Below are 55,037 nucleotides of genomic sequence, written 5' to 3'. Positions count from 1 at the left end.
CGTAGGCATCTATGCTGGGAGTGTAACAGGGTGGTCCCCAGGAAAGGGGGAGGTTCCCTGCCCCACCCAAGGGAGGGTGGAGCTGAGCAGGAAGAGGAGAAGCTGCAGAAGAGACTGAGGAAGGAAGGAAGCAGGATGGAGCCAGGAGACCTGGAGGAGGCGCATGGAGCCTAGAGACACGTGAAGAAACTGCACTTGTCTTTTGGTCGTGGACTGGGTGACACAGATGTGGGCGAGACCCGTGGGGAGGTGACCATGGCAGCTTTTATCTGGATGTTGATTTTGCTCTTTTCCTTCCGGGCTTGTCTGGTTGTGTGTGACCCTTTTCTGTGGGTCCCCACTGGAAGATGCTTTAGACTTGTGGCAGGCTTTGGGGCCTTGTTCTGGGCCGATCCCATTTGGATGGAGTTTTACCCACGAGGGGATGGGTAACTTTGGGTGCTTCATTTAAAAACTAGACTCTTGGGCCTCCCTGGTGGCGCAGCGGTTGAGTGCTGGGTTGCGAAGCTGCCCGCAGCCTCTGCGGCGCCGGTTCGATCCCCGGCTGCTCCCCGGCCACCAGAGGAGGGTCCCACATGGCGCGCAGACCTCTCCTGCCGCCCGCTGCTCCCCTCAGCAGTGTACTTCGGTCCTTCTGCCTGCTCTGCTCCCCGCTCTGGCTCTAGTGAATTCTCTCACCCTCCTGTGCTTCTGACTGTACCCAGTGCATGTATAAACGAAACAAACGAACAAACAAACAAATAAATAAATAAAACATGCCTCTATAAAAAAAAAAAAAAAAAAAAAAAATAAAAACTAGACTCTTTGCCTTACCTGTATTGTTTCCTAGTTTTATTAAAGTTCCTTCCCATTAAAGTCTCATGTGTTTTGTGTTGATGAGGCGGATGGCAGAACCCATTTAAAATAGGCAGGTTTGCGGGGTTTGGGCTGCCCCTCTCCCTGTCCTATAACAGGAGGAACAGGTCCTGTATCAGGACCTCAGTCTGGCGGGGTGAAGGTCTGGGAGGAGTCCGGATATGGGTGGTATGTGGGGTGATAACCACAGGGAGGAATCTTTGCATCTTTGAGTCCTATTTTTAAGTTTTCTCCATTAGAGAAAGTTGGAAATAGTACCAAGAAGGAAAAGGTACCCCCTGAGCTCCCCACCTATCCCAGAGACAATGGGCACGGGGATTATTTGATAGACCCCAGTGTGGAAGGCAGCAGATCCTGTTTGGCTTTTTTCCCACAAAGCCTCAGAACATAAAACACATCCCGGTTATTGCTTGTGCTTCCGATCCTTCTGTTAAGGGCCCTGAGGCCTCCCTCCCACAAGAGGCTGGGCCCGCCGGCGGCCATTACCACACTTCCTTCCATTCTACCCAGCCTCCTACGGACCTGCCTGTGCATTATGTTCTTCCTCAAATTTCTGGCCATTTCCTTAGGGCCACATTCCCAAGAGTGTAATCAATGGGTCAAGAGGTAAGAGCATTTGTGAGGAGTCTTTGGCATCAAGTGCAAGTTTCCACGCTTTTTTTTCTTTAACCATTTTTGTTTTTTTCCTAACATTGTTCAAATAGCTGACACTCCTCTGGGGCTCAGTGGGTGCCCGCCCAGTTCCAAGGCTTTTCATGTGCAGATTCACTTAATCCTGGGATAACCCACAGTGAAGTAGTCACTATCACTTGGTCCTTTTTGCAGATGAGGACCTGGTGACACAGAAATGTTGAGTAACCTTTACCAGGGCACATAGCCTGTAGAAACAGCTGGGATTTGAGGTCAGGATAGTGACCCCCAAGTGCATGCTCTTGACCAGTTTCACGCTGCTGCCTACGGATGGCCTCCATCCTTTTTAACAACCAAGTCATGCTCACTCTGTAGTATAAAAATCTTATTAATCTAGTTGGTGGAGTAGACCAAGAAATCTCCACTTTTCATTCTTTGGAAATTGCCTAACACCACTCCGTCAGGGTGTCTAGAGATTGTAGTCAGTGCAACAAAATTTTTTTTTGCTTTTAAAGATTTATCTATTCATGCATATAGGAACTGGGGTACAGACCAGAGGTGTGGAGGATGAGAGGATTCACCAGAGACAGAGTGGGGAGCAGAACAGGCAGACTGAGTGAAAACATTGCTGAGGGGAGCAGTGGGAGAGTCAGGAGAGGTCTGCTGCACAATGTGGGTATCTCCCTGTGCGGCCAGGGATCGAACTCGTGCTGCACAGACTGCAATAGCCTCATAGTGCTGTACTCAACCCCTTGCGCCACCAGGGAGGCCCTGCAACAATAATTCTTGCTGACTGTGAAGGTCCCTGGGGTGAGAATGGAAACATCCAAAATCAGCTGACAGACGAAGCCTTTGTCAGGTTTGAGTTGCAGAAAGGAGTTGGAGATTTTGACCTAACTAGGTTTACAGGAGCACTTTTAGGGTGAGACACTCAAATAACCTTTGGTCCTTCGATCTTCCCAAACTCAGGTTAACTATGGCTGACTTGGTTCTTAAGAGCAAGGGATGGCTTTGAAGCGATGAGCTGTTTCTCCTGTATCAATTGACTCACTTTTGTTAGAATATAGCCAAACTCCTTTAGTTAACTGAAAATGTTGGAAAACAACTGTATGGCTTCTTTCAAGAAATATAATAATGTGTTATCTATGTGCATTTAATTTACCCACGCAAAATTAGGCAAAAAAATTCCAGGACAGGAACCAGTCATTTTGAGAAATCTGATATTGGTGTCCTGGGCCAGGTCCTCAGTTTGGCCCTGAATAAACACTTTAGTTTGACTTGACAGGGGTGATAGTTTGAATTGACAATGGGTGGCCCCTCCAATTGTTTTCATTATCACCACCAGAAATTTTTTTTTAAAAAAGATTTATTTATTGGGACTCCCCGGTGGTGCAGGGGTTAGACAGTGTTTTCAAGCTGTTGCCAGCCACTGCAGCACCAGTTCAATTCCCAGCTAGGGAGCAACCCAGACCTCTACTGTCTCGCCCGCTGCTCCCCTCAGCAATGCGTTTCAGTCATTCTGCCTGTTCTGTTCCCCACTCTGTCTCTGGTGAATCCTCTGACCCCCTGCATCTCTGGCCTGTACCCCAGCTTGCATATGCATAAATAAATCATTTAAAAAATTTTTTTAAATGATTTATTCATTTTTTTTAAAGATTCATTTATTTTTTAAAGATTTATTCATTTATGCATACACGAGCTGGGGCACAGGCCAGAGATGATGGGGGTGAGAGGATCCACCAGAGACAGAGTGGGGAGCGGAACAGGCAGACTGACTGAAACGCACTGCTGAGGGGAGCAGCGGGCGAGATAGGAGAGGTCTGCCTCACCATGTGGGTTGCTCCTGGCCGGCCAGGGAACGAACACGTGCTGCTGAGGCTGCAGATTGCTTCATAGTACAGTGCTTAACCCCTTGCGCCACCAGGGAGGCACCCCCCAAAAAAAATAATGTATGCATACAAGAGGTATGCATGCCAGAGGTGTGTGTGGGGGGGGGGGTGAGAAGATCCACCAGAGGCAGAGCACACAATTTTCTATCATGATTTTTTTTATCCTAAAAACTACAGGTCCTATCATACCTGAAGTTTTTACAACTTGGGGGACTCCAGGAAAAATGTTACAAATTAAAAAGCTGAAGGGCCGTTTAAGGGACCAATGCAAGTAACTTGCAGCCCCATCAGCATCACACAACACTGAAACATGTCTTTTCCAAATGGTTCAAGGGTTTTCTGTATACCCATCACCCAGATTGTACCCTTCTCTCTGCACGGAACTTGGGTGATACCGCCCGATATTGTGGATGTACCACTTCAGCATACACATTGTTTAGGTAAGTTCTGCCCTTTCAATGTAAAATTCAGATGTGAAATGTAATTTATCTGCAATAAAACACAAATGTGCCCTTGCAGTGGACTGTTTTTTGCACATATGGGAACAGACGCATTTCCCCAGGCAATGAAACAGTGAGAACTTCCTGAAGACTCTGCTAAATGTCCAGGCTGCAGAATTTACCTCTGAATAACTCCCTCCACCCCAGGGATCCACATCGTTGATGGATGCCCTGATGGCCATCTTGGGGCATTAAAGAGTTTCCTCTCCTCTCCCAGCAGGTTCCTACAGACTCAGTCCCAACCAACCTGGGTTTACTGGGTCAGAAGTTGGGGCTCAAGGCTCCTTAGGAGGGTAGCTGTCATCACTCTACTTCCTACCCGCTGCCCTCCTACCCAGATACACATAAAGCAGTTCCCTTATCTGTACAGCATCTTTTTAAGTTAGGACAGAGGAACAGCAGGAACAGTTCCTTAAAGTGGTGATGTTTTATGGGATGCAGGAGCAAGGGCGCAGCTCTGACGTTCGTCTCTCCTTTCATCCATTTCTTTTGTTTGCTCTATTTTTATGAACACCTTGTCCTGCAGAAAGCTTGCCACAAGAATTAATAAAAAACGGAGAAAGACCAACAAGAATAAAATCATGCAATGCTCAATCTCAAAAAGATGCCATACACGAAGTCAAGAAAATAACCAGGAATGTTTTGCCAAGTGCATGACAGAACAGAAGGCAAAACTGAAGGGTGAAGGTCCTGACTTACTGGTATCTTAACGCACCATTAAAATACTGTAGATTACAGGTTTAAGTCCTTTGAAACAGCCGTGTGCATGTGATGGGGCGGGGAGAGGAACTAACCTCCTCTGACACATTTGTTTCCTCATTTTTCAATTGGGGACCACTCAAGTCTCCCAACTGGGGTCCTCCCACGGATATTCGGCAAACAGGAGATGCTGCTCCTGCCCTTGTGCTAAGAGCTATAAAAAAAATCTGCCCCTCAGTCACATGGGGCAGAAAGAAGGGGGCTTTTCTCCTCTCAGAAACCCACGTGTGATCTGACTTTGTCTCTAGAATCTATATCCTGGCATGTAAGAGAGAAATGGACAGAGAGGAGGTGCCATAGGAGGGAGACAAGTCACACAGGAGGCTCAACATGAAGGTCAGAAGGTGCTTTATTGAAGGCTGGGGGCTCCGGAAGCCAGCAGCAGCTATAACCTGGGGACAGAGGAGAGGGTGCTGGGCTGACGGCGGGACAAGGGAGTGGCACCCGCATCCTCAACCATCCCCATTCTGAGTTCAGGTACATCTGGAGGGCTGACCCCTCCCCAGCCAGTTATGGGGCTGGGACTGGGCCCTGGTAGTGGCAGGTAGGGACCGTTGGGCAAGGTCATTTCTCTAGGTTGGGTTGCTCCAGGCCTGGTTCTGGCCAGCCTGGCAGGGGAGGGGCACCACTCACTGGATCTCGCGATAGGCCCGCTTCTCCACCAGCTTCACCTTGTACTTGCGCTTGAACCTGGACAAGGGAATTGGTTAGTGAACCACTGGCTCTGGGATAGGGAGGTGCCCATGCCCTCACCCACATAGCAGCCCCGCCCCTCACTTGGCTCTCTCCCGAGGCTCAATCATGTTTCTCCTCTGGAAGCTCTTGAACCGGTCCCGGAGGATGTTGCCCTCTGGCTGCAGACAAAGAGGGGGTGCTTAGCGGGGCCAGGCCTGACCCCTCCCTGGCAGTCCAGTCATCAGTCAAAGCCCCTCACTCCCGGGAGGTAATCCTGGCTCTGAGCTGGGGCAGGAAGGGTGTGAGGATACTGACCCCTGGCCTGCCTATGACTAGGGTTTGGGGGACTCAAGAAACAACAGGAAGTGGACCTGGCGGGTCCCTCTCTGGCTGAGTCAAGGGAGCCGTGTGCCACTTTCATGTTCCAGCAGGGAGCTGAGGTGTAAAGGCCAGGGGCCAGAGGAAAAGTACAGGTGGGCCCAAGAGAAGCATGACTGGTGAGTCCTAGAGTGGGCCAGACCACGCGGGGTCCGTGGCCCTCGTGAGGGCTGCGGCATCCTCCCCAGGCACTGGGGATCCATGGATGGTTCTGAGTGGATGGGAGACAGGATTTTGAGCTGTGGGGCAACCCCTCTGCGACTGAAGAGGAGGCCCTGGTTGGGAGAAAGGCTCCCTGAAGGTCACAGGCTCAAACAACCAACCACCCCTTCTTCACCCCTAGGCACCCCAGCTTAGAACCCTGTGCCCTCAGCCCCCAGGCGTCAGCCCACTGGCTCAGCTTGGGGGCAGCCATGATGTCGCCCACAGCCCCTAGGGGGCACGGGGAGCAAGGATGGGTATCATCACTGGGCACAGGGATGCTCCCAAGAGCCTCCCATCACCCCAGAAAGGCAAGTACCTTGAGGGTCCTGAGCGAGCCAGCGAGCTCTGAGCTGAGTTGCACGTCGATGTCGGGGGCCTGGTACCTGGCAAACACAGGGCAGGGCGCTCAGGGTCGGGGGTCCAGAGGCCTGGAGGCCAAAGGCCCCTCTTGGCCCCTCTGGGGCAGTATGGGATGGGGAGTGGGGCTTCAGGGACAGGGGACCTGGGAGGAAGAGATGGTCTCCCAGCAGGGGGGCCTAGCCTGAGCAAAGGTGGGCAGGATCTAGAGCCCGCACAGCCTTCCTGGGTCCTCCTTCTGGGCCTCACTTGAGTCGCCCCAGTCGGCGGGGCTTGTCATCCTCCAGCAGGCGCCGTGCCCGCCGCTGCTCCCGCCGCCGTGCCACCTCTGCCAGCCAGCGCGCCACCTGGGCCTTGATCCCGCGCAGCCTGAAGAGCTCTTGCTGCCGGAGCCGGGCGGCCCGCACTGCAGCCTGCTGCATCCGCTGTAGGGACAGGGCGTCAGGGTCAGTACTCCCCAGGAGGACATCGCCCCACTCAGAGTCCCCCAAGACCCCAGGTGATGACAGACCAGCTGCTCTAGCTTCTTCACAGCAGTTTCTGAAACAACTTTCCTCATCTGTATTTTTCTGTCCATGGTCCAAATCTCCCCTCCAAAATAAGTACCAGGCCCATGGGGCCTGGTCTGGTGAATCCCCTGCTGTAGTCTCAGTGCCCAGAGGGCACTGAGAAACAGGTCCCAGGTGGCAAGGCAGCTGTGAGGCTCCCAGACAGCACCCAAAGGGCAGGTTGTGGGTATGAGAATCCAGGAAAAGAGCAGGCTGCCAGAGCAGGGACAGCAAAGCTGAGTCCATAGTGCTCACCAGGGTCCGGGCGGCCTTTTCCCGACGCCGCTGCTGCTCAGTCTTCTTCTCAGTCTTCTTCTCGGTGGGCGCCAGGCAGGTGGGGACAGGTGAGGCCTCTGGTTCTCCAGCCTCTATCCCCTCATCCTGGCCCCCACCTGGCTCCTCCTCTCCATCGGACTCCTCCAGCAGCCCCTGGCACATCTCCTGGAAGGCAGACTCCTAGAAGGAGGGAGAGTGAGGGAGGTGTCAGGGGCCTGGAGGGGTAGTCTAGGTGGGGCGGACTGGGTAGAGTGGGCTCACCTGCGTGGCGGCCTGTTCCACAGTAGGCAGTGCCAGCTGCCGCTCCAGCTTTTCCGCCTCCTTCTGCCGCTGCAGCTCCACCTCATGGGCCACCAGGAGCAGGGTCTGGAGGAGCAGGGTGGGGTAAGGTCCCGCTCATCTGACCCCCCTTGCCCCCACCCCAGCACCACCTCCCACACACCTTCCCTCCCAGTGACCAGAGGGAAGCTGTTCCATTCCAGCCGTCCTGTCTGCTCTCCAGCTCACTCAGGATGGTCTGTTCCCTACACACTGGGTTTCATTTCTATGAAGCACCCAGAAAAGGCAAGTCCAGAGAAACTGGGAGTAGAAGACGGCAGCCTAAGAGTAGGGGAGATGGGAATTGGGCAGGGGGTGGTGATGACTGATGGGAAAGAAATTTTCTTTGGGGGTGATAAAAAGGTTTAAAACTTAACCATGGAGAAAGCTGCACACCAGCAGCACTGGAAACCCACCGAACTGTGCCCTGGACAGGAGGGGATTTGTATCTCTTCAAAGAAATCATGTTTGTAAATAGTTCACTATTTCCCCTTTTCCGCCTGCAACCATGAGGTTCATGTTGAACGACAGGGAGCAGACTGCCCCAGTTCCCTCTTCTCATAGCAACTTCCTCAGCCACCGGTCTCGGTGCTGATGTCCCCTCTTTCAGGAGGCCCTCCGCAGTGCGCAAGGTTGGGTGTGTCAACTTTCCTGGCTCTCCGTCCCAGGCCTGCCCACTCTAGACCACCAATGTCAGGGAACGCGTCTGTCTCCCCAACTGGATCACGAACTCCAGGGGGACACAGAGAAGTGCTGGCAAGGGCTGACTGACAGATGCCCAGGCACAGCTGAGGAGGGCCTGCATACCTGATGGTCCTCAAAGGATGGGTTGTACGAGGCTCCGGCAGGCGTCACCTCCACAGCAGGTGCCTGGGAAGGCTTGGCGTGGAGATGTGGTGGCCGCTGGAGGAAAACAAGACTAAGGTGAGATAAGGCCTAGAGCCCATGACTCAACTTCCCACAAGCTACTTGCTGACTTCCCTTGCACCCCCTGCCACCACCTGCCTGCCCTAGCACTGCTGCCCTAGGACTTTGCTTTGGGTTGTCCTCCCTTCCACTCCACACTCATTCCAGCTCTGCCCTCACGCCCTTGGGATCCTGAGGTCCCAGGGCCCTTGTGCCTTCTCCTTCACCACCCCATCTCCTCAGGAAATCCGCCTGGACCTTATCACTCTCCTTGTGAAAACCTTTAGACTAAAACTCGGATTTAGCGTTCTGCTCCCACCCCTCCACCCAGGCCTCCTCCACTTCAGAGCTCACAGCCGCTCCCACTCTCGGGGCTCTCGCCCTCCTCCCTTTGTCTCTAACTAGTACCACCAGGCTCCTCTCAGGGAGGGTTCCCGCGGACCTGACTCAGCCCTGCCCTCGTCCTTCACAGGACCAACCACAGCTCAGCTCAATGGGCCAATGCTGACATGTTTACCTACTTGTAGACTTTGACAGGAGCCCCATGGGGATGAGAAGCCCCGCCACAACCCCACTTGCTCCCTGCCACACACTCAGTGCCTAGCAGGGCGAAGAGATTTGTTATTGGTTAAATGCATGAAGTTGGACCTCAGAGTCAGCTCAAGGAAAAGAACCTACAAATAATCGAACACCAAAGCGGACAGGGTTCCTATAGAGGACTGGGGAAAATAGGGAGAACTAGGACCCAGGTGCAGTCACCACAAAGGAATGGACAAAGTCGCTGTGCTGGTACCAGGAACCCAAGCAACTACCCCTGGAGACGAGTCTCCCTGGCCTTCACACAGGCAGGCATACTGGACCCAGCCCCTCCTCACATCTCCCTTGTCCAGGGTGCCCTCTGGGCATGTCCTCACCTTCACTCCTTTCTTCTTGGTCTGCTCCAGGAAAAACGTGTCCTGGCCAGCCAGCGGTTGGTCCAGAGGATCTGTGAAGGCAGTGAGGGACAGCTGGGGCTTTCCAGTGCAGGAAGACACGGGCCCTAAAAAGCTCTCTCCCTTCTTCCTCCTTTCATAAGATGGCAACGAAACACGGGCAAGGGATGAATACTCAGACTACTGAGATGGAGCCCAGAGAGCAGAGAGGACCCCTAGGTTAAGAGGCAGGAGTAGCCCTCAGGAAAGTCCACCCAGAAATGGGGAGCACAAGTGTGAAGAAGGTGCTACTTCAAGACCAGTGACTGCACGAAATCACCTCACAGGGCACCCCCTTAGGCATCATGATTTTGTGCAGTGCACAAGTGTGCATGGCAGCCTTGTCCCCACCCCAGTGGACAGCAGGCACTCACTATCTTTGGCCCAGATGTCATAGAAGGGCCGCTCAACGGTGTCCTGGGGCCCAGGCTTGGCTTTGGCCACAGGAGGGTTGAGGAGCCAGGCCTGGGCCCTGCGCACATCCCGGGGCAGCACACCCTGCTTGGCCAGTTGCTCCCATAGCTGCTCCTTCCGTCTGAGCTTCTTGGCATTGGGGACCTGGTGTGCAAGGATGCTGGGTCGGGGAGAAGCCGACAAATGCAGTGAGGCCTGAGAAGCCACTGGCTCTTCCTGTGCTGGACCCTCACCACTTGGGCAGTTCCTCTTTCTCCTACTCCAGCCAGTAGCTTCAGAGACCATCTCCCCAGTTCTGTCTCTCTGTTTCCAGCCTCTCTCCTGAGCCCCAGACCCTGTAGCACAAGAGCCCTGGGGCCCATGCTCTGGAGTTCTCCAGGGACCTCACACACACACATCAAAATCAACTGTGCCATAAGTCCCAAGCCACTCCTCTTCCCATACCCCCATCTCAGGGACACCCTGCTGTCTACCCCATCAGCCACTCATCTCCACCCCTCCCTCAGAGGTCAGTAAGCCCTGCCTGATCAACCTCAGATTGGGGTTTTCATCACTTATCTCCTCTCCTGAGCCCCTTCTTGACGCCCCAGCCCCGTACCTACCACCCCCAACCTGCTTTTCAAAGCCCAAAGCTGACCCCATCCAAGTGACCCTCCTTCCCTAGGAATTCCTTCTGGCCAGGAAGTGGGTGGGGGCTGCTACAAAAAAGAATGGAAAGAAAGGGCAGGGATGTTGGGACACTCACTCTTTGGGGGCAGGGATTTTGGATGTGTTCTCAAGGATGAGGTCAACTCGAAGGGGTTTCTTGAGAAGCAGTGACCTCTTCTGGCTTTTGGTCCCTTTCTTATTCAGCTCTAGAGGTGGGAGAAAGAAAAGGACCTAAGGCCTCAATCACCATGCCCACTTCCGCTTCAGAGGAGTCAGCAGACCCATAACCTAGGGCAGACTTGGAGGCCCCCCAGATGAGTGAGGAAAGAGGCCTCCAAGAGAAGGACTTAGGTGCACATGCTCTGATCACCCCACCACCATCACCACACCCTTCTCCTGGATCAACTGGAAATAGCCCTGGGCCCCCCACCGTGGAGGGAGGTCCAAGGCCCTGCCCACCAGAGGCTTCCAGACAAAACAGGACAACGATCCCAGAACTAGTAACACTAAGGAGGAAGACAGCAGGTGGTCAGGCACTGAGGCCTGGGGACGGCCACACAGCTGGACTAGTTCAGCTAGTCTCAGCCTAGCAGTTGAAAGCAAGACACCTAGGGCAAAACACAGGAGAGGATCGATATCCACCCATCTGCTGTCATCTCGTAGGGGTGACTTTGCTCCTCTATGCTTTCCAGTAGGAGGGTGCCATGCACACTGCTGCCTACCTCCCAGGGTGGTGGGTTAATGTCATTATTTTAAGGGCACAAAACAATCTCTATTCTTCAATAATTTTTATTTTCCTTAAAGCTAAAATAGAATCTGTAAGCTGCCCAAAGAGACTTTCTATTGGCCAACATAGGCCTTAACTATCCTCTCACTGCTCACCAGGGCAGGTTCCCAACTTTATATTCACAAGTATTTCAGATTTAATAATTTGTGTGAGAGCCATCTTCTTAATTAACATGCTTTACCTGCTCACCCAGTCTCCTATGCCTCAAAGCAGGTGCCTTCTTCCTGCTCACTGAAACAGGGGCTCTCATTTTCATTAGAACAGACCCCTTGACTGATTTCAGACAAGCTAGTTAAGCTTGTCCTGCTGATAAGAAGCTTCCCATTTTGCTCTGGTTTATGTGCTCTAGTTTGTGTTAAAGATCCTCCTATCAAATGTTTGTTTCCAAGTCATTTCACTAATGCAGATCTTCTGGGAGGCCCAAAGTGGGCCATCATTGCCACGCACCACCACCAAAGCCCTTCCTCACCTTTTTTCTTGGGGCCTGTGTCCACGAAGAAGAGTTTTTCATCAGGAGCCTCTGACACCAAGCCACTGGGAGATGGAAATGCAGAATGTCAGTCAAAGACGTCGCAGAGTGAGCGGGTTTAACCTCTCTGGGCCCAAGATCACTCGTTTGCCCGAAGTTGAAATTTATTTTTTTTTTTTAAAGATTTATTTATCCATACAAGCACTGGGTACAGTCAGAAGCGCGGGAGGGTGAGAGAATTCACCAGAGCCAGAGCGGGGAACAGATCAGGCAGACTGACGAAGAAGTACACTGCTGAGGGGAGCAGCGGGCGCCGCAGGAGAGGTCTGCGCGCCCAGTGAGACCCTCGCCCGGAGGCCGGGGATCGAACCGGCGCCGCAGAGGCTGCGGGCAGCTTCGCAGCCCAGCGCTCAACCGCTGCGCCACCGGGGAGACCCCGAAGTTCACATTTAAACGGACCTCCTGCACTTTTATCTGCTAAGCCTGATTACCCCACCAGTCCCTCCAGCCTCCCACCCAGGGCCCCCAGTCCCCCCGGAAATCCCCCTAGGCACACTCAGCCTCGTACCCAGCCACACAGACCGGGGGTCCCACTCCCGGAAGTCCCGCCCCACGCACCCGCTCGTGCGCTCCTGCAGCCGTACGTCCTCCAGGTACTGGTCGACCTCCAGCCCCAGCGGCTCCTGAGCGAGCCGCCGCCAGCCCCGCTTCTTATTTCTTGGGCCTTGCCGCCGCCGCCTCAGCCCCGGGTCCACCGAAGTGGGCCGTAGCCCCAGAAAGCCGGAGTCGGCCTCGCTTTTTGAGGCGCGCCTGCGGCCACCACCACCACTGCCCGCCGCCATTTTGTCAAAGGAAGTGTGAGGTCGTGCGTCACCCGAAAGCCCATTTCGGACTTGCCGGAGCAGCTCCCCCGCCCTCTCCCGGGACCGACTTCCGGTGGACGCCATCTTGGTAAAGTAGGCGGCGCGGCGAAGGGGCGGGGAGGCCGCCGTCGTGGGTGAGGGCCGAAGGCTCCTCCCTGAGGTTCAGATTAGTGGCGGCTTTGATTTGTAGGTTCTCGGCTGTAGCCCCAGGCAAACTCCCTTTTCCGGCCGTCCAAGAATATCTTTCCTTAATGTAAGTTTTAATGGTGACTTTTATTATTCGCTGATTATTTTTTCCATTCTTTACGAGAAAGGTCAGTTGTCGTTGGTGGATTCAGCACAAGACAAGTTTACATCTCAGAATATGCCAATCCTGTTATCTTGGAGATCAACAAGCTTTCGGAATGTGGAGCTTGCAAGCACAGAACGTGATAGGCGGGGAATGTTAGAAACATTCACTGTGTTAGAACGCGCGACCCAGATTCAGAGTTGTTCGTCTTTGGGCAAACTACTTGTCTGTGCCTCAGTTTCCGCGTCTTAAAATAAGGATAATGGCACTGCCGCTTCGCAGGTTATTCTGACGATTAAATGAGATAGTATTTTTTAAAAAGAGATTTATTTATTGATGCATACAAGAATTGGGGTATAGGCCAGAGGCGCGGGTGTGTGTGTGGGAGGATTCACCAGAGACAGAGCGGGGAACAGAACAGGCAGATGTACTGAAATACTCCCTGAATACTGTACTGAAATACTGCTGAGGGGAGCAGCGGGCCAGTCAGGAAGGGTCTGCTGCGCCATGTGGGTCAGCTCCCTGGTCGGGGATCGAACTCGTGTTGCAGAGGCTGCAGAGAGCCTCATAGGTTGCGACTTAACCCCTTGCGCCACCAGGGAGGCCCGAGATAGTATGTTTATATAAAGCGCCTAAGATTGTGCCCCGACATCGAAATGTTAGCTCGTATTGCGGCCTCGTGTCCCCAAACTTTATCTTTGAACCAGCTGGTCTTGCCATTGACAAATAAGGAAGGAACCCAGGCCCTTGCCTGGCAACCATCCATAGGGACCCAGGACCTCATGCAGGCTATTCTCCACTGAAAGGGGCAAAAAAGGCGCCGAGAGGGAAGGCGCCACGCGGAACTCAGCCGGATGCTGGCGCAGGGGATCAGTGACCTGCGCTGGAGACCTGAGCTGGGGCCACTTTGGACAGGGGATTCGGCGCGGGCCAGCCTGGCTACGAGCGTCCGCCAGGGGGAGCCGGGAGCCGTGAACACCGGGGCGCGTGGGCGGGCTTGCACGCAGCCAGCTTGTCCCCCTAGCTTGTCCCTGGGCGCCGCGGGTGTGGTCCCGCGTGTGCGTCCGTGCGAAAGCGCAGGGGCTTCGCCACAGAGCGGAGGCCGAATCCCCTGGGCGTGAGCCTGCACACACAGGGCGGTCCTCTTTGGCAGCGTTCCCTCCTCCCCTCAAGGAGCCCCTTTGTCTGTCGTGTTAACGAGTCGAGAGTGACATGCCCAGGTTGTGGGGGTGTACGCTGGGGCGCACGCACGCACACACACACACATACACACCACACACTCAACAGGGCTTGGTTCCCAGACCACCCCCACTACCCTCCCCCCCAGAAGGGAGGGAGGGATGTCCCAGAGGGAGGGCCCCAGGGTGACTTTTCTTTGGAAAATATGTCGGTCTGGCCCCCAGCCCAGGCCTGAGTCATCAAGCCCCGTTGCTTTGAGTCATGGCCTCCACACCGCTCTTGAGCGCTTGGAGGGGACCCCCCACCTCTGGTCCTGCCCAGGGCTCCCCTTCCCTAAGGGGTGGGGAGGAAAAGCGATTCCCCCTCCCCCCAACACACACGCGCGCGTGCACACACACACACACACACACACACCCATCCCAAGACAGCCTGACTCCCTCGTGGAAAGAAGCCATGACTTTATTTGCTATTATGTTCACAGACCCCCTCCCAATCAGGGGGCAGGGGTGATAGTGCATGTGGGAATCCCAGAGGGCATCCTACTGTAGGGGGGGCATTATCCCCACCTATTTCACTCTTCACCATTTTTCCCATGGGGTCCCCCACCAGGGTTAAGCACTGATATGAACGCAGGAAAAGTGTGTAGAGGTGCGCAGTCTCGTTAGGGGTGGGGGAAGGGTTGTAGCACCAAGGACCCTCCCCCGACAAAATCCCTGAAAAGGGGACCCATACAGCCCTGGGGCCTATATATCTTGGAGGGGGCCACTTAAATGTGGCCCCATGGTGGGCAGACAGGCTGCGTCCTAGCAGTCTAAAATAGACCACCAGCTGGGGGAACTCTTGGGGAGGGATGGTGAGGCTGGACTTTCAATCCCCTGCAGGTGGGTGGGAACTGAATACCTGAAAGTGGGTACAAGTCTGTAGGAGCAAAGATGAAAGGGACATTTAAAGAGAGGGGTGTTCTCAGAACAAGAGGCTGAAAAGGGAAACCCTTGAGGAAGTAGGAGATTTTGTCTCCCCTTTGCGTGCCCTAATGGTCCCAAAGCCTGAGGACATGATGGAGTGGGGACTCCTTGCTGGCTGGGTAACAGGAAGTGGAGCAGAGGGGCCAGGGCAGTCTGTTAGTCATTTCAACTAGGTGGCTTCTCCCTCATGGAGAGAGACAAGGGGTCCTCCCCAGATCAGGGATCCGACTGGGTGTGTTTATGCACGTGTGTGTGTGTGTATGCGTGTGTATGTCCTCTCCTAAGAATGTCAGCTCCATAAGGGCAGATATTTTTATCTGTTTTGCTCTCTGTTGTCATCTCCAGTGCCTGGAATGAGGCCCGGAACATAGTAGGTATTCAATAAATACTGAATGAACCATGCATGGTTGGTTGGATGACTGTATGTCAGGGTGTTAGTGCCAGTGTAGTGTGCCCGAGTGTATGTGAGGGTAGAGGTGTGAAGGGCAGGCAAGGAAGCCTTGCCTCTCCCCTGCCCCCCCCCCCCCTTGGCTGTGGCTGCTAGGGAGACCCCTGTCTTTACAGCTGGGCAGGATAGGCAGGCAGGGTGTGTGCAGGCCAGATGGGGGGGGGGGTGTGTGTGCAGCTGACAAGAGCTGGGGAGCCACAGCAGGACAAATAGGAGGGAGGGAGGGCTGGCAGGCAACAGCTGGCTCACTCAGCAGATCCCTTATGACGTCGTTTGGAGGGTGGCACAAGACGGCGGGGCAGGTTGGTGGGCAACCCGTGGCCCTCAAGCTTGGACTCAATGAGGTGGCTGGCCAGGGCAAACTCCTCGTCGTCCAGCATGCCATCCCGGTCGACGTCACTCAGCTTCCAGATGCGCCCCAGAACTGAGTTGGGCAGCTTGGTGCCCACCATCCAGGTCTTGGCCTTGGTGCCACTCAGCTTGCCATCAGCGGGGGCCAGGTTGTAGAAAATCTCATCATATTTGGACTTGTCCTTGGTCACCACCCACTCAGCCTCATCATCTGAGCCCTCGCCGTCCTCCATGACCTCGTCGGGTCCCCGCTCCACAAAGGGGCCCATGTGGGTGCCCTCGAAAGCACCACCCTGCACGCCCACCTCTGTGCTCTCCAGCTCCTCCTGCCGCAGCAGGGGCATAAGCTTGGCAATGTCGTGTGTCAGCATCTCATCCAGCGCCTCCAGCAGCTTTGGCTTCAGTGAGTGGAACTTGGTGAAGTCATACGCCATCAGCATGTCCTGTTGGGGAGCAGGTGGGTGGGAGGGGATGGGGGCACCAAAAAGTCAGGGAGCACCATCCAGAGGCCCTCTAGACCTACCTGGATGCTCAAATTGGCAGCCACTTACTGACAGCTCAAAGGCTGCTGAGTATCTCAGCACTATATCCTCCCACTTGAATGACTGTCCCTCAGAAGCCACTTGGGTGACAGGGTCTCAGATGTCCTCCCCCTGTGCCAGTCCTACCCCCAGATTCTTTGGACCACAGGGACCTTTCTAAAGTCTCCCGTACTGGGAGGGACACAGCATTTTCCAAACTAATCCACATTAATTTCTCGAGCAAGGCCTAGAGGCCCACCCATCCTGATCTAAATAGGGCCAGGGACATGATGGTGACAAGGAGGGACCATTCCTGGGCTAGACTGCCCAGGTTTTAGCCCAGCTCTGCCATTTGCGGTCACCCCTCCCACCTGCATCTTCTGGCAGTCAGGGAAGTCCCCAGGAGATATGTGATGTTCCAGTTGGATCTTAGCAAAGATGACAGGCAACTTGAGGATCAGCTGCTTCTTCTTGTTCTCCTTCCCAAACACAGAGGGCATCTCCTTCTTCAGGTAGCTAATGATGTAGGCATGAACCTGCAGGAGGAATGGGAGGAGCCCGTTTACCGTCACCTGGGGAGGCCACTTAAGCACAAGTGGCTGGCCCTATCTATGCCCAGAGCTTCTAATCTCAGGGGGGTGCTGAGGCTTTGCATTTCTAACAGGTACAGGTGAGCTGCTGCTGCTGCTGATAGGAAAACACCACTCTGTGACGTGCCCCCCACTTAACACCCAGGGGCTCAGCCCAGGTTGAGCTCCTCAGCCCCTCCTGAACTTTAAACCACTCTCCAAGTTGTCCACCCCCAGTCCCTGTACCAGCCAGGGCCTCTCCCTGGAACTCAAAGAGCCTGGTCGACATTCCTAGACAGCTTCCTGGTAAGACGCCCTCAATGGAATTTGGGGCCAGCCCCCTGGGCTGGGTCACCCTCAGCTGTGGCCATCTTGGGAAACAGCACCCCCACCTCTCCCTACTCAGCTGGGGCCAGAAATCTGGAAATCATTCTGGCCTTGATTCTCCTCACTCCTCACTGCACTAGCCAGTTCAGCAATCTGTTCCCCTTTGCTTCCTCATGGCTCCCCTACTTCTCCATTTCTCTCCATTTCAGTTGCCCTCCTCCCGAAGCCAGCTGCTCCCATCTTTAACCTGGAGAGACACACCAGTCACTGCACCGGTCTCCTGGTGTCTCCTCTTGCCTCAGTAAAGCAGCAGCCAGAGGGTTTGGGGGGGTTTTGCTTTTAGGACAAAAACCAAACTCCAAGACACTATTCCAGAGTCTCAATTTGATTATTCAAATTCAAAATCCATACCACCAGACCCTACAGCAGCAATTCTCAAAGTGTGATCCAAGGAACCCCAGGGAGTTCCTAAGACCCTTTCAGGGATTTGAATGATCAAAACTATTTTAATAATATTAGGAATGAGCTATTTTTTTTTTTTTTTTACTCTCATTTTCTCCTGAGTAGACTGGCACGATTCTTCAAGGCTGCAAGATCTTAAAGGCTCCAAAATGTGGGGGATATTGCAACTGGGTGATAATGCAGGAACAGAGGTGCGAATCCAGTTGTACCCCGACAACAGACATGAAAGAGTAGTAAAACAGAAAAGTAGGGCCACTGTCCTCTCTAATTTTTTTGCAGGGGAGGCATTTGGAAAATGATTTTCATAAAACAGTTTTCTTAGGTTAACCTTAGGTTTATGGTTATTTTAAATGATCCTGTACTGCTAATTATTTTTTTTTAAGATTTATGAATGCAAGAACTGGGCTGTAGGCCAGAGGTGCAGGGGGTGAGAGGATTTGCCAGACATAGAGCAGGAAGCAGAACAGGCAGATCTACTGAAATACACTGCTGAGGGGAGCTGCGGGTGAGACAGGAGAGGTCTGCTGAGTCATGTGGGTCAGCTCCCTGGCTGGGATCAAACTCATGCCTCAGTGGCTGGCTGAGACTTTAACCCCTGTGCCACCAGGGAGGCCCTGTGCTACTAATTATTACTGATACTTATTCATGAGTGTAAATTAACATTATCAATAACTGACAACCTTTCTAATAAATATGCCTCATTACTCCTTAATGACGATGTAATAATTCATTTGTTCATTAATAGGAGATATAGAAATATGGAATATTTTCTGTTTTATTTTCTAATATCTCCAAATAGGCAAGCCATCTACAGTCAGGTGTAGATCAACAACCAGGACTTGCTCTGAGAAATGTGTCATGCACGCATGGGATAGTCACCAACCCAGACCATACAGCCTTCTATATACTAGGTAGATAGAGTCCCCATAGTTGTTATGTGGTGCACAAGTATACATAAAAACTCTTTTTGGTCCCCAGTAATTTTTAAGAGTGTAAAGAGGTCTTGAGACCCAAAGGTTTGTGGACCCCACTGCTCTCTGTGATTTGGCTCCTGTAGCTACACCCATCTCTGTTTCAGCCCACTCACTGCTACAGCTTCCTCACTATCTTCCTTGTTTTACCAGCATGCCAGCCTTTTCCCACCTCAGGGCCTTTGCACATGCCACTCTCTGCCTGGACTTCTGCCCTGGTCTCCCTTCAGCTGGTTTCCTCAGTTTTTCCCAAAAGCTATTCTATGGGAAGAAGGTGCCCACCACGGAATTTTATTGTTTTGCTCACATTTATCACAATCTGTCATTATTTTTTCTGTTGGTTTACTTATTCTGTCTCCTTCCATCAAAGTGTGAGTTGCAAGAGGCCTGGGATCTTATCTGTTCCCAGTGTTCTCAATGTTAGCACAATATACACAGCACTCAAGAAGTATTTGTGGAATAAGCCTATGCGCTTGGGCCATGATTTCATAAATATATAAAAAAAAAAAACCAGAATTATGCATTCATGTATGTATGCTATTTTTTAAAATAGGAAGCCCAATAATTAAATGTATATGCTTAAATAAAAATAGAATATATGTGGGAAAAAGTCATAAGGGACTACTCATGAGGCTTGCCTCCAGGGAAATGAACTTGAGTTGGAGCCAGGAGTGGGAGGGAGCATGTTTGGCAGAGTTTGAAAGCGTTACCATGACACAGCCTTACATGTTCAACTGAAAACATATCAACCTTCATTTAATGAATCATAGGTTGAGAATCTTAAAAATTTTGGTGGCCCCTGTCTGGTTCTGAATCCTCATTTCCTCCCACTCTATCACCCTCCCTAGGCACCGTATTCATGTGTATTTCTGCCTCAGGGCCTTTACACTTGCTGTTCCCTCTGCCTGGTTTGATCTTCCCCAGATGACCACTCAGCTCACCCCTTCCTCTCCCCTTCCCCAGAGTTTTTTGTTCAAATATTGCCCCCTCCAGGAGATACTCCCTGACATCCCTAAAATAGTCCCTTACCATTCACCCCTTCCTTTGCTTCATTCTGTTTTATGATCTTTTTCACACACAATGTATTATAATTTGTTCAACAATCACTTCCCCGTTGGAAAGTAATTTAAAAAAAAAAAAAAGAAATTTGAGGGCCTCCCTGTTGGCACAGGGGTTAAAGTGTCAGCGCTATCAAGCTGTTGCCAGCCACTGCAGTCTGAGTTCAAGCCCCATCCAAGGAGCTGACCCACATGGCACAACAGACCTCTCCTGTCTCACCTGCTGCTCCCCTCAGCAGTGTATTTCAGTAGATTCGCCTGTTCTGCTCCCCACTCTGTCTCTAGTGACTCCTCTCAACCACTCCCGCCCCCCACCTCTGACCTACACCCCAGTTCTTGTAGGCATAAATTAAAAAAAAAAAATCTTAAAAAAAAAGGAAACAATATGGTTTGTTCCCTTGCGATATCCCCAGGGTCTAGCACAGTAGGCGAACATGTTGTTCATAACTGCCCCACAAATGTCTTTGAGCCACGCCAGGGAAGTTTGGCATGAAGGCTCAGGGCATCTGGGCCTCTTTAGAAGCATAAGCTCCCCAAGAATTTGGCGTCAAGTTATCAACTCTTTCTAACAGCTGTCACTTCCGCCAAAGGGCAGAGCCATACGACTCATCCACACAGACGGGGAAACTGAGGCACAAAGTGGGCAGTTACCAAGAGTCCTTGGTACCATTGGGAGAAAACAGGAGGAGCGGAGGTATAAGGTGTGAGCTGTTATGTGATGACAGTATGTGACCAAAGGTGGCAGAATCGTAGATGGAGGATGAGGGAGTGTCGCACGGCTGGCGGAAGGGTAGCGAGGCTTGGGCATGGGGGGAGCCAAGGATGGAACCTCGAGAAGGGGAAGGCGTGGCCTGGCGGTCTAAGGGACCAATCACATTAGGGGTGTGGCCAGGCTGATAGGTGGGGGCTGGGGGAGCAAGCCAATGGTGTGGGAGGGCGGGGCCCATGGCCCGCTGCTCTGGGACCCTGAAGAGGAGAGGCGGGAGAGCTCTGATGGCTTTTCCAGAGAGGAAGCGGGGGAAGGTGCCAGGAAGAGATAAGGTGGGAGGGTGGGGTGAGCCGGGGCTCGGGTCCCGGACTCTGGGGCTTGTACGGGTTTCCGGAGCCGCCTCCTGCCTGGCGGGGGCACCAGGTGTCCAGGCGTCCCCGCCCTTCGGTCCTGTAGCCTTGGGCTCCAGCTCCCCTTCCACCCCCAGGCCGAGAAGTCTTTGGGGGCACAAGGGCCAACCTGGGGGAGGCTGAGAGAGAGGGAGGGAGACAGAGATCGAGGGAAGATGGGAAAGAGAGAGACTCAATGAATGAATAGGAGAGAGGAAGAATTAGAGAAAGAATAAGAGAAATTACATATATACATACATATACATGTATGTATATATGTAATTTCTCTTTCTTATTCTTATTTCTTATTCTTATACATACATATACATGTATGTATATACATTCAGAGAGAGAAAGACAGCAAAGGAGAGAGACAAACAAAAACAGAAAGATGGTCCAGAGCCCTGGGCAGAGGAGGAGAGAAAGGTTTGGAGCAGCCGCCCCAGTTCAAGCCAGGCGGCTCCCTCCCAAGGAGGATTCCTGGGGTGGGGGTGGGGGCTGTGACTCACCCCCTCTTGGCTGCTCCTTAAACCAACACCTCAGGCTCCTCCACCCCCCATAACCTTGTTGGCCTCCCTGCCTGCCTGGCTTCCTGCCCCACCTCCACCCTGGCAGCCTCCCCTCAGAATGTTCCATTTGGCCTCCAAAATCACTCTTAGACCAGTGTTCTCCTCCCTCTCCCCAAAGCCCAGTCCTCATCCAGGCTTTTCCCTGGTCTCCAGTCCCAGTCTTACCACACTGGTAGCTAGAGTTTGCTGCTGTCCTTCCCCTGCTTTGAACATTTCTGTGGCTCCCCAAGCAAAGTTTAAGTTGCTGGCCACAGCCCCAAGGCCCTGGGTGGCTTGACTCCCACCCACCAGTTGGGCCTCAGATTTAGTTACTCTGACTTTGGGTTCAGCACCCACATCTTCCCTCTTCTAACTGGCCATGTTCGAATCTCCAATCTATGCACTTGCTGGTCTCACTATCTAGACTCCCTCCCCCTCCTTGTTCTCCACATCCTTGCATCTCCGCCTCCTCCAAGAAGCTTTCCTCTATTGCCCCTCAGTTCCCCAGTCCCTGCCCTGACCATGCTGGGATACTGCTGTCTGGAGATGGGTGTGTCTCCTCTTTTGGGTGGCATTGGTCACTGCTGTGTGCTCAGTGCCACCTGACATCAGGCCAGGCACAAAAAGTAGTTGATGAATGTGAGTGTTTGTTCGGTGTCACTTGTTCAATAAATATTTACTGAGCAGGCACTGGGGACATAGCAGCAAACACATTCAGACAAAGATCCCCCATTCTGTGTCATTTAGTGCAATTGGAGGAGACAGGCAGTAAATATAGAAACCTGATGAAGGCACAGATAACACACGACTACACGAAAGCTTGGCTAACTACGCCAGGGTAAAGCAGGACTCCCATGGGGGGAGTATATTCATTAAAAAGAAGGGCAGTGGGCCTCCCTGGTGGTGCAAGGGAGTAAGTTGCAGCACTATGAAGCTATCCGCAACCACTGCAGCAAGAGTTCAATCCCCAGCCAGGGAGCTGACCCATATGGCGCAGCAGACCTCGCCTGTCTCGCCCGCTGCTCCCCTCAGCAGTGTATTTCAGTAGATCTGCCTGTTCTGCTCCCCACTCTGTCTCTGGTGAATCCTCTCACCCCCCCCCATATATCTGGCCTGTACCCCAGCTCTTGTATGAATAAATAAAAAATAAATAAATCTTTAAAAAAAAAAGGGCAGAGAGGCCCTCCTGAGAGCTGACATTGAATGAAGACTTGGAGGAGGAGTGAGCCATGTGACAGCAGGTGGAGGGCAGGAGAGGAGGGACGTTTCTAGCAGGAGCAGGATGTGCAAAGGCCCTGCAGTAGGAGTGGTTAGGCCAATGTGATGAAAGTCAGTGACTAGCAGTAGAGGAAGATGGAGGAAAGGCAAGTGCTGCCCTGGCCTCCCCACCCCTACTGCTGCTTATCCACCCCTCCACCACCACCCCCACTCACCCGCACCAGTCTGGCCCTCTTCACCAGGTCATTGAGCTTGCGCAGGGCGGCATGGCGGGGCAAGCCCTGGATGTCGCGGAAGAGGTCCTGTTCCTCAAGCTCGAAGAGGCGCCGGTTGTCCGGCACAAGGAGTGGCTGGGACCAGAAGGAGCCTATGTAGACACGCAGCACCTCAGGCGTGCCCACCACTTTGCCCAGTGCCCACATGAGCGCCCCATAGACACGCATCAGCTGCTGTGTCTCCACCATGTCAGCCTTGTTGAGCACCACACGGATCTTGTCCTCGTAGCCCCGCAGGGCACCAATAGCCTCTGAGAACTCATCGGAGATCTCCAGCTTGTGCGCATCGAAGAGAAGGATGATTAGATCCACACGTTCAGCAAACCAGCGCAGCACCGCGGGGAAGTCATAGCCTGAGGGCAAGGGGCAGGGGCACAAGGGGCAGAGGTCAGCGCCCTATGCCCCAGCCATTCTGCCACATCCATTACCTTGGATTGGTATTGGATGGTACAGATGTTCAGGTTGTTAACTATCAAAATCCATGTCTGTGCAAAATAATGGAGTTTATCCTATTGCTCCCAGAATTTCCTCCATCACGATGTCCCCAGTCCCTCAAGTCATTTGGCTACAGGGACAATCACCTCCTCCCACCTTCAGTCATTCATTAGGCAGACGTGAGGGGAGTACACTGGCATGGATGGACGGGGTGTTAAAATACTCAAGTGTTTCCTAGCAGACTTACTATGCTTCAGTGGACTTCCCAGTCCCCAAAGTGGCTCTCTCGCCCCCAGTTTTCCCCCGGATCCATCAGATCTCTCCACAGACCAGCAACTACAGCGTTCATATGGCCCTCGCTATGCTGCTGCTATAGCAGATGTTAAATAATTTCAATTTACTTAACAGTATTTACGGAGAGCCTTCTGTATGCCAGGTCCTGTCTTGGGCACTGGGAATACCACAAGGAATACATAGGCAAGGTCCCTGCCTTCAGGGAGCACCCAGCCCAATAGTTGACTCCTGGGCTCATTCATTCATTCATTCATCGCTTTCACCATTCATTTCCTCACTCACTCATTCACTCATGCTGTTCCATCCTTTGCACATTCACCTATTCATTCATGAACAAGCAATGGTTGGCAAAGCAGAGGTGAGGTTAACATCCTGTCAGGAAGACTTGGGTTTGAATCCCAGCTCTGTTCCCATTTGCGGTGTGACCTTCGGCCAGTAGATAACCTCTCTGAACCTGTTTCCTCTTCTGTGAAACAGGTTCACATATGATAGTAGGAAATCACAATAGGACCTACCTCATGGGACTGTTGTGAGATAAGAACATGCGTATTAGTTATCATGTGTGCCAGGTACTGTGAGAGCATCATTCAAGAGCCAGCCCCATAATCACCTGCCCTGTGTTTTTTACCAGGCTTGCAGTCCACTAGGGACCAGACCCATTACCGGAGTGGTCAGGCTGGGCTGTGTGGGAAGAGAGCCCAGTGAGCTGAGGGAGCCCAGAGAGGACACCCGTTCCAGCCTGGGGGTTGGTCAGGGAGGGCTTCCTGGAGGAGGCACTGCAGAGGGGCAACCTGGAGGATGACTTAATGGACAGAGCAGGGGCAACCTGGAGGATGACTTAATGGACAGAGCAGGGAATTGTGGCTGATTCATCTGAGGTCACTTCCTGCTCTCCCTGATAGAGTCTTCAAAACAAGCCCAGGAAGAATTTTTATGATTCCCATTTCCCAAATGAGGAAACTGAGGCACAGAGAGGTAAAGGAGTTACTCAAGACTCACAAGTAGGAGGTGATAGAGCTGGAGCCCCATGGGCATCCACACTCAGCTGGAGAGTGGGGCCTGGGCCAAGAAGGAAGCAGGCTCCTTGCAGCCTCTGGGGACTGGATGGAACGGGGTGGGGGACATTGTTTGGGGGGAGGAAAGACCAGGTCACCGCAGGGTCAGCAGCTGGGTTCCCACCTCCCCCTCCCATGTCTACACAAACACACACACTGCCCGGATTTGGAAAGTGTGTCTCATGGGGCAGAGAGGGAAGGGGGAGGGAGGTTGAGTCAGTGTGGGAATGGGAGACGTGGCAGAGAGGAGCCAGGGACTTCCAGCACGACTCACACAGGACTAATTTCAACCTCAGGGCAACTCTGGGGTTGAGAGATCATTATTTCCACTGCATAGATGAAGAAATTGAGGCATGGACAGGCTCAGTAGCTTGCCCGAGGCCCCACCACGCTATAATCACACAGTCACCCTCGTTCATAGAGCTTACACACCACGGCAGCCACGCAGCCCACCAATGCACTCATACTCATGCACGCACACCCGCAAGGTCCATCACAACCACACACTACAAGATTCAGGCACCCAGACACAACCTTGCACACCATCTGGGAGCTGCACTGCTATTCATGGCCACACAACTGCAAAGACACAGTGAGACCCACACAGAGGAACAGATCACAGAGGCCCCTGGCACACTGCCACCCACAGAGACAAGATCACACACAGTAGTACATACGCAAGCACACGGTGGCGTAGGAGCTACACACATGCACTCACGCACCATCCAGCTGGTCCTCCACAGCTGCATCGTACACTATGAAGACACTGCACCCTCCCACTATCCTGGGGCATTGCCCCAGGAACTCCCTCCAGACAGGTCGGCTCCCCCTCAGGCAGGCAAGACATTTCACACTACAACTGCATAGAAACGTAATCACATACACCATCCCACGGCCTCACACCATCCTTCAGAGCCTTACAAAGTCACATCCAGCCGACGTCACTAGATCAGACACTCTCTCTCTCTCTTCTTCTGCTTCCTCAACCCCACTGCCAGGGAAGAAGACCCTCCCTTCTCTACTCTCACCTCCTCCCCACAGTCTTTGGGCCCCCAGCCGGCATCCATACTCTGACTTGAAGATGCTGCGCCTCCCACCATCCTGGGGCAAGATAGTGGGACAGGTTGTCTCCCCCTCAGGCAGGGAAGACTCCCCTCTCCTGAAGCTGCAGCCTTTTTCCCAGGGTGAAAATGGGCTGCACATGCACCGCCAGGCCAACGTCGGGGACATGGCAACCCTCCAGCCCTTGCCTGTGTTCTGCCCGGGGCCCAGTCTTCAGTCCCCTCTGCCCCACACTGCAGCCTCCTTTGCCCCAATTCCCTGGCCTCCCAGGCTAGTTGGGGCGGGACTGAAGTGTGGGGTAGGGGTGGGGACTGGGCTCCCTTGGAGGCCCCGCTGGAATTCACCCCCCCCCCCCCCCCCCCCCCGCTGCTCCCCCTGCACAGCTGTTTATAAATTCCAGGCTGGCCTTGGCCCCCACCCAGATTCTCCCTCCCAGCCCCTTCCCTGCCCCATCTGTGGCCCAGACCAGGAGTCAGGAGCTTACTGGGGCCCAGGGGCTCCCTGCCTGCTGGGCCTCCCCCTGGGTCTCCCTTATCTCTCTATTGCTGCCTCGCCTTCCAGATCTCTTTGTGCCTCTCTCTGACTCTGTATATCTGTTTTCTTGCTTGCTTGATCCTTCTATCCTTCCACCCGCCCAGACATGCAGCTGCTACAGCCTGTGAACACGTGTTCACCCATTGGCCTCCCCCACCCTCAACGACGTGTGCCAACATGGAGAAATCACAGCCTTCCACCAGCTCACTTCTGCTACCCAGCCAGCTCAGGCCCTGTGACGCAGGCTCAAGTCCTAGCAGAGACTCTGGGGGCCTCCTCCCCCAGCCCCTCCCCCTTCAGACCCAGGAGTCCAGATGACCCTCAGCCCCCTCACTCAGACCAGAATCCTGGCCTTACTCACCACGGCTCACTCTCTGTTTAGCGCCTGACAGGATGCCTGGGGTGTCGATGATGCTAATGCTCTCCAGGACCTGATTGGGGAGGTGAGCGCACATGAACCTGGATAGAGGGAAGGGCAGGGGTCAGGGTAGGGCAGGAGAAGAGGACATGTAAGAAGAGATATCAGGCCTTAGAGGGTACCACAAGGGAAACTTTAAAGAGAAGAGGAAGAGCAGGAGCAAGAATAAAAAGCATGAAAACGTAAGAGCTGATGCCTACGGAGCCCTCCCTGTGTGCCAGGTGCTGCCCCAGGCTTCTCTGTAATGATTCATTTAGTCCTCGTGACAACTTTATAGGGTGGGGACAATGGTCATCCCCATTTTCCAGATGCAGATCAGAGAGGTTAGGTCATATGCCCAAAGCCACCCAGCTAGATAGCTGTTAAACCCAGATAAACTGGCTCCATGGGCTGAGGGGGTGAATCAGGGAGAGGAAAGAGAATTGGGGCTGAAAAGAAGAGAAACATAGATAGACTTGGGGGTCAAGATGGGGCCAGGGAGGGGAAGATACACCCCAGCTCTGTCGGCTGCACACCTGTTGAGAAAGGTGTTCCCGAAGGGATTGAGTTTGCGGAAGGGCTTTTCAGGGTCCACCACAAGGGCGTTGCCAGGCACAGTGCCCTCAGTGTCACCATGCATCACGGCCACGAAGCAGTCGGTGGTGGGCTCAGGCCCCACACGGGAGCCAGGCACCTCTTGTTCCAGTAGGTACTGGATGAAGCTGGTCTTGCCGGTGCTGTACTGGCCAGCCACCAGCACCATGGGCTTGCCGTCGAAGTCGGCATCCTCCAGGGCTGGTGAATGGAAAGCCCCAAAGCGATAATGCTCCTCCAGGGGCAGTAGCTTGGAGCGGTACAGCTCCTTGAGGGAGGAGGTCACCGTGCGGATGGCCTCGGGGTGCTGGCCCCGAATCCCGCTCTTCTTCAGCCAGCTGAACATTGTGGGCTCACACGCTGCTGCCCGCTGGGCTTGCCAAGGAAGATGTGCAGGGGAAGAGAAACCTGCCTGTAGGAAGAGAGGGTGTTGATGAAGGACTGCCTATAGGAGGAGGAGAAGGAAGGAGGTGAAATAGTCTAGGAGTCCAGACCCCAGCCCCTCCTCCCTAAGGCCCAGGAGTCCAGACCCCCAGGCCCTCCTCCCTCAGACCCAGGGATGGCAGCAGGGGTGGAGGAAGGAGAGCAGAGAGATGTGGTTGCTGGCAGGAGTTGACGTTTCAAAGAGGAAGAAAGTGATTCATTTTCCAGTGGGAGGAAGAGAAAGAGACTAAGGGTGGAATGAATGAAGATAAGGGATTGATGGTAGAAGACCAAGGGATAGGCAAAGAGCAGGATGCAGAAGCTGCCTGGAAGAGTATCTCCCATCATCCTTCTCCATGTCCATCATTTCACAAAAATCACTCCCTGTGGCAGAAGCAATGGACCCAGAAATAGGCCAGACACCGGCCCCCACCTACTCAGAGCCCCCAATGAGGAGAGGACCCAGGTTCTAAATAGTCAATGATCTGGCAAATACTAGGAGGCAAATGCTAGGAGGTCAAGTTGTGGGCATGGGAGGGGGCCGTGATGAACTCATCCCAGGATCAGCAAAGCACAGGGATTAGCTGACCTTTGAGCTGCTCCCCACAGAGAGGGCAATACAAGGGTGCTCAGGCAGAAAAGCTGGTGGGTGCCAAGACCTGAAGCTACAAAACAGCTGTGCCACACATAGTGGTGGGAGGGGTTGCCAGCAAGCGCACAGGTCGTGAGGGACCTGTGAATGATAAGTCAACCCAATCTCATTATCAGTCTTGTAAGCTTAGGCTGTTAACATCCTCACTTTGCAGACAAGGGCATGGAGGCTCAGGTGGTTGGCATAACTGGCATGAAATCAATAGATAGAAGCTCTCAAGCTGGGGCTCTTTAGAGCCTGGGTCCTATCACAAGTGGAAGAGTTAGGGGAGAAACAAGTGCCCACCCAGTAGCACTGAGACCCCAGGGCCAGCCTGTTGTCTCTGTTCCCTCATCAGCCTCAATGGTTCCCTGTAGGACCTGTACTGATGCCCCCTTTTTCATTCCTGCTGTCAGTTATTTGGTCTTCGCTCTCTCACCCACCCTCAATTTGATCAGTGTTAAGCAGATGTTCTGGCTTTGCCACTCTTCCGAAAGAGCCAGCTTTTGGTCAGACTAGAGCCTTGAAAAACCATTCTCCACTCAAAGAATCCAGGGCTTCTTGGAGAAATGGCTGATTCCAGGCCTGGGGCAGGGAAAGAACAAGTGAGCCTGAATCAGCTGGTGGGCAAGGGGGCAGAGATCAGGGGGGCAAGTCACAGGGACACCAGGCCCCGTGTGCAGAGGCTTCCTACTGGCCAAGGATGGGGCAATTCAAAATTCATGTAATCATGTAATTCAAAACAGGGGAAAGATATGGGGGAGAAGCAGACACAAATGAAGAGCCAGAGAGGTAAAAGAGAGAGAGGAGCAGTGGTGTCCTAGGCAGGGAAGATTCTGGGGGACCTCTCTGGAAGGACACCTGGATGGCTGGACAAGCTATGGGGTTGGTGAGGTGGGAAAGGAGCTCTTCAGTGGCTGGAGGGCCCCAGAGGGGTAGAGATGGATGAGGGGATGGGAGGCACCCCCTGCAGAGATGGTCTACCCTGGCTGAGGGGATGGGATAGTAGGAGAGACTGAGGGAAAGGTGCGGGAACAGGACTGGGACATAGGAAAGACGGAAGGGACAGGAGAGGAGAATGGTGAACACTGTTACAGACTGGATGGGGCTGGGGCAGTTTTGAGGCACTGGGGACCCTGGGAGACTGTTATGCCCTGAGGGATTTGGGACTGAGGGTCCCCGCGGATGGGAGTTGGGATGTGGCAACTGCGATGGGGGCCACTCACCGCTGGAGCGCGCAGGCGACTGGACCAGGCGGGCGGGCGGGGGTCCCGCGGGGATCCGAGACCACCGCGGAGCGGCCTGTGCTCGCGGTCCCGTCCGGAGCAGTCTGAGCTGGGTGGGGCCGGGAGCCGGGAGGAGGGTAGAGAGAGGTGGGAGGAACGGGGAGGGGGGCGGGACGAAGCACCCCCTCCCTCCCCAAACCTGGTGCACAGCCTCTGTCGCCCCCTGGTGGCAGTGAGTCTTGGCGCGGCGGGAGAGCGCGCAGACTTCCAGTAGCGAGTTCAAATTCCATCTCCACCTTGAGCGTTGGGTTGTTTCCCCATCTATGTCTCCCTTCTTAACGGGACTAATAGCAACAAGAACAACATTATTGTTATTATTATTATTACTAAAAACTTAAGCGAATTCAAGGCATCTGCTCAAACACGGCTCATAAGGCCCTACACATGCCCTGCCCTCAGCTACCTCTCCCCCTCTTGGCTCCAGTCACACTGGCCTCCTCACTATTCCTCAAACACCCCAACAACCTTCCAACCCCAGGGCCTTTGCACTCATTCCCTCCACATGGGTTGCTTTCATTCTCCTTCCTCCTTTCCTTCAGGACCCTGCTCAAATGTCACCTCCTCAAAGAAGTCCTCCTTGATTTCCCTACCAAATGCAGTACCCACCATTATCACTACTTTCTTTTTCTTTTTCTTTTTTAAAGATTTATTTTATTTTATTTTATTTATTTATACAAGCACTGGGTACAGTCAGAAGCGCGGGAGGGTGAGAGAATTCACCAGAGCCAGAGTGGGGAGCAGAGCAGGCAGGAGGACCGAAGCACACTGCTGAGGGGAGCAGCGGGCGGCAGGAGAGGTCTGCGCGCCATGTGGGATCCTCCTCTGGTGGCCGGGGAGCAGCCAGGGATCGAATCAGCGCTGCAGAGGCTGCGGGCAGCTTCGCAACCCAGCGCTCAACCACTGAGCCACCGGGGACACTACTTTATTTTTCTTCCCACTTTTTATCCCCTGCTTCACAGACTGTCTGACTCACAAAGCAGGAGCCCCGCCATGGCGGGGGTGGAGGGGGTTGTCTGACAGGGTGGTGGGTTCCCTGCTGTGTCCCCTGCCCAGCACAGAGCCTGACACATTGAAGATGCTAGGCCAAATCATCTCTAATGTCCCCAGGCACTTCCTTTGTGCAGGCTCGTAACATGTATCAGTTCTGCTGAATTCTCAGACTATCCCTGAGACCAGGTTTTGTTATTCCTATTTTACAGTTAAGACAACTGCGTCCCGAAGAACTCAATTCCGAAAACCCAGAGGCTCGGGGCTCAGTGCTGTACTTCGACCAGAGCAGGTACTCTTCAATGTCACCTCTTATAACTCAGGTCTAGAGTTGCGTTTCTCAGCAGATCCCTGTACTTCTGGGGTTCATAGCACACAAGACCTTGAGTCCAATGCCAATCCTGTTCCTTGCTTGCTAGAGAACCCCAAGGAAGTGACTAGGCCTCTCCAAGCCTGTTTCTCCTCCTGTAAAATGGGATTTTGTGCTTGTTTCTCAGGACTTGGATCTTTGCTCAAATGGCACCTCCTCATAGAGGCTAACCCTAACTCCCCCACCCCTCCAGTCCTGTCCCCAGTCCTAAGCTCATGCTCCTCCTTAGCACTTATCGTCATTGGCCAGAATTTAGATGTTACTTATTTTTAACCTCCTCCTTCTGAAGCATGTCAGCTCCCCAAAGGCAGGGCTTGGGTCTGTTTTGTTCACTATTGCAGCTTCACTGCCTAGAACAGTGCCTGGCACACAGCAGGAGGTCGGGAAATATTTCATTGCTTGGATGCATTAACGCCCATAATTTGATTGCTGAACGTGTTCTAAAATTGATCATGGTGACAGTCACACTCTTCTGCGAATAGACCAAGAGCAGTTGAATGGTACATTTAAAATGGGCAGGTGGCTCAAGGAATCGCTTAGTGCAACTAATCTATAAGACAGATGCTGCTTAATGATGGGAGCAAGGTGTCACTAGGTGATTTCATCATTGTGAGAATGTCATAGAGTGTGATGACACATACCTACATGGGACAGCCCCCTACACAGCTGGGCTGGATGGAGCCATCTCCAGGGACCACCGTGCTCCTCTGAGGACCAAAACATCATTATGTGTACATGGCTATATATATATAAAACACACAATTAATATATTAACACATTTGATCAATGTATACATTATAAATTAATATAATATATAATGGTGTATTATATATAATACAGTATTATGTAATATATAAAATGGCATATACAATATACATAATTATAATATGTATATAATATAACCAAGTATAATATACACTGCATTACATAATGGTATATATAATAGCATATGTGCATGTGTATAAATATATCTTAAATATATGTATATTAATAAGAGGCCTGGAATTTGTGACGAGGAACAGCACGGGGCCTATTCTGAGAGTTTGACAAGGATCCTTTCTCCCTTTCCCCTAAGAAATGAGATCCTCTTATGAGCGCTGCTATTTTGAATCCTACTTTCCAGATGGAAATCGAGAGGAAATGGAGGCACAGGGAAGTCAAGTCTTGCAGCCCACTGCGTGGAAGATCGAGGCATGAGCCGGGTTGCCTGATGACGGTGACCCAGGGCTTTCCAGCCTGCCATTTCTGGGCCCATGAACTTGGATGGGGCAAAAATATGCCTTCCAGGTGACTCAGGTGTGGGACACCTGACCCTAGAGACTCTCACTCAGCTGCTTATAAGATCTAGGAGTGGGTGGCTGAGAAGTTTGGTGGAAAGGCTAACATTTTAGGAGCCAAGGTCCACTTTGGTCTTCCCTCAGGGGTGAGGCAAGAACAAGGGGGCTGTCTCTGGCTCCTGTTGCCACTTGCTGTTGCCCCCACCCTAATCCTCCCTGGAAACTGGGCATGCAGAGGTGAAGACCTTAGGCTCTGTATTCAGACCGCCCAGTTCACTTGCCACTTACTGCATCCCTCAGGATCTCGGTTTTCTCACCTGAAAATGGGGTGATCTCAGGCCTCCCCGGTGGCGCAGTGGTTGAGCGCTGGGTTGCGAAGCTGCCCGCAGCCTCTGCAGCGCTGGTTTGTTCCCCGGCTGCTCCCCGGCCACCAGAGGAGGGTCCCACATGGCGCGCAGACCTCTCCTGCCGCCTGCTGCTCCCCTCAGCAGTGTACTTCGGTCCCTCTGCCTGCTCTGCTCCCCGCTCTGGCTCTGGTGAATTCTCTCACCCTCCTGCGCTTCTGACTGTACCCAGTGCATGTATAAATAAATAAATAAATAAATAAATAAATAAATAAATAAATAAATAAATAAATAAATAAATCTTAAAAAAAAAGGGGGTGATCTCACATGGGGTCTGCCATGAGGACAAAATGAAACACTCCAGCCAAGAGTTTGGAAAGATGCCCAGGAAAAGTGTTCCATAACGTTAGTCAGTGCTGTTCACTCTGTTCAGCTAGTATGCGGTCAGCATTCGAGAACCCAGGTCCCGAGAGCCCGTGGTAAACAGCGGCAAATATTTTTGCGAGGCTATGTGGAGTTTGAGGGAGCGTGCGGGGACCCAAGAATGTTAAGAACTGCTTTTTTCTTTTAAGGCTTTATTTATTGCACGTGGGGGTAGTAGATCTAGACCTAGGATGGAGGGCGGTCCATCTCTCGGAGACCTCACAGATCAGTTCCCCACCATATGCCCACGCCAAACCCTTAGGGACCTGAAGCAAAACTGGGGCATCACCTAGTCCAGTCGAGGTCACCGGCCCTCTGGTCTTCCAGCTTCCGCCCTCGCTGTCTGTTCCACGCGCGGCCACCAGAGGGCGCCTTGGCGACCTAAGTCGGTTTACAGCTTGCTTGCCCTTTTTTTTTTTTAATGTGAAAAATTATTTGCTCAGAGCTTTCTGCTCAGAAACTTCTCGGGTCCTGCCTCTCAGAGTTAGGCCCAAATCCTCACAAGGTTCAACACCATAGGCCTCCTTTGTTCCCTTTGACCTATGCTCTATTTGCCTTTACCTCCTTCAAATAGGATGCAGCCACACCCGCTGCCTTGCTGTTCCTCAGCACCCAGGCATGCTCTTGCCTCCGGGCCTTTGCACTGGCTGTTTATTTCTGAATGTTTTTCCTCCAGGTCTCCCTCCTTCATCTTACGCACGTGGGCTCAAATATCACCTCCTCAGCTGAGGTCTTCCCTTTCGACCAGACCCTGAAGCCCTTCAAGTGCAGTTGAGGAGGGTGTTCACTGCACAAAGCATTCATTGAATGGATTAAGAGGGAACTAGAATCCAGCTAACACTGTGCTCCCAGCTCCAGAGGGAAAGGGTGCTTTTTTTTTTTTTTTTCTTCACACAAAGACATCCTTTATCCTGTGCTGTGAATTGAGTTCCCCTAAAAGGCTGATGTCCCAACTCCTAGTATCTGTGAATGCCATCTTATTTGGAAGTAGGGTCTTAAACAAGTTAATCTAATATGGCTGGTGTCCTTCTAAGAGGGGCGACACTGACACAGATGGAAAATGATTATTTGAAGACAGAGAATAGAGCAATGGAGCCACAAGCCAAGAACACTGGGCATTACCAGAGATGGAAAGAGGCATGGAATGATCCTCTCCTAGAGTCACTAGAGGTAGCATAGCCCTGCCCACACCTTGATACGGGACTTCCAGCCTCCATACCTGTGAAAGAATGTCAGATCTTCTAAGTCACCCAATCTGTGGCTCTTTGTTACAACTGCCACAGGATTTAATACACCCTGCTTGATTTTTCCTCATGTCATCATCTGACACTGTCCTCATTAACCACTGGTCCAACTTATGAATGGATGCCAGATTTGTGAATCTACTTGTTAAAACTGACTTGTAACCTCCCAACTCACAGTGCTTTCTGGGGACATGCGCAGAGTGGCAAGACATTTGAGTTGCCCACACATGGCACGGTCCCATCGGAGGCCCAAAGAGGCAAGGGCCTACCCACTCGTTTCAGCTCTCCAGTTATAAGCCAGCCTCCTTTTTGAGGACTATTTATTGCTTTTACTATGTGTGTGTACTTTCTTCTTTGGTGATTTTACTATTTTAAAGATTTATTTATTTATGCATACAAGAACTGGGGTGTAGGCCAGAGGTGCTGGGGGTGAGAGGATTCACCAGCGAGAGTGGGGAGCAGAACAGGCAGATTGACTGAAATACACTGCTGAGGGGAGCAGCTGGCGAAGCAGGAGAGGTCTGCTGCGCCATGTTGGTTAGCTCCCTGGCCAGCCGGGGAGAGAACTTGTGCTGCAGTGGCTGGCAGTAGCTTGATAGTGCTGTCTTTAAACCCTCTGCCACCAGGGAGGCCCAGATTTTATTATGTTCAGTGTCCCCAAGGCACTGAAGTACAGGCTCATGTCCCTTAGTGCTGGAGGGCAGAAGGGCGCCATGTGAAAAAAATAGTCGTGCCTCGCTTAATGACATTTCAGTCAACGTGGATTCAGCATATAAGACAGCAGTCCCAGTAGGCTGTCCCACCTAGCCTAGGGGTGCAGCAGGCTGTGATTACCCTCCATGACATTTGCACAACCATAGTATCACTGAACAATACTGCGTTAAACAGTGCATGACTCTATGTTGGAATAGCTGCCTGCAGGGCCCAGATATCGTCCTGTTGGCCATTAGCTCCATGTGAATGAATGACAATCTATATAAATAAGGGGTCTTTAAACAGAAGCATGCACTAACCAAGGTAATTGATCAAGTAGCAAAAACGTGAGTAAGGTGTGGAGGAAACTGACACCCTGTATTTCCCCAGGAATAGGGGGCAGGTCATCAACTTCACCCTGTGTTTGGTTTAGTTGTTTACAATCTGCCTTGTTGTTCTCCCATCTCACCCCACCTCACCCCATCCTTGCAGAAACCTGTTTTCCTAGTTCAGGAGGCACCCAGTAGGTGCTCAACAAATATATGTGGAATAAGCCCTCACAATCCCTCCACAGGTCTCACCCCAGTCCCATCTCCAAACAACCCCCAAAAGACCCAAAAGCAAGGGGGCGGAGGGGGCATAGGTACAGTTTTAAAAAAAGGATCACTTTTTAATTTACAAGAGTTCTAAATGTACAGATTTCTCCTTTAAAAAAATCGTTATACACAATAAATACAGTACAAAAAAATTTATCTTACAGTACTAGTTTTGTCTCCGAGATTTCAAAATCTGGCCTGGGCCGGTTGGAGGCAGAAAGAACAGAAAAGAAGAACCGCATGGGGAGGGGGTGGAAGACCCCTTTTCCTGTTTTGCAGATGCTGGGATTTCAGTGGCGGGACAGGAGGGTTCGAAATCTCTTGCTCACTGGAGCACACACACAGGGACATGGGACATGGAGCTGGACGCATACGGGATGTGACAGTGCACATGGCACGGTGATCATGGGGAGGGTCCTGGGACGCTGGTCCACCAGCTCCATCCTTGTGTTCCTTTTTATAGCCTATGGGGGGCTACGGGGAGGCCCCTAGAGCAGCTCCCCAGGACCCCCGAGGGCTTCCAGGTCCCTCAATACCTAGTCGGGCTAAGCCACATAGACAAGACCGGTGTCCCGACACGCATGAGTAGTGGGATCAACCAGGGTACTCCCATTCCTGGCAAACACAGGTGTGTCCCTACCCCCTCACGCAAGGGCGGGGTGTGGTAGGAAGTGGGAAGTAGGAAATGACACCAGGGTTACCCCCTCCTTTGACAGGGATGACATTTTACATTACAGCTCCCTCCCCTAAATCCACGACCCTCTCTCAACAACCTGGCTGAAGCAGGAGGTGGTGGAGGAGGCCTTTGTGACTCAAATAACTTAGGCAAGAAAAACTGTCAGGGGATCCCCGGCTCATGTTCCCCAGGAGGCTGAGGTCAGAGGCCCAGCTGCCCTGCCCCCCATGCTCCCCAGCGTCCAGGCTGAGCGAGGGGACAGGGCAGGGAAGACCAGGCCGGTGTTATCTGTTTAACGTCCTGGCGCTGAGGCCGCCATTGTGACTGGAGGGTGGATAAGCCTCTGGCCTGTGCAGAGGCGACGGGGAGGCGGGTGTGACAGCTGTGGGGGCAGCGTGGGGGTACGGGGGTGCAGATGTCCGGCCTGGGGCCTGCTGGAGGTTCAGGATGCTGTCGATGGCGCTCTGGAGGTGTTCCGTGAGGGTGTCATCCTGTGGGCTGTCGCTGGAGAAGCTGGCCTGGTCCACATCAGGTGACTCGGACTTGCGCCGCTTGGCTGGGGGCAGCGGGGGAGCCTCCCATCCTGGATCCCTGCTGCCGCTGCCCTGCCCGGCACTGGCCGCAGGGTCCGGTGCCCCCTTCAGCATGCGCTGGTATAGCTCATCCTCCACCGCAGCCAGCTCGCGGATGAGCCCGCTGGTGGCTTCGTCCACTTTGGTGGGCAGGGGTGCTGGGCTGCTGCTCCGGGCCCTGCCACTAGCCGCCCCCTCGGCCGCTCCGCTGCCCAGAGCCTCCACGTTCTCACGGTATGTCTTCCGGAGGGGCAAGCGGGGACAGTGGGGAGCCGGGGCCTGCGGTTTGCGCTCAGTGGGGGCCGGCGGCGGGTGGTCCACAGTGCCATTCATCTGGCCGGTGGCTGGGGGTGGCGGTGGGGGCCGGGGCGGGGGCTCAGCCGCCTTGAGGGAGGTGGGGGGTGGGGGCGGGGGCTGGTGCACAGGGTCCAGAGCGGTGTTGTGGACGACCTTGCTGAGCCCGGCTTCCTGCTTGATCTTGAGCTTGAGGCCAATGCGGCTGCGGGCCTCATAGGTCTTGATGGGCGGCCGGTTGCGGGAGGGCATTGGGCCGTCCTCATCGGCATCCAAAGAGGAGGCAGCAGAGGACGAGGAGGATGACGACAGGGAGGAGGAAGCTCGTGCCCAGGTCACAGAAGGGGACCCACCCGCCCCACCGTGCCGGATCACCAGCTTGGTGGGCAGGTGCAGAGGGGGCTGGGCTGGAGCCCCGGGTGTTGAGGAAGGTGGTGGGCCATGGCTGGGGAGCCGGTGTCCCTCGGAAGAGGTGGTGACAGGGAGGCCAAGAGAGCGTGAGGAAGACACATACTCATCTGCAGAACCAGGGGGGCAAGAAAAACCCAGGGGGTTAGGGAAAGTGTGAGGCATACACCCAGAGCAGAACTATGAGGAGGCCAAGCACTGAGCATCCATTCCCACCCGGGCTAAGTCCTTCACTTATTAAATACTCAGCATACACTGCCAGGTCTCGGTGTTCCCAAGTCCCCCCAAGGCGCACCTAAGAGCGAATGCTACCTTAAATTCTGCAACCCAGGTGGCTCGCTAGCCCCACCCTAGTCCTAGCTCTGCTCTCTGGCTTTTCTCTCCCGCTAGGAGTGGCAGAATGTGCCCCCTCCAACGAGGCCAGCGGAGACCCTGCCGCTGCAGGAAGGTGGGGGCTTGGGCGCCCCCTCGTGGCTAAGTCAAGTTAAGACCAAGCATGCTGCTCTGAGGTCCCCAAGTCTAATTCTGTGGCATCAGAAGGGATGGGGGTTACCTCTTCCACCCACCTCTCCAGTTCCCTCACCTGGCTTCTCCTTGGCCAGCTGTTTGTCCAAGGCAAGGGTGGTCTTCTCCTCCTGAATGAACATTCGGTCAATCATGACCATCTCTGCTGAGGGGCTCACCCTCTGAGGGAGGGGAAGAAATGACAGGCAATGAAGAAATAAGGAGGGGTCAGTTGTGATCCTTCTTGTGATGGGACCACCAGCCTCCCACCCTTATGAGGCATCCAAGCACAAGAGGCCCCAAAGCTCGGGGTGAGAGGGGAGGGGAAACAGGTGCCCTACCCGCGACTCCTCCAGGAGCAAGAGGCGGTATTTATTGAGCATGGCCTGAGTGCGTTTCAGCAGCTGCGTGGAGACCGTCTCAAACTCCTCATCCACTGTGGAGGAAGAGAGGAGATCCAGCGGTCTAGATGGCAGCAACAGGCAGAGCCTCTGACCAGCCTGGAGACCTTGCAGGCACACACTTGCACTCATCTCCCAGGGATGGGTGGGAAGGTGGGGCGTGTCAGGGAGTCCTCACCTTTGTGGTAGTCGTTGGGGGAGGGGAGGACACCCTGGTAGACATGGTAGGGTAGGAGGCGATGCAGGGCGTCCTCGAAGGAGGGGAAGGCGGTCTTGTAGTCAGGGTGCAGGACGGAGCCCTGATGTTTGTGCAAATGCTCCAGGAAACTGGGGGCAAAGCAGGGAGGGGGAGAGACCACACACACATCGCTGGTGGGGAGGCCAGGAGAAACCAAATCCCAGATCCTGGGCCCCAGGCCCCAAGGAAAATAACAGGGGAAAGCAAGCCAGCGCCTGGGAAGCAGGTATCAACTCATTCTGTCTCACTGACTGGTGACAACTAGAGGAAGCAGGTGCTATTATAATACCTCCATAGGACAGAAGAGGAAACTGAGGCTGGGAGAGGTGAAGGCCCTGGACTGAAGGCGCAAAAAATGAGGAGTCCACATCAGAGCTGGAAGTGCATCCTCTACTGCTATGCTGTCTCCAGCCGCTGGGGGCCAGCACGTCCCCGTGCTGCCTGGAGCCCAACAGCTTGTCAGGGAGCTTGGCTGGTTGCTAAGAGCATGTTCTGCCCTCTCTGGACTGTTCGCTACCATCTCACTGTATCACACTGGGTTATAGCTACTGTGTGGCCGCTTTTCCCACCAGACACACTCATCTCCACCCCAGCAGACCCGCACTGGAGGTTGAAGTAAGGCAGAAGAGGGTGTCCATCCAGTCAAACTCCCATCCAGTCATCCATGTGTCCACCCAAGCCCCTTACAGCTGTTTATAGACTCCCAGTCATCCTTCCTCCACAGGCTCATCCCTCCACACAAATACACACCACAGGGCACTAAGCACTGACTGCCCAGCCTGTGCGAGATGCTGAGACAGTCCTAAGACCCACACTAGATCCTCCCTGGTGAGACCGGCAGCCTCTCTGGGTACTTCATCGGTGCCCTGACAGAATCCTCACTGACAGTCCTCTCACCACTACCATGACCCCCACATTCAGGGTGGAGCTGGAATTGTGCCTAACTCCCTTAGGAAGGGTGGGACTGGCTCAGGAACAGGCTACAACTCACCAGGCTTCCTTGCTGGGCTGCAGGGCCGGTGGCTTCTTCAGACTGCTCAGCCGGTTCTCGTACTGGGGAGAGAGGCCAGTGAGAGGGAGACTTCCCTGCATGGGCCCTGACCCCTTCTCGCCCAACGTGGGGCAAAGGCAGGACAGGGCCACTGTCTTAGCCCTCACCCGGGTGGGATCGTGGCCAGCGATATGGTAAGGAAGGGGTGACAAGCTGGCCCCTTCTCTAGAGGTCTCAGTCTGAGACCCCAGACACCCTGGGGTTTCCCTCCCTCCTCTCTGAAACTCAGCTTTGCTCCATGTATCTCTCTACCCTGCCTGTCAGTTGCGTCAGAGTCCCTGTCCCTGATGTGCTTGTCTCTCCATTTCCCCCCACTTCTGATAATTTTTTTCCCCGACTTTCAAAGCTTAATTTTATTTTAAAAAGCAAATGGAAAGCAATATTTAAGCTGAATCTTAAACAAGGAATATTTTCATAAGTTGATTACTTGTTTTTTTCTTTTTCTATATGTTACAAGTTTATTTTATTTTTTTTTTAATTTTTATATTCCCCATACAATTGCACCCCCCTTATTTTGACCCCAACTACTTCTGATAATTCCTTTCTGACTGTCTCTGTCTCAATTTCACGACTGCTCCAGTCCAAGCAGGCACATGCCTGGACTCCTCCTGAGCCTCCCCACCTCTGTGGTCTCTGTGTAACTCTCGGTGTCTCCCTGCTCCCTGGCCTGTTTGGGGTCTCCCACATCAGTCTGTCATCCAGCCAACTCAACCTGCCTACCCTGAGCTGACATCACAGTCTCGCCCTGTCCTCTCCCACGATCTCAACTCTCACTTGCTCTGGCCCCAAGTCTCTCGTCTCTGTCGGGATACCTCCCTATTGCCACCCTCTCATCTTGGTGCCCATGGTCTCTGTTCAGCTGTCTGGGTGTCTTGAAACACCTTCCCATCCTCCAGCCAGACTGCCCTATTACCTTGACCACAGCTTGGATGTCCTTCTGACCCTTGGTGTCAGCCTCACCTGCCCCCAGGCTGCCTCTGGCCCGGTTCCCTGTGGTTGGCTACTGCCCTGGCCCTCCACTCTGGCAGCCTCTTACCTGCAGCCCGGAGGACTTCCCAGATGAAGTGGCCTTGGCCACACTCAGGGTCGGGAGGTTGCTGGCAAAACCTTTGCTCTCGGCAGGAAGCAGAGGAGGGAGGCCTGGGGGGTGGGGGTGGGGCAGATGGGCTCAGGGGTCACTGGCACCAAGTGACCCTCTCATGATCCCCCAGACTGCATCCCACTCTCTCCAGTCTCAGTGAGCACCCAGTCTTGGGGTGTGTGACCCCAGCTGTGGGGAGTCTGCTCTTCCTCCTCCACCTTCCCTGTCCCACAAGGTCTGGGTGACCCCGTGGGTTGGCTGGCCCAGCCCATGCCCATCACCCAGTCTCCATCTCCCCACTACTTTGCCCTCACCCCATCCCCACCCCAGTCCTAAGTGAGCTTCCTTTCCCTTACCTGTGGTGGCCATGGGTGTCGGGGCAGGGGGGTGGCTGGGGGCAGCGGGGGTCCCAGCTGGGGTCTGCCCACTGACCAGCACAGAGGCAGTGGAGCTGCTGAGGGGCCCCAGGCTGGCAGAGGTCTGTGGTGCAGTGGGGGCTCCTCCAGCCTTGTTCTGGAGAATGATTCCGGACGGCACCTGAGGAGGGGAAAGATGGTTAAGGGGTAGGGGCATATGCCAGGGATGGGGTGGTCAGGCACCAGGGACTGGGGGTGAGGAGAAAGCTGTAAAGCAAGAGGGATTGGGGATTAGCCTGGAGGGGAGGGGAGTGGAGCCAGTTCCAGCCTCCGATTACCTGGTGAAATCTTTCAAGAAGAGCCTTCGGCTGGGGCAGCGCTGGGAAGGGGGCCGTCACCATCTGGAAGCTCCGAGGAGGCGGTGGGGGGGGTGCTGTGGGCTCGGGGACCAGGTGGAGAGTCGGAGGGGGTGTAGGGGACTTGTGGGCCTGGCCTTGTGGGAACTGAAGCTGGAAGTCAGGTGGCGTGGGGGCTGGTAGCCTGGAGGACAGCTCAGAGGCCACAACAGAGGAGGTGGAGGCTGGAGGGAGGTGGGGAGCTGGGGGCAGGGGGCCCTCTGGGGGCTGGGATGGGGGACGCAAAGGGGGCTGGGGAGGCCCTGGGGCAGTGGAGGCTGGGGTGCTGGCAGGTGGGGGGACGCCCAGCTGATTCTGGATGACAAAGATGCCAGGCAGGGTCGGGGGAGCCTGGGGAGGAGGGCATGGGTGCAGGGCGGGCTCTGAGGGTGGACGGGACAAGCTCTGGGGCTGGGAGGGAGGACGGGAGTGGGGGCGTGAGGGTGGACGAGAAGGGGGCCGGGCAGGGTGTGGGGAGGGCAGATGGGGGCTGTCCCCCAGAGGGGCCTGGTGAGGTAGTGAGGGGGATGAGGAGGGGCCTGGACCCTTCAGTGGAGCCGATGCTGGGATCTGGGCAGGGGAGGGAGGCAGAGGGAAAGGGAGTGGGGGTCAGAACCAATCTTGGTTCCCACTGCCCCAAGATACTGGGGACACCAGCCACTCCCACTAGATACCCCCCTTCTGAGCCACCTGCTCCTGAAAGAACCGTGCCATGCCCATCCTTCTGAACTCCCCACCTCACCCCTCCTCCTGCCCACACCCCATCCTCCTCCATACATCCACCCTCTAATCTTACCCCCTCCCCATGTATGCCCAACCTCCCCAATTCCCCCAGATGAAGGCGAGCCCTGCAGGGTTTGGGGGGTGGCAATGAAGGAAGCAGAGAGGGCACCACACCAGCTGCCCAGCGGGAAGGCAGGGGCCAGGGAGCATGAGCACAGCAGCCAGGGGGAAGGAGACGGCAAGAGGGTGAGGAGGGGGGGCGGGTAGGGCAGCGTACTAGCTGCCACCAGGCCTTACTGTCCAGCTAACCCAGGAAAACACACATCAGCGTAGATGCCGCGGCTGCATACTGAAATGTGGTGCTGATGACAGGGAAGAGTACGGGTGGGGCCTGGGGACCAGGGAGCTGAGGATGGGGAGTGAAACAAGGGCAGGGCCAGGTCCCATGAGTCACAGGGCCCCTGAATATCCCGGGCACCCTGCCACCATATGCCTGTGTGGCATGGCTGCAGGCCGACCTGGGTGCCAGGAGAGCAGGCAGGTATGTGTGTATCTGTGTGCATGCAGGAATCACTCTCACAAGTGCCACTGGGCGCTATTCCTGTGATTCATACTCAGTGCCCTTGCCTAAAACACGCATCGGGCAGGCTGCCTTGCCCCTCTGCCCGCTCCTGCACCAGGACCACAGTCTTGGCCACTGCTGTTTAACTAGCAAGTGACAGCCATGTTTACCTGCCACTGGGCTGGCACAGAATCCACACCCCAGTCATCGCTCTCATGGTTCTGGCACACAGGGCAGCCAGTGTCACCCACTCAAGGTCTTCTCCATGGCCCAGACAGCAGTGATAACACAGCACCCACTCACACATAGAAACTGAAGCCTGGAACCGTCAATGACAGAGCCAGGTATCCAGACAGGTTGTCTTCCAACCTTAGCACTACCCAGGGCCTTCAAAGCTGACTGCAGAGGACTAGGCCTGAGGGGAACCAGGGGGCTTGCCCAAGAGCTGCCCAGTTCCAAAGTGGGCCAGCTGGTGATTTCCAAGTTACCCATTGCTTTCAGTCTCCCAGCCCCTGGACCCTTCTAGAAGCCTATCCACACTTAGCCCTGAACAAATCTGGCAATTCAAAGCAAAACCCAAAGCAAAAGCCTCTAACAAGCAATCCAAGTTATCTCCCTGGGCGCTCCTAACGGGCTGGGGGATGACCTCTCTGGAAAACTTCCTGGCCCAGTAACCAGTCACGGGTCACTTCACGAGAGGGATCCTCTCTGAGAAATGTGTGGTTAGGCAATTTCATCGTTGTGCGGATGTCATGGAATGTGATTACACAGACCAAGACAGCACAGCCTGAGGAACTCAAGGGACCAGTGTACATGCACGTGGTCCATCATGGGTGGAGACGTCGTTATGCAGGCGTGACTGTATCTACAATGGGGAACACAGCCCAAATGGTCCAGGGCAGGTGAGCAGCTATGGGACTAAGGACAAAGAGAGATGGTCTGTTCCACATAAACAAATGCTTCTGAGGGCCTAGAATGGTGGGGTACTAGGATACCAGCTGAGCTAAACGAGAAGAGCAGTGTGTTATGCCATCACCAGCTGACTGGTTAAGCTGGGTGATGGAAAAGAGGACAGATAACAGTTATTGTCTCTAATGCCCAATTTGCTGGATTTGCTGATTCTACTGTGGTCAAATAAGAGGATGTTCTTATTCCCTAGGACTGAAATGTTATGCTAAGACACAAAGGGCTAAGAGGAGAATGCCTGCAATTTATTCTCAGATAGTTCTGGAGAAAAATGTAGACATAGCAAGGGACGAAGGATAAAGCGAATGTAGCCACATATTAACAATGGGGAGATGCAGTGTGGTCCAAGCATCTAAGACAGCCACCCATGTGACCCCAGATGCTTAACTTCACTTGTAAGAGAAAAGCAAATGGAAAGTAGCCTTTGGAACCATTTTCACAATATGTAGAATAAGGCAAATACCTCATAAAATACCCATCCACTCATCCGCTTATCTACCCATCCACCTACTCATTCATTTGCTCACCCTCACCCCACAAACATTTATCAGGAGCCCTCCTTCTATAGCAGTAGGGATTGCTTCAGGCACAACAGCTGCAGAGGGCCTGCCCTGTTTGCGCCTAGGCATCAACTCATGTGTACAGCTGTATACAATGACCTTTCTTCTTAAAGGTCATCCAGAGCACAGCAGTGTTACTACTGCTGCTAGTGATAAGTATCTCTTCCTTGAGTATCTGCTCTATGCAGCACATGAGGTCGGTGACCTTATTCCTATTTTACAAATAAGTAAACTGCACCTTGGAGAGCTTGACTGCTAAGCAGAGCTGGGACATCCAGGCCTGTCTTTCTTAAGACCTTAGGTGCCTCTGGCAACAAATCAGGACTCGACTCCAGGCCCAACCAGCTGGATAAACCACTTCATCTCTCTGTGCCTGCGTTTCCTCATTTATAAAATGGGGCTAATGACACCACCTTCCAGACAGGTTGTTGTGAAGGGTAAGTGCAATACCTCTTGTATTTGTAAAGTGCATGGAACAGCACCTAGAAATAATAGAAATGTTATTACTCGTGCAGCTATTTACCATACTATCCTCTTCCTCATGCCACCAATCCTTAAGCAAGTTCCAAACTGTCCCCCAAATTCTTCTACTTCTCTCCATCATCACTGTGATCACCCTGGTCTGAGGCACTGCCAACTTGTCCCTGGATGTCGAGACCACCCATCTTGATCATGGACTTACATTTCTGTTTCCCACCAAAACACTTCCTAATGGAAGAGCATTCATTGAAAGTCATCTCATCACATGAGGCCATGGCCCAGCTGGAAGCTTGTCATTGGTTTCCCAGGCCAAACCCTTCTTGTGGTCTTGCCAGCCACTCTGACCCTCTCTCCCATCTCCTCTCACCTTCTTCCCATTCCCTGAACATCTCACGCTCAGCCCTGCCTCAGGACCTTTGCAAGTGCTATTTGAGCATCATGAGAAGGCTGCCCTATCACTCTACTCTACAAAGCGATTTCCTTCTCTTTACACCTCAGTTTAAATATTTCTCCCTCCCAGATGCCTCTCCTGCCAGCTCACTCTTCATAGGGTGGGCCCCCAATTTCTACCTCCCCATGGTTACCTCTGCTGCCCTCCCTGCCATCATCAGCACTCTCATCTATCCAGCTATGCACCTGAGTTTGGACAGCATATCTTACTAGAATGCTCTCTCTCTTGTTGATTTCACCATGGTGAATGCAGCACAGAGTTATTAGCACAGGGCGGGCGCCCCACCTGCGATGGGTTCTTCCCATCACTGCATTCTTGGGGTCCAGTAGGTGCCTGGCACGGGGAGACCGTGCAAGGACAGAACCACACAACTCACTGCCTTCATTATGCAGACATGAAACTATCAAAACTGCATTACAGTGAGGATGACATATGAAGTGCTCACCTTCTGATGGAATGAAGAAATGGGACACTACTGGGTGACTCCCTCCTTTATCCTAATCTACCTACCCACCAGTCCTTTTGAAGAAGTACAACATCCAATCCTCCAAAATGAAGGGTAGCAGTCCCCAATTTCTCATCTGCTTATGACTCTTATGATATTTAGGAAAATTAGCTGGTAATCTCACAGATCTCATAAATTTTCCTAAATCAGCAAGAAAACGACCTGTAACCCCAATCTATAAATGGCAAAGGGTATGAAAGACAAATCCATAAAAACTATAAACAACTCTAAATCTATGAAAACTGCCCAAACTCACTCACAGTCAAGGAAATGGAACTTAAAACAAACTAAGATACTATTTTTCATCTACCAGACTGGCCAAGTTCAATACATTACTGAGAACGAGGGAAAAAAGGCAAAGATCATACATTGTTGACGTATGATCAGCAATTCATACCCCACAGCAGGACAACTTGGCAGTATCTGGCAAAATGATACACACACCTGCCCTTCACCAGACCAGCAATTTCCTTTTGTAGAACCTGTCCTACAAAGTGACACAAGTTCAGAGCTGCTCTTTGCAGCACTGATCATAATAATTGCTAAAGACAGGACATGACCTAGATGCCCCAAAGCAAGGATTGGCTAAATAAATAACAGTACAGCCGTGTGTTGCTTAATGTGTCCACAGCTGACTGAAACACCCTTAGCAAACACGTGACTGTTCCCTCACACGATGGAATATTACACAGTCATATCAAAGAATGAAGTGCAGTCTCCAGGATGGACTTTGAAAGCTAAAAGCAGGATGCAAAACTGCCTGTGGGTAGACTATCACTTTTGTAAAAACAGAAGTAGCAAGTCAATAAAACTGAAAAACAAAACAAAACAAAACATGACTTAGAAACGCAGAGGTAATGAGCAGAAGGAAGGGTTAAGATATTAAGTCATTGACCCTAAGAAATTAACAAAGGCTAGTGACCTGTTATTTTTGCTGCTGCTTATAAAAATTTTTTTGTCCTTTACAATTATGAATATGTATTACTTTGAAAAAGTAAAATATGATTATAAAAGAAAAAAAAAAGGAAGAATCTATGTGTTATTTTGCTCGTGCATGCATGGAAAAGGATGTCAGAAACATCTCAGGGAAGAGGGGGCTTTTCACCATACCTTTTGGTGTCTTTTGAAATGTGAGCTCTTGGAATGTATTGATGACATGAAAATGATCATTTTTAGGACACAATCATTTCCTGCTGTATTTTTACCCCCGCCTGGAGTGTGGGCACCCCCGGGGCTGGCCCTGGTCTGAAGCATGTTGGACTATCAGGAGACCTTCAGGAGAGCAAAGGGGAGTGCCGTTTCCCAAGCCAGCGAGACAGAGAGGCAGGCAGGGCAGCCAGAGAGCAAGGAGGGGGAAGCAGGGAGCAAGGTGAGGGGGCCAGGCTGGGGCTGAGCTGAGGACACAGGCTGCTGGGGTTCATCTACCTGGGGGGCCGGTGCCGGGGAAGCCTGGCTGTCGGGGGCCTGAGGGCCGAGGCCAGCTCCTTTGGCGACGGGGGTGGTCGGGGCTGGGTCTTGGGCGGGAGGCGGGGCGCTGACTATGACCGAGGCGGGCACGGAGAGGTGGGGGCCCTCTGTGGAGAGGGGCTGCTGACTCCTCTCCTGAAATGGGCAGCCCCACAGGGTCAGAAGGTGACCCCCATGGACCATCAACCTCCCCACCTGGAGACTCCACCCCCACTGATGCTCTAGAGAATGGGGTGGGGGGGGAGCAGTGGGAGGGGCACTGAGGCTGGATGCAGAGGCCAGAAAGGCTGGGCACCCTGGCGTCCAGGTCCCAGGAGGCCGCGGCCTGGTAGCTGATTCCATGCAGCTCCACCTTGCCCTCCATCCCTTCTGCCCCATCTGTCAGTCCACCCAACCGTGTCTTGCTCCCTCTATGATCCTTCTCAATCTCCAGCAGGGGTGCAGTCAGCCATCCCCTCTCCCTGTCTATCAGTTCTTCTTGTCAGTCTATCTGTCAGGTCAGTTCCAGATCTATCTGCTAGTCCCTCTCCTTTCTGTCTGTCAGTCCCTTTTTGCTGATCTGTCTATCCTTTTCTTTACTGTCCATCAGTCCTTGTCACCCTTAGGGATGCCTATACTGGGAGCAGGGGTGCCACTGCTGAGAGAATCCCCCCAAACCCATAAGACCCTCCAAAGTTGTGTCTAGTTTCACCCGTTTCCAGCCGCTCTCCACACCGCCCTTGCTACCTGCTCTGTTGCCCCTACCACCCGTTGCCTGCCCGCAGCCCTGGTTACCTGTGGCAGGAACACCTGCAGGGGGTCCTGAGTGAGGATAGCCGTGGTGGCAGCGGAGGGCGGCTGCCCCAGGACGATCTTCTCTGGGCTGGATGCCAGGCCTGGGCTGGGCTGGGGGGTGGTGGCCTGAGGTGGGGCAGTGGCCTGAGGGGTGGGGGCCTGTGGGGCGGGCGGCTGCTGTGCCTGTGGCTGCTGGAGGCCCAGAGGCAGCGGGGTGCTGACAGTGGGGGGCGCCTGGGGAGCTGTCTGCACAGCCAGGACAGGTGTGGCCTCCCCGGCGGCAGCCGGGGTGGCCGGCTGCACCAGACCATCAGGGGCATTCAGCATGGCCACGGCACTCGGGGGGAGAGTGACCCCCTGGAGGACGGTAGTGGCAGCAGGGCCAGTGGGGGCCGGCTGGCTCTGTGTGGGCAGGCTGCCCGCGGCCAGTGACACAGGCATCTGGAACAGGGCCGGCTGGCCCACCTGGATAGGGGCGGCTGAGAGGATGTGGGCTGCACTGTGGGCCCCAGAGTGGGGGGCCAGCACAGGGCCCAGGCTCAGAGGGCCGGCCAAGTTCTGGTTGGTGAGGATGGGGTTGGCGATGAGCTGTCCGCCTGCATGTGGGGCTGCAGCCGCCAGGATCTGCCCGCCCACATTGGCCGGCAGAGCTGAGAGTGACTGGGGCAGCTGGACTGCAGATGTGCCGGGCAGCAGGAACTGGTTCTGGCCTGGCAGCATGTGCTGGGCGGGGATGACGATGCTGCTGCCTTGATTCAAGAGGTGGACACTCATAGGCTTGCTCAGAGCCCCAGGAGGCTGTGGGGGGGCTGCCCCCGTGGTGGTGGCTGGAGGCTGTTTAAAGACGTTGGCCTGCAAGGCAGGCGCCGGGAAGCCTGAGAGCACCACGTTCTGGCCGGCCTTGCCTGCCGCCATGAAAGTCAGGTTCTGGGGGGCCTTGGGCTGCTGCGGGAGGCCCCCCGCCTCACCCTGGATGGTAAGCGTGGCGCCTGCGGGGGCGAAGGGCTTGGGTGTCAGCTGGTAGAGCTTGGGGGGCAGCACCCCAGCAGGCTTGGGCTGGATGGGCGTGGGGGTACGGTGCAAGATCACATTAGGTGCTGGAACCAGAGATGACGTGCCAAGGCCTGGGGCCACCGCCAGCGGCTGTCCCGAGGGTGCCCCACTGGCCGCTGCTGCCGTGGCAGCTCCTGCTCCTCCAAATACTGAGTTCCCATTGAGTGTGGTGGCCACGGCAGCTGGGAGGTTCTTCTGGATGACCAGGCCAGCCCCCTGGGGCGAGACGCCAGCTGATGCCAGTGTGACTGGCTCTGAGGGGCCGGCTGCCGAAGCCAGATAGCCACTGACCGGCACTTGCTTGGCCAGAAGCTGGGAGGTGGGTGGGTTGAGTGCCATCACGGGCTGGCCCACCACCTGGATGGGTGCCAGGCCAAGTGTGGCAGCTGTGGCACCCCCAGGACTCCCATTGGGAAGGCCCTGGAGGCCCGGGATGGGCTGCAGGGTCACATTGCCCAGGCCCACAGGCTGCAGGAAGGGCTGGACACTCAGTGCTTTGTTGACCACATCCTGGGGTGGCACCAGGGCTTGGTGGGTGAGCACGGTGGGTGGGGCCTGCAGCCCCAGCAGGTCAGTGCTGCCAGGGAAGAGGGCTTGGGGCCCAGCAGCCACAGCAGCAGCGCCTCCAGCCCCTGCCTGGCCTGACCCAGTGTCCGCGGGCTGCAGGGTGGGCAGCTGGAAGGGACCCAGGTCCAGCTCGGCCTCAGCCTCCAGCGTCTGCTCAGTGATGTTGGCCTCTTGCAGGCTCTGCTGGAGGATGTCACAGGGCTGGTCAGCACTCCCACCAGCACCTCCGCCGCCCCCTGCGGCCGGCGAGCCCAGGATGTCATCTTCTAGGAAGTCTAGGTCCACACTGGGGGCCGGTTGGCTAGACTCCGGGTTCAAGTGGTTACCAGGAGCTTCTTGCACGTGGAGCTGGAGACAGGTGGGAAGAAGGCAAGAGCTGAGATGAGCAAGGGCGGGCTCAGTCACGGCTAAAGCAAAGGACAAGAGAGTCAGAAAGAACCCTCCAGCTGGAGGTAGTAGGATCCAGGTTCAAATCCTAGCTCTGCTAGGACTGAACTTGCAACCCGGGGCTTGCTTCATCCAGCCCACTTCCTCATCTGTACACTAGAGTAGGATGTTGTGGAAACCCCGCTTTAAATAGCCACACAGGCTCCTCCTACTGCCCTGTGATTCCAAAACCCAAGAGGTGCTGAAAACCACGAATGTTTTTTTAACTCATTTGGCCGCAAAACCTGTCCAGAACCTAAGCGGGGCTTCTGGGGAGTGGCCAGATTTATTCACATTAGGTAACTCTTCTGAAGCTTGGCCAAGGAAAGGTGAGGGGGAGGCTTATGTCACCTGCAGCCCACACCCATTGTGGGCCACCTTTGAAGAATCCGGGGACCTGCGTGGCCTCCAAAATTTTGGAAGAAAGATGGTGATTCTATTAAAGATAAAGCAGCACCCTCCTGCTATGTGTGTGATGGATGTGGGGTATGGGAGATGCTTTGACTTGATCTGGTGAATGTCGGGCTCTCCCTCCCCTCTCTCTCCCTCCCTCCCCTCAGCTGTGAGCTGTGAATTTGACACTTCTTTGATGTTTTCTTTGCTGTACCAGGTCACAACCAGACACAAGTTATTACAAGAGTGCAACAAGTGTGCAGGTTTGAGCAAACCTTCCACAGGCAACAAGTATACCTACGCTCGTGTCTGACCAGCTCTCAGAGCAAAGATTTCACATCAGTTTACCTGCCTTGGAGCACGTGCCCAAGAAACATTGATGGCCTCGATCACTGTCATTATTATCACTGTCCACATCCTCCTCATCCAGTGAGGTGGGCACTGTCCCCATGGCCTGGATCACCCTGGCACAAGGGTGCTCTGGCTTGGTTGCCAACAGAGGATGGAGTAACTCTGAGTGTTTAACCTCTAAATGGTCCTAACTAAACCCCAACCTTGCCTCCTGGGAGAGTCGAGACATTCACTGACTTCACATAAAGGAGGTGTTTAGAACTTTTTAACATTATAGACCAACATATCATCAATATAAACATTAAAGTCAGAAATGAATGACAGTGGGCCTCCCCGGTGGCGCAGCGGTTGAGCGTTGGGTTGCGAAGCTGCCCGCAGCCTCTGCAACGCCGGTTCGATCCCCGGCTGCGCCCCGGCCACCGGAGGAGGGTCCCACATGGCGCGCAGACCTCTCCTGCCGCCCGCTGCTCCCCTCAGCAGTGTACTTCGGTCCTTCTGCCTGCTCTGCTCCCCGCTCTGGCTCTGGTGAATTCTCTCACCCTCCCAAGCTTCTCACTGTACCCAGTGCATGTATAAACAAAAACAAACAAACAAATAAATAAATAAAACATGCCTCTATAAAAAACAAAACAAAACAAAAAAAAGGAATGACAGTAATAAGAAGAAAGATTATATGCTAGTATTATAGCCTCATCTGTCTAAAAATGCAATAGGGGGCCTCCCCTGGTGGCGCAGTGGTTGAGCGCTGGGCTGTGAAGCTGCCCGCAGCCTCTGCAGCGCCTGTTCGATCCCCGGCCACTGGCGAGGATCCCACAAGGCGCGACAGATCTCTCCTGCCATGCCTGCTGCTCCCCTCAGCAGTGTATTTCGTCGGTCTGCCTGTTCTGTTCCCTGCTCTGGCTCTGGTGAGTTCTCTCACCCTCCCACGCTTCTGACTGTACCCAGTGCTTGTATAAATAAATAAAAATAAAAAATAATAAAAATAATAAAAATGCAATAGGAAGGTGATGCGGTCACTCACCCCAGAACCTTCATAGAAGGCACTTTGGGCCTCCCCGGGGTTATCCAGGAGGTCATCACCGTCGAGCTGCAATGAGAAACCCCCAAGTGAAAGGTCAGCTGGGGGTAGGCCCACACTGTAGAACAAGTACTAATTTAGGACAAGGTGGAAGGACAAGTATTGGGTCAGGATGGGTGAGGGGTACAGGGACCTCCAGAAAAGGGCTTGACAGCAGGTTTCAAACCCCAGGCATCCCCAACCTGCTGCTGCTCCCAGCCCCAGCACTCACCTTCTCGGATCCATGTAAGAAGTCGTTGAGGGCCTGAGGGTCACTGAAAAAGAAAAGAGGAAGAGATACTGAGGAAGTGAGGGGCAGGGGAGGACAGGGCAGGGAGGGGAAGGAGCCCGTTACTCACCAAATCACGTCTAGTAAGCATCTCCCATCCTCATCATCCATCGCCACTGGGTGCGGCAGGGCAGGAAGGGGCAAAGGAGACAAGATTAGCTTCACCAGCAAGCCAGGCCCTCCCGTCTCTGAGACAGCTCCCGAAGCCCCAGGAGAGCCAGGGTTTCTATTCCCTTGAGTCTGTGGATATGGGTGGGAGTGGGGAGCGCTCCCGGCTGCCCTCCCCACAGAACCTCCAGACAAGGGAGGACAGTGGCCTTTTCTGCACCCTTCCTACCCCTGCTCCCCCCACTCTCTTTCCCCGGCATCTGATAAAACCACAGAGATGACATCAGCCAGTCTAAGGAAGTCTAGATCACACAGGTCTCACAACACTGAACTCATTGGCCCCGTGGAACCCCACCAGGTGGGTGCCACGATCCTGCTCTGTAGATGATGAAAGGGAGGCATCTCCCAGCTGTCAGGTGGCAGAGCCAGTCCTCGAGCCTGAGCCTGTGCTCTTCACCCCCAGACCCCCTGAGAACAGGACCTGGTCCACGAGGGGGCAGTGAGGGTCTCTCCTACCACTGAGCAGATGAAAGGGGCTGAGGGGAGGGAAGGAGGGAGGAGAGGCACCGAGAAGGGCTTCCCAGGTACTGGGTCCCCTCGAAGACATGTGGTGCATTTCTCAATGAAGGAAGGGGGCAAGAGGACCAGGGCAGAGGAGAGGGGGAAAGGGACCAGGAGCTGCTTCACAGTTGGGCCATCAGCCGGGGCCAGGGCAGCCATGTAACCCAGAAGCACACAACAAGCGACACTGCGCTTCCGAAGCTGGCCGTGGGGATCGTTCCCAGAGAGGCCTGTCCTCAGCTCCCGGTGGTGCCAGCGTGACCCCACCTGTGCCTCCTTCCCGTGTGCCCAGGCTGCAGACTACTGGGTTCTGTCCTTCCCAACCAGCCCATGGGGAGAAGGTCCACTCAGGAACAAAAGGACAAGATGTGCAGAGCTGGAGAAATGGGGACAGGCAGAGGAGGCTCTGCCCACAGCAGGCAGGAGACCAAGGGAGGGCCCAAGTGGCCCCAGGACCCGCGCTGCTGAGGGAGGGGTGAAGGATTTGCTAAGTCAGGCTCTGCAGGAAGGAATGTTCCTCCCGCATCTGGGAGGCTCTGTGTCCAGGAAGGGAGAGTGAGGGGGCCATGGCTCCCCCCGGAATGAACTGGGCACCCCCCGCTGGTTACCTGCGCTACAAACGAATCATGAAGGGAAGGAGGGGGTGTCCACTCCAGGTCTACGCCGGGCCCCCAGCTGGGGACTTGGTGTGTGTCCTTTCGGGGGCCAGCTGTGGAGACAGAACGAGAAAGGCTGTGAGTGAGAATGTCTGGAAAAGGGGAAAGATGAGACAAGTGCAAGACAGAACAAGAGCAAGAGGCAGAGCAGAGACAAACAGGTGGAGTGGAAGAGGGGAGAGAGAGGAAGGGAGGGAGGAGGCCGGGGTCGGGGTAGGACAGGAGAGAGAGAAAGGGTCAAAGAGATGATGTCAAAAGGAAAATGAGAAAAGCAGAGGACAAATAAGTTGAGACCCACATGAAATACCATACTTTATCATATATGTGGTACGTGTTATATGACAGGCACATCCATCTAATAACAGCAGTCATTTCTCCTTCTTCAAGGTAGTCCTGTTCTACAAAGTCTATAAAGTCACCGCGTCCACTCAATTATGAATCCTGAGTCATCATTGCTGCTGGGGAGACACTGACTCGGCTCCTTGTGAGCTGCTGGCAAAATTTTCATCACCCCACCAAACATCACTGGGTTTTGTGTGTGTTCCTGTTTGAAGACCCCGCGTTCAGGCTGCCCTGATGATGCTCGGCCAGCAGCACTGGCCCCAGAGCCTGCAGGAAGTGCATCTAAGGGTGGACACCCCAGTCTCCCAGCGTTATGCTCGGGGGCATTTTAAATAGTAAAAGCCCCAACGAAAAGGACAAAACCGCAAGAACCTGGCACAGAACAGACCACGAGAACACTTGTGTACAGCACAGAGCCGAAGCATGAGGGCACACCTCGGCTGGGACCGTGCTGTGGGCAATGCACTAACCACTGCCCACGCTGGCCAGTGACCAGGAAAACGCTGGGAGTCCTGATGCGGGGGGAGGGGGTTGATAGTGAATAGGTGAGTTGGCAACTGTGGAGCCAGTGAATAATGAGAACTGGTTGTAATGAGGATGGTCACAAGCCCACAATGGGACGGTCACTGGTTTTAAGGACTCTACATAAATTAACCCATTTCACCTCTCTCCAGCCTGCTGAGTTAAGTACTTTTATTGCTAGCTCCACTGTATGGATGAGAAAACTGAGGTTCAGAACATTTAAACAACAGGCCTGAAATTCCCGAAACTGGGAGACAGCCAGGCTGGGATTTCAGCCAAGGCGGGCTAACCCCAGAGATCCCGCCCTTAACCGCTACCCCACAGACAATCCTCTCATCTTGTCCTTTTTCTTTTAAAATCTAAAGCAAATATGGCAAAAATTTCAAGATAAGATGGAGCTGGGTGAAAATGTACATGCCTTTGTTATCATTTTATGAATGCTTGGAATAGTCCAGATTTGAAACAGAGATAAAAAGAGTAGCTTGGAAGAGAGGGGGTGGGGAACATGGAATGGCTTGCCCTCTTCTCCTGGAGTCAAAGGCCTTTGGAAGTATCTAAAAGCATCTGTCTCAGGTGCTGGGAGCATGAGATCCTACCCTCTGCTAACAGGCACATGCCCTGGCTGGAGGTGTCTGCAGAGCTCCTAATCCAGGTAATTTCTTCTCTCCTCTCTGCTAAGAGTGCCAGGAGCCAGACAAAGACTGCAAACCTCCTAGCAGCAGAACTAAAGCCACGAGGGGGTGTCTCCTGCACAGGCTTTTCCATGGGGCCCAGGTGAATGCTCAGTGGGAGGCTGAGACTTCTCTGGGAGAATTCTTTATCACGGTGATTTCATTCCAATGGTAACATTAAAGGAATGACTGGGGGAGATGGAGGT

At 53.8% G+C, this 55,037-nt stretch overlaps 3 protein-coding genes, 1 long non-coding RNA gene and 1 other non-coding gene across 7 annotated transcripts; 1 reads left to right on the top strand and 4 right to left on the bottom strand.

The window, feature by feature from the left end:
• Nucleotides 1–4,938: 4,938 nt before the first annotated feature.
• Nucleotides 4,939–12,447, bottom strand: NOP53 (NOP53 ribosome biogenesis factor). Of its 2 annotated transcripts, XM_037516873.2 has the most exons (13): nt 12,203–12,447; nt 11,585–11,649; nt 10,426–10,534; nt 9,641–9,840; nt 9,210–9,280; nt 8,197–8,292; nt 7,333–7,437; nt 7,051–7,251; nt 6,497–6,672; nt 6,207–6,273; nt 5,411–5,487; nt 5,267–5,323; nt 4,939–5,025 (listed from the first exon to the last, which is right to left on the bottom strand). In XM_037516873.2, the coding sequence occupies exons 1-13, from the start codon at nt 12,424–12,426 to the stop codon at nt 5,019–5,021; spliced, it is 1,455 nt and encodes a 484-aa protein (XP_037372770.1). In that variant the 5' UTR covers nt 12,427–12,447; the 3' UTR covers nt 4,939–5,018. The 2 variants fall into 2 exon arrangements, with proteins under 2 accessions (XP_037372770.1, XP_037372771.1); XM_037516874.2 differs by lacking the exon at nt 4,939–5,025 and having other exon boundaries at nt 5,263–5,323.
• Nucleotides 6,051–6,160, bottom strand: LOC119250559 (small nucleolar RNA SNORD23). Its single transcript, XR_005126307.1, has one exon. It is a non-coding gene; the product is annotated as a small nucleolar RNA SNORD23 (small nucleolar RNA).
• On the top strand, nt 12,411–32,481 carry LOC129146094 (uncharacterized). 2 transcript variants are annotated; one of them, XR_008552557.1, is made up of 3 exons: nt 12,411–12,700; nt 30,637–30,716; nt 31,918–32,481. It is a non-coding gene; the product is annotated as an uncharacterized LOC129146094 (long non-coding RNA). The 2 variants fall into 2 exon arrangements; XR_008552556.1 differs by having other exon boundaries at nt 31,870–32,481.
• EHD2 (EH domain containing 2) lies at nt 14,331–29,479 on the bottom strand. Its single transcript, XM_037516871.2, has 6 exons — nt 29,378–29,479; nt 27,040–27,509; nt 26,468–26,565; nt 22,667–23,079; nt 16,572–16,736; nt 14,331–16,122 (listed from the first exon to the last, which is right to left on the bottom strand). The coding sequence occupies exons 2-6, from the start codon at nt 27,441–27,443 to the stop codon at nt 15,574–15,576; spliced, it is 1,629 nt and encodes a 542-aa protein (XP_037372768.1). The 5' UTR covers nt 27,444–27,509; nt 29,378–29,479; the 3' UTR covers nt 14,331–15,573.
• A 2,778-nt stretch (nt 32,482–35,259) lies between the features above and the next one.
• Nucleotides 35,260–53,288, bottom strand: BICRA (BRD4 interacting chromatin remodeling complex associated protein). The gene is made up of 14 exons (XM_037516870.2): nt 53,249–53,288; nt 52,042–52,087; nt 51,915–51,957; nt 51,647–51,712; nt 47,836–49,803; nt 47,020–47,196; nt 41,291–41,917; nt 40,953–41,133; nt 40,552–40,655; nt 39,456–39,517; nt 38,405–38,553; nt 38,167–38,261; nt 37,905–38,007; nt 35,260–37,431 (listed from the first exon to the last, which is right to left on the bottom strand). The coding sequence occupies exons 2-14, from the start codon at nt 52,080–52,082 to the stop codon at nt 36,332–36,334; spliced, it is 4,716 nt and encodes a 1,571-aa protein (XP_037372767.1). The 5' UTR covers nt 52,083–52,087; nt 53,249–53,288; the 3' UTR covers nt 35,260–36,331.
• Between the last annotated feature and the right edge of the window lie 1,749 nt (nt 53,289–55,037).

The sequence above is a fragment of the Talpa occidentalis genome, unplaced genomic scaffold (assembly GCF_014898055.3).
Source record: "Talpa occidentalis isolate TD23 unplaced genomic scaffold, MPIMG_talOcc4v2.1 talOcc4.17, whole genome shotgun sequence".
NCBI lineage: Eukaryota > Metazoa > Chordata > Mammalia > Eulipotyphla > Talpidae > Talpa > Talpa occidentalis.
This window is presented reverse-complemented; position numbering and strand designations above follow the sequence as displayed.

What these genes read in the sequence shown, in the direction of transcription:
- NOP53 (XM_037516873.2), bottom strand. Translation starts at nt 12,426, where the DNA reads ATGGCGGCGGGCAGTGGTGGTGGTGGCCGCAGGCGCGCCTCAAAAAGC. An exon ending in TGGAACAGGCCGCCACGCAG is followed by an intron (nt 7,252 to 7,332) that starts GTGAGCCCACTC and finishes CCCTCCTTCTAG; the next exon opens with GAGTCTGCCTTCCAGGAGAT. An exon ending in GCTCGCTCAGGACCCTCAAG is followed by an intron (nt 5,488 to 6,206) that starts GTACTTGCCTTT and finishes CTTTGTCTGCAG; the next exon opens with CCAGAGGGCAACATCCTCCG.
- EHD2 (XM_037516871.2), bottom strand. Translation starts at nt 27,443, where the DNA reads ATGTTCAGCTGGCTGAAGAAGAGCGGGATTCGGGGCCAGCACCCCGAG. An exon ending in GGGAACACCTTTCTCAACAG is followed by an intron (nt 26,566 to 27,039) that starts GTGTGCAGCCGA and finishes CCCTCTATCCAG; the next exon opens with GTTCATGTGCGCTCACCTCC. An exon ending in CTGACTGCCAGAAGATGCAG is followed by an intron (nt 16,123 to 16,571) that starts GTGGGAGGGGTG and finishes GCTCCCCAACAG; the next exon opens with GACATGCTGATGGCGTATGA.
- BICRA (XM_037516870.2), bottom strand. Translation starts at nt 52,082, where the DNA reads ATGGATGATGAGGATGGGAGATGCTTACTAGACGTGATTTG. An exon ending in CCTTCTATGAAGGTTCTGGG is followed by an intron (nt 49,804 to 51,646) that starts GTGAGTGACCGC and finishes ACCTGTCTCCAG; the next exon opens with CTCCACGTGCAAGAAGCTCC. An exon ending in GCTGGCCAAGGAGAAGCCAG is followed by an intron (nt 37,432 to 37,904) that starts GTGAGGGAACTG and finishes CTGGTTCTGCAG; the next exon opens with ATGAGTATGTGTCTTCCTCA.